This window comes from Gymnoscopelus microlampas (assembly GCF_963454915.1).
Source record: "Gymnoscopelus microlampas genome assembly, chromosome: 10".
NCBI classification, from domain to species: Eukaryota; Metazoa; Chordata; class Actinopteri; order Myctophiformes; family Myctophidae; genus Gymnoscopelus; species Gymnoscopelus microlampas.
The window spans coordinates 11,434,101-11,493,450 of record NC_139947.1 but is presented as its reverse complement, the minus strand read 5'-3'; the positions used below and the strand labels follow the sequence as shown (position 1 = coordinate 11,493,450).

At 40.0% G+C, this 59,350-nt stretch overlaps 5 protein-coding genes across 13 annotated transcripts; 1 reads left to right on the top strand and 4 right to left on the bottom strand.

The window, feature by feature from the left end:
• Positions 1–2,664: 2,664 nt before the first annotated feature.
• LOC311053615 (prostaglandin E synthase 3-like) lies at positions 2,665–12,179 on the bottom strand. The gene is made up of 8 exons (XM_084069223.1): positions 12,020–12,179; positions 7,636–7,749; positions 6,793–6,862; positions 6,600–6,698; positions 6,352–6,441; positions 6,088–6,144; positions 5,932–5,959; positions 2,665–4,031 (listed from the first exon to the last, which is right to left on the bottom strand). Coding segments are annotated over exons 1-8 (480 nt in total). The 5' UTR covers positions 12,022–12,179; the 3' UTR covers positions 2,665–4,011.
• Positions 12,180–17,397: 5,218 nt separating this feature from the next.
• naca (nascent polypeptide associated complex subunit alpha) lies at positions 17,398–28,612 on the bottom strand. 9 transcript variants are annotated; one of them, XM_084068376.1, is made up of 10 exons: positions 28,543–28,605; positions 27,066–27,140; positions 21,563–22,401; positions 20,911–21,502; positions 20,180–20,265; positions 19,370–19,447; positions 18,874–19,020; positions 18,148–18,276; positions 17,881–18,003; positions 17,398–17,639 (listed from the first exon to the last, which is right to left on the bottom strand). In XM_084068376.1, exons 2-10 carry the CDS (start codon positions 27,133–27,135, stop codon positions 17,625–17,627), a joined length of 2,079 nt encoding a protein of 692 aa, XP_083924502.1. In that variant the 5' UTR covers positions 27,136–27,140; positions 28,543–28,605; the 3' UTR covers positions 17,398–17,624. The 9 variants fall into 9 exon arrangements, with proteins under 9 accessions (XP_083924502.1, XP_083924503.1, XP_083924506.1 ...); XM_084068377.1 differs by having other exon boundaries at positions 20,911–21,271; positions 21,566–22,401; positions 28,543–28,603; XM_084068380.1 differs by lacking the exons at positions 20,911–21,502; positions 21,563–22,401 and adding exons at positions 23,542–23,779; positions 23,819–24,627 and having other exon boundaries at positions 28,543–28,591.
• Positions 28,613–29,727: 1,115 nt separating this feature from the next.
• On the bottom strand, positions 29,728–35,798 carry prim1 (DNA primase subunit 1). Its single transcript, XM_084069832.1, has 13 exons — positions 35,571–35,798; positions 34,418–34,575; positions 33,882–33,988; positions 33,676–33,749; positions 33,376–33,512; positions 32,795–32,853; positions 32,226–32,335; positions 31,390–31,481; positions 31,150–31,282; positions 30,675–30,744; positions 30,452–30,576; positions 30,192–30,290; positions 29,728–30,100 (listed from the first exon to the last, which is right to left on the bottom strand). The coding sequence occupies exons 1-13, from the start codon at positions 35,680–35,682 to the stop codon at positions 30,081–30,083; spliced, it is 1,296 nt and encodes a 431-aa protein (XP_083925958.1). The 5' UTR covers positions 35,683–35,798; the 3' UTR covers positions 29,728–30,080.
• An 841-nt stretch (positions 35,799–36,639) lies between these two features.
• On the bottom strand, positions 36,640–44,663 carry LOC311053541 (inositol monophosphatase 1-like). Its single transcript, XM_084069144.1, has 9 exons — positions 44,578–44,663; positions 44,190–44,253; positions 43,361–43,494; positions 43,033–43,137; positions 40,973–41,018; positions 40,766–40,874; positions 39,451–39,559; positions 38,182–38,333; positions 36,640–37,623 (listed from the first exon to the last, which is right to left on the bottom strand). Exons 2-9 carry the CDS (start codon positions 44,247–44,249, stop codon positions 37,469–37,471), a joined length of 870 nt encoding a protein of 289 aa, XP_083925270.1. The 5' UTR covers positions 44,250–44,253; positions 44,578–44,663; the 3' UTR covers positions 36,640–37,468.
• A 4,302-nt stretch (positions 44,664–48,965) lies between these two features.
• Positions 48,966–51,383, top strand: LOC311053532 (transitional endoplasmic reticulum ATPase-like; the record flags this gene model as incomplete). The annotated part of the gene is made up of 1 exon (XM_084069129.1): positions 48,966–51,383. One exon carries the CDS (start codon positions 48,966–48,968, stop codon positions 51,381–51,383), a length of 2,418 nt encoding a protein of 805 aa, XP_083925255.1.
• Positions 51,384–59,350: the final 7,967 nt, after the last annotated feature.

Here is a 59,350-nt window from a genome sequence, read left to right as displayed (position 1 = left end):
AAAAATATTTTTTGCCCGGGATTTTTCAAAAATAGCAGATCTACAAGCTCATAGCTATGAGCTTGAATATCTGCTATTTTTTTTAATATAGCCAAAGTATAAAATATGGTTAAAGTGGTTGAAATGATTGTGACCCCCTGGTAGCCCCCCACGGACTCCTGAGGGTCCCCAGACCCCACTTTGAGAACCAATGTTCTAAACCAGTGGTTCTTTCAAGATTTTTCTAAAATGTTTTATTTTTTGCAGATGTATGTAAATGAAGCTCACAGCACGGCACGTATTTATAAATACTGGAAATCAATCAACACTATCTGAAACTAAATCTATTTCACACACTTTATTTTTAGTTAGTAATACGAGAATAACATGGCAATCATTTATTCAATTAATATTTCAAATTAAATACAGAATATAAAACAATACAACCCAAATTGAGGTAGTAAAGAATTGATATTTTCTGAGTGACATTGTCATTGACTGTGTTCAACAGTGTTGTACATTTATAGCAAACTGCGTATGTGAAAAGCTTTCCCTTTCTTAATAGCATGAGGACCATTTAAACTGTTCCCCAAATTTCCCATCTTCAAAGAATATGAAATAGGCCTACGTATTGCAATGTTGCCCCCTCAAATGATCCACCAAACATGGTGAACGCCATCCATAGCAATGCATTCATTTACTCTTTCTTAATTCCTCTATTCCACGGACAGATACATCTATGCAATGATTTAAGACATTCTTTGTTTTTACACTATTCATGTCATGTCTGGTTTTCGAGTTTATGATCAATTATCTTGCCCAGGAGCACATTGTCATACACCTTTTTTATTCCTACATCACTAATCATAATTGTTAATTGATTTTTTTACTGGTCAGGTCAATCTCACAAGTTTTTTTTCTGCACTATAATTTGATTCTCTTATTTTTCTGGTTTTATTTTAACTTCTTATTTTTCAAATTACCTTTTACAATGTGTTTCTTTTGCAATGTCTTAATACTTAATGTTTTATGTAAAACACTTTGAATTACCCTGTTGTTGAAATGTGCTATACAAATAAACTTGCCTTGCCTTACTCATCTACTGTAGCTGGTGTAGTCTACACTACACTAACTTTGGACCTGTATACTACTGCATGGGGTTATCTTTATTCTGCCTTTTAGTCTAATAACATGGAGAGCAGAGGTAGCGTGCCTAATATTAAATAATTAATCTTAATACTTTAATAAGATATAGTCATTAGTCATAGATACAGATATACTAAAGGTTATTCTGCTTTGGGGCCGTCAATAACCTCTCATCAGTCACTTTAGGACAATAATCTCCAACAAGCTGTCTATCTGACTATCTCACATGATAGTTCGGCAATAACTGATAATTCAACACTTCCAATACTGTTTAAATAGTATTTACGTATTCAACGGCAAATAAATGTAACAGCTCTCACATTATCTGCTGTAACTTAAAGATGTTTTTGTATTTGCATTGTGAGCTTGTAGATCACTATTTTCAAATAGTAGAGTTAAAGTGGTTGAACTGATTTTGATGCAACTATTTTACTGGGGACCCCCTGGAACCCACTCAAGGACCCCACCTTGAGAATCACTGAGTTAACCAAATGAAGCATTGCATTGTCATTCTATTTTCTGAATGTGGACATTCTATTCTGAATGTGAACATTCAGCAAAAGTAGCCGATCTACAAGCTTACAACGCCTAATATTAGCTTGTACTGTAGATCGGCTATTTTTGGTGAAGATATTTGGTGTAGAGGGAAAAACGTAGGGGGCCTAGTATAGAGCCGTGGGGGCCACTGGGTTAAAGTGGTTAAGGGTCCATGCAAAACACAAGGCAAAAATAAAGCAGCAGTTCTTGGAACTTTTATTTTGATAAGCGATGTGGAAAAACTAAAAATTATATTGCGGATTGTGTCAAACTTCTCGGAAATGACAGCAAAGAAATAGGGCCTGAATAGGAAGTAGGTTAATATGACTTGCCAGGGAAGTGTATTGGCAACTCTGGGTCCTAGTGTCAGTATATAACCATGGATTTGGAATGGCATTTATTGCAGTGACCGTGAAATTGCCACTTTGTGTTCATGTTGCCAGTGTCCAACCGGTTACTGATGTATGATGTTGGTCCTTCACAACACAAAAGTTTATCCATAGCAATGACCACTCCCCAATTTGTCCATTAGGGCAGTGATTTAAAAAAAGAAAAAAATGCAAGGACCCCGGTTTGGTATGCATTATTAGGGCCTAATGCATAGGCAATGGACTCCCATAACTCTTGTGCACAAATGGAACCGCAAGGGTCCACTTTGTTCCATTTGTACTTGACTTACTGGTCCATTTGGCTCCATTTCTACATTCTCAGAGGCCTATAAGGGTCCATTTGGTTCTATTTGTACAGAGTTAGTGACCTGTAAGGGTCCATTTAAGTTTGTATTAACAATCAATAATTTAGCTGGGGACCCAATGGTACCCCCAAAAAGACCCTTAGGGGTCCCTGGACTCCAATTTGAGAAACACTGCATTAGGGTGGTCACAAATTCAAACACGCATATGTATTATAGAATTCTTAAAACTGGTCAAGGATGATCGAGCAAGCTGACAAAACCATTAAATCAAACAAGTTTGCAATAAATAAATAAATACACCTTTAAAATGAGTCTTAGACAGTTTATTATAAAGATGTAGACAATAAAAAAAGAATTTTCACTGTAATTCAACATTGAAGTTTTCAGCCTGTGATAACCAGTCAGGTTGAGATACACAATAACTATGCTTATACTGGTCTCCCCTTAAAATTTGTTTTTGACAGTGCAAATATAATTTGGTCATTTCGCGTTGCCATATTCTCCAACATTCCCTTCCCAACAACACCAACAAGAGAGGATCTACTGTAGATGAATTACCACGATTTTAAATAAATTGAAAAACCAAACAAAAACACACAAAAACTGGATGTTGAGGCCCAGACATCAAGCTTTCTTTAACCACATAATCCCTACATACTTTGTTGTACGATGATTAGCAAAAATAGCCAATCTTAATGCTCACAATGCGGCATGATGCGATGCAGTGTGAGCTTATAGATAGACCATTTTTGAACATTTGGGGATTTATTTATTTTTCTTCACCAATGACATGCCCAAAATAGAGATGCCAGGGTCAAAGTGCTTAATTGCCTGTGAAATGTATTACCATAGTTCTGCCATTTCATGAGTGACAATGTTAGGTCAGCATGGAGAGCAACTGCTGCACTAAAACCGTATGAGATGGGTTCAAATAATACATCAAGAACAGCAAGAAGCCGATGGCTGAGACGATGCAGCGTGTTGTCTGCAAGAATTCCAGAATATTCCAATTTTACAAACTTAGACATTTGACAAGTAGATACACAAAAGGGAAATGTGTAAGTTGGAAGGCTAAACTACAGAAACACAGACCAGTTTCTTGGATATCTAATATGCGCCACATGGAAGGCTTAAGAGGAACCGACTCAGAAAAGGCATTTTCTGAGGTACATAGCTAGTGTCTTCTTAAATCATAGTCATTAAAGAAACTACTTTTGTTAACTAAGCTATTAACAACATTGGGAGGTGGTGTAAAACAAATGCATTTTTTACCTTTTAAGTTGCAAACAATGTCCTTTTTTTTTTTTTATCTCTTCACATGTATTGCTCAGTTGATGACTATACATTTTTTTCCCAACAAATAATGTGTGCTTAGTTGTAATAATTAACAGTAAAACATGATACCAAAAAGGTGCAGTACTGCAAATGGAAGTGGAGATAGCTGCTCTGTACAATACTATGCATATCAACCTTCAGTGGACTGATCGGTAAAGAGTTCTGGAGCTTAGGCTATGGATTTAAATATGGCTACCAACTCATATGTACAGGTTTGTTATTTCATCACTGCCTTCAATTTCAAGATATACAGTTGTTGTTTTTTTATGATTCCTCCCGTCTTCCGTTCTTGCATTCCTCTTTCTACCCCTTGCAGTCTTCTATTCCAAATCTGGCATTTCTGGGGGGAAAAAAAGAGAAACATCTCACAACACTGACAAGAATTAATAGTTTTCTTTTTTTCTCTCCTTAGAATGAAGCAGGATTCATTTATCCTAGACGCATTTCACACAATTGCATGATAGCAAATGTTCATATGGGGCTGTTAAGGGAGAGTTCATAAAGTCTGTGTAAGATAAATTCAGTCAAGGAATGGTTAGAAAATGGGGGAACCTTTCTAAGTCAGATCAGTTGAAAAAACCAAGGCCAATCTTCCGAAAAAGTTAAAAAGCTTTAATTATAAAGGCTAGTTCATCTTAGAACAATAAAAACAGCAAACATGTTTCGCCTTTATGGCTTTATTCAGGGTATGCAATAATTTGTATTGTTCTAAGATGAACTAGCCTTTACAATTAAAGCTTTAACAGTTTTGGAAGATGTGCCTTGGTTTTTTCAACTGACCACGCATATCGAATCTAATCCATTACCATCTTTCTCATTTGTGTAACTCAGTTGTACCCGATTTTACAAATGTTCTCACCCGTTCAGGAAAACTGAAGAGAATAGAGCAGGAATGCACACAGCCTGTCAACTTAAGAGACAATCTCTGCCTCGTATTGAGGGGAACGTTCTTTGAAGTTTATCACCCTTTATGTAGTGAGTCAGAGGAACCATGTGCACCAATTCAAGTGGCCACCCATGGGTGGAAATTGGTTGCACGCTGGGAAACCAAAAGGGTCCACAATAAACAATTGTTTTTTTTTACAAATTGTAGTTTTAACTGTTATAATTATGGTTATATTCATGTTTGTTTTTTTCACTTTATTCATACAAACCAATGTGTTTGCATACAGTGCTGCTGGGTAGCTTGCCACTCACAAAGTAATGTCCTAGAACCCTGCATTGTGATTGAGATCCTGAGGGACCAAATGCAAATGTTGCAAGAGTGGGTGTTCTTTAAATACCTGTGGGTGGGAATTGTCGGATTAAGAAAAACGGCGGGTCCTGCAAAGTCCTGTACCGTCCCGCAAGAAACTGGATGTAGCACACCTGAAGCATGTCTGGTCGTGCTTAATTTTTAGCTTGATATGGCTTGATATGAACGCATTTATTTTATGGCTAAATGCAGAGGAGAACGTAATTTAAAAACATTATTCCCGACAGCTATGTGCATAATGCATCTATTTAATAACCTACAGTCAAGCAGTCAGTCCGGTGGAGCCTACTGTGTTGCTGTCCGTGGTAATGTAACGGCCATCTGTCTCTCGATTACGTCCACCAGTGCGGCTTGACAACTCGGGACAGTACGCTAGTCGACATGCGAGGCCATAGCGGCTTGCTAGGGGTGCCTCAAGGCCTCACTGTCAGCGCACCTGCCTTGCTGTCAGTGACGTAAAAAGTCATGGTACCACCGTGACTTTTTAACCATTCTTTATTTAGTTAAAAGCGGAAACAAAATGTGCGCTCCCCTCTGTCCCATCGCAATGATGATTTTTAACCAGATCTTCTGCCCCACAAAGGGAATATATCGTCTCTGTCGGGTGGAAACCTCATATGTCTATAACAGTTGGCTCCAGCCAGGATTCAAATACAAAAAGAGCAAAAGTAGCAGATTGACAAGCTCAAAAGCTTTCAAGCTTGCAGATCTGCTACTTTTGATGCTTTTGTGGGACACTGTAGTATGATCAAGTAGGGCATTCATTTAGGAAAAAACACAGAAAGTTAAAACATGGATATGAGGTTTCTGCCCGACAGCAACAATATGCATATTCTCCTTTTATTCACATTCATCTGACTGACTGACCATATCATTAATAGTATAAAAGGTTTTCCATAAGTGTTCCCTCAGACTTCAAAGTTAACTCAAAGTTTCCCCAAACCGCTTAACCCTTTATACAGCTAGTAAAAAGTTAAATACTTACTCTCATCATCACTATCTGCAGACTCATCCTAAGAAAAGAGATAAGCAAAGCATATAGTTAAATATAAGATTCAAATATCAGAACTCAGACAAGACACAATCAGATTCACCATCAGATTTATACTGCCATTTATCAAACATTAAAACGGTTTCTTACTTCCTCAGCACCATCTAGATCAGGTAAGTCATCTTCACCCCCCATGGTGTTCATCATCTGTAATAAATAAATAGTAACATCATCATTTAAGAAAAGGTATTTAGTTAAATTGCACAGTGAAGGTCCCATACTGTTTAAAAGAAAAATAACTTTTAACCACTTTATAACCAGTTAAAGCCTAAATACTTATTTCTTCCCCCCCCCCCCCCCCCTTGATACATTCGTTTGCAATTGGGAAAAGAATCGAGGCTGCATTTGACTTACATCTGAGAACTGGTCAAAGTTGCCAAGCTCTTCATCTGAATCATCCTCCCAGTCTTTCCAATTGTTAAAGTCAACACTGAGCCAAGTTAACTGTGGGCATAAAGAAGTACTTTTTAGAATGTTCATTTGGAGGATTTCTCGATCACATTCCAACATCAACAATGTGTCAAAACAGGAATATCCCTCTTTAACACTAAAGTAAACAGTGGTCCCATTCCTCAAAACGTGTGGACACTTGTGTGACTGACCTTAGCCTTTTCTTTTGTTAGCCTCGGCCATGGCTTCCCGGGCTCTGCTTTTCGTAAACAGCACAACACTGAACGATCTGTGCGTTTATGTTTGGATTCCTGCGTTTGAGAGGGAAGAATGACATTCAATAATAATATCTAATGAGACATAGAATAATAAAAAAATTGAGTACTGAGAGTCAGCTTAACTTACCTTTTGATCAATGGCTTCAAAAAGGTCTACTTCATTCGCATGTTTGACTTGATCAGTTCCTCCAAGACAGCTGTTGGGGAAAGCATGTGATACTAAATGAACAGCCAGTATTTACAGATCCTTTTTTAATTAGAATAATAATTAGAATATCCTATAAAAGTTAATTTTCTTTTGTAATATAATTCAAAAAGTGAAACTTGTATATATATTCATTGCACATACAGCTTATGAAAATCAAAAATCCAGATCTCAAAACATTAGATTACATGAGACCACTAAAAAAAAATAAGATTTATAATAAAGAAATGTCGACCATTTGAAGAGTATGTTAATTATACACTCAATACTTGGTCAAATGACTTCATCAATGGGGTGTGGCATGGAGGTTATTATGACCTGAACCCCAAAGAGAATCAATGTTGTATTGTCAAGACAAGAGGAAGATGAGACACCAGACTCAACCACGTAGATGAGCTTAAGGCCGCTATCAAAGTAAACCAGGGCTTCCATAACATCTCAACAGTGCCACAGGCTGATCACCGTCATGCCACGCCCCATTGATGAAGTAATTTGTTCAAAAGTAGCCCTGACCAAGTATTGAGTGCAGAAATTTACACTTTTCAGATGGTTGACATTTCTGTATTATTATAAGTCCTTCTTTTGAGTGGTCTCATGTAATATTCTAATATTTTGAGATTTTCATGAGCTGTATGCCATAATCATCAAGATTAAAAGAAAAAAAAAGGTTTTAAATATTTCACTTCATGCGCAATGAATATATATGAATATAGAGGAAACAGCAATACATCTTACAAGGTAAAAAAAGATTTGTGGCAAACCCACCTGAAATCAAACTTTGTTTTATCAAAGTTGATCTTGACATCCTTGCTGTCTGCAATGCAAAACTCAATGAAGACAGCGTCCCTCCTATCGTACCACTTGGCAGTTGCTGGATGCCTATGAGACAAGGAGGACACAGTGACATTAAAGGGATTGTAGGGAACATTAAGCCTAAATTTAAAAAATATTTATATACTGTATATATTTTGCATTTTCTCCCCTCTATCAGTCACTATATAATTATGCTGGGGTGTTTTCCTGCATTGAAACACAGTACTCTTTCTGAAATCCGTATTTTCCCTACTGTTTATGTTCATGTTGTTTATGTCCGGGTCGTAAATTATGCGTGTCCGTGCGCATCCGTGCCCGTGTCAACTTTTTACTTTCGGTTTTAAAACGCTCTCAAACTTCGTTTTTGAGGTACAGAATTTACTTTTAAGATAGCGTGTGGATAGAATTTAGTTGTTTAACTTCATATATGTGGTCAATTTATCATGAAAGAGCCTATTTAAAAATAAAAATTCAGAGAACCGTAGGGGCGGGCAGTTCCGCGAATTGTATCCGCATAAGGCAACCTATTTTGGGCATGGCCCATTTAGATTTCCCACCCTGCGTCACCCCCTGGTGGTCGGGGAAACAAACTGCTGGAGGGGCGGTGTTTGACAACAGTTTTTTTCTTTGATTATGTCTGAACTCGCCTACAATCCCTTTAAAAACTTAATAAACCTTACCACAATTTTACCTGCTAGAATTACTCAAATTATGTTGCAAAATTGTAAAAACAAAAAAACAAACAAAAACTTCATTCCCCATGTATGCTACATTTATACAGACTGCTAGTGCTACTAGCCTCTTACGTCCCAGCCTTTCACACACTGCTGCTGAGACACTCATACATGCCTTCATTACATCCCGACTTGACTACTGCAACAGTCTACTCTATGGTGTCACCACCAAGGTTCTATAAACGACAGTATGTGAAAAAAATCTGCCGCCCGCCTGCTCACTAAAACCCGATCCAGGGACCACATCACTCCTGTCCACCGTGACCTTCACTGGCTCCCAGTCAAGCACCGAATTGACTTTAAAATACTAATCACTACCTACAAAGCCCTCAACGACCAGGCCCCCCACTACATCTCCGGACTCATCAAACGGCACGCCCCCTCCCGCTCCCTCAGGTCGGTGGGGTGATGCCAACCTCCTGGACGCCCTCTGGACAAATAAACAAACCTGGGGTGACAGGGCCTTCTCGGCGGCTGCCCCCACACTGTGGAACTCACTCCCGTCCCAGCTCACATCAGAGGTGCCCCCACCCTCACCATGTTTAAAACCACACTCAAAACCCACCTTTTCAGACTCGCATTGCCTACATAAAACCCCAACCCCTGCCCATCCCTTTTGTTTACCTTTATCATTCTTTTATAACAAGTCTGTTCTAATAAAGTTAGTTTTATCTGCTCTGTAAAGCGACTTTGAGTACCTAGAAAAGCGCTATATAAATCTTATGTATTATTATTACAGTCTTTAGAAACATTCAACCTAGATTTTACCATCCTGGCCAAAACCAACAAAACAAATTACATGGTCATTCATAATTGTTTCACTCAGATTTATGGAATTACACTGCAAACTGTAAGACAAGGTCATGGAACATCGCCATCGACTACAAGGGAATAAATGATACAGACCACCTGCACAGGACAGGTGGGCTGGTCTTTAGACACAATGCCTTGCCATCAAAAACCATATGTATCGGGTTGCTATACAACAGCATCCAATTACACAGAGTGCTCTGATGACAAGATGGCACCAATAAATTCTAGAAAGCAAAAGATCTTAGCATTTTCAACTGCAAACCACTTCAATTTGAGCAGTAAACAGACCTCACAATTCAAATTTCTCACACCCATGTCAAAAATTTGAATTGCTAACATTACCAGCAGAGGAGCATGTTTCACTTTCAATACTGTACAACTTGATTCAAGGAAGCATGTCCACGGCATGGTCTTGTATGAAACCTTACATTATTTTACGGAGTTAAAAGTGGTCTTCTCAAATCATGTTCTTGACATTGCATGTCAATGCTAGCTTACACCATAGAGAAGTGTATTTGAACCTGTGTGCAACCAGTTATTTCCTTATAAGATAAGCCTTTATTGATCCCCTAGGGAAGTGCAGGTCTGACAGCAGCAACAGCAGTAAAAATGAAACTCAGGAGAGGCAAGATGAAGAGACAAAAAAAAAAAACAAGATGGGGAGGGGGGGCTGAGCTGTTGGCCCTATATTTCTGCATATTTCTGATCTCTTAATGAGTGAAAATATCAGTCTATAAATGAATATAAATGCACAGTGAATTATGAATGAATATACCATTATACATCTATCATCACCAGTGAATATATGCACAGATTGTACACATAAGCCATCCATTCGTACATTATTGATTATTCAACAAGGAATATGTATATATAATTAATATACAGTATAATGATTCCATTCCAGCAATCAAAAATGACTAGCGGTCTGTGGCCTTATAATAGCCAGACAAATCCTCTTAAAATATAGCATGCATGAAACAACCAGGGCCCCACACACACACAAGCTTACATACAACCCCCCCTCCTCCTCCTAACTTTGCTAATGTTAGCTGCTCGGCTAGCAGATCATTTAATGTTATACTTAATAGCAGTTAAAGGGTATGACCTAGGGGAGGCTTCCCACACACCTAACGTTAGTTCAGTTGTGGACACTGAAGCCAGGGGAACCACTGACTGATACCTTAAAAAGGGATGAATAAAGAAGCCCAAATGAATGAATTAAGTGGTGGCTAGCACTAGCAGTGTTGCCACATTTTGTGAGAGAAATCAGCAATCAGGTCTAGGAAAACAAGCCCAAAAGAAGCAACTGTAGGCCACACTTTAAACCCGGGCCTGCATCGAATAGCCGATCTACAAGCTTACTATTGAAAAACTCTTGCAACAAAACGTAGAATATTTCTAATATTCTTTTTAACATTCCAACACCAAATGCTTCACTGGGCAGTGGGCACAAAACATCTATGACAATATTTGTGAGAACCACTGGTTTAAACAATAATTCAAAAATATATTGTGAAGTGAGCATAAAATAATCAAGTACATTTTAGAAAGAAGCGCAAAAAAAACGCAACCCTACCAATATTTACAAGCAATTTCACAGAAAAATAAGCCCAGTCACTTATAATAAGCGGACATGGCAACACTGCTAGTCCAAGCTGATCAGTAAGGTTAGACACCATCCATATGAGCCATGCGGTTGCACCTGATCCATCCATGCATAAAATGTATGAAAATCTTTTGAAAATAGCAGATCTTTGTGAGCTTATAAATCGTCTATTTTCATAAGGCCAAAATGTATGTAGGGCTAAAGTGGTCAATGTATGTTTTGTTATAATAATTATCACAATCTACAAAGTAAGGAGTAACTAAAGTTTTCAAATAATTGTACTGGAGTAAAAAGTACGTTTTTCCCCCTCTGAGCTGTAGTAGTAAAAAGATTGGAAATACTCCAGTAAAGTAAAAAAAAAAAAACATCTAAAATTGGACTTATAAGTACAGTACTTGAGTAAATGTACTTAGTTACTTCAGTTACTAGTAACTAAAATTTTCAAATAATTGTAGTGGAGTAAAAATACAATATTTGCCTCTGAGATGTAGTGGAGTAGAAGTAAAAGTATTGGAAATTGGAAATACTCAAGTAAAGTACAAATACCTCAAAATTGTACTTAAGTACAGTATTTGAGTAGATGTACTTAGTTACTTCACACCACTGAGTAACGTTAGCCAACCATCCATATGAGCCATGCGGTTGATCCACCTGATCCATCCATGATGCCATATCATAGAAGTCACGTTAGCATCCAATGCTGATCAACTCCACCAACTTAACGTTGTACTCACACATCAGATGTGAATGACAATAATACACACACTCGTTTAATGGTTAACTAACACCCAGAATAGAAATCCGTGTCTTTGGGTGGTTTGTTAAATCTCAATAAATCAGGTTCTTATAACCAAACCTAGCTAGCTTGGCTAGCGAAGCTTAGCCGTTAGCTTACATTTAAGCTAGCTAGGGGCAACAAGGCCATTAATACCTCCCGCCTTTGGTCTAAATATATCATTATATTGTATTGTATATCATATTACATCATCATAATAACACCATTTATAGGCGAGGAGAGAAGAAATAAAGTGTCAACGCCGTTGAAATAGCGTCATTTCTGAGTTTTAAGGATAAAAAAATCGCCTTTTTTATAACGTTACTACTAACTAAAGGAAGGTTTTTTTTGCGTCTCTTCTTCTCCAACATAATTAACGCCAAAACAAACAAAAACAAAGCTTACATTGTCTCGGGTTTTATGCGTAAAGTCTTCCTTTTCTGTCTCTACGGACACAACAACGAGGCTTCTTGTTTCTATCTTTAAGTCAACTATTCTAGATGCTTGTTCGATTTCGGTTCCACGTTTATTCGGCGCAATTAAGGCTCCAATGGACTGTGTGTGTGGTGGACAGTGTTGCCAGGTTGTGTGAGAGAAATAAGCAACGATGAAAAACAAGCCTAAAAGAAGCTACATGAGCACACCGGCTATTTTCCTAAACATCTTGAAGACATTTTTAAACATGTAAATGTGGAATACTTTTGAAACATTTTAATAACACAAATCTTGAATGGGGTCCTTTGCATAAAATATATTCAGATGGGGGTCCTCAGACAAATACATATTAATTTGGTGGTACCTGACTTCAAAATGTCAGGTACAAACAAGCCCAAAATAAGCAACTACACTTTAGAAACAAGCCCAAAATAAGCTACTACACTTTAGAAACAAGCCCAAAATAAGCTACTACACTTTAGAAACAAGCCCAAAATAAGCTACTACACTTTAAAACAAGACCAAAATAATAAGCTACTACACTTTAGAAACAAGCCCAAAATAAGCTACTACACTTTAGAAACAAGCCCAAAATAAGCAACTACACTTTAGAAACAAGCCCAAAATAAGCAACTACACTTTAGAAACAAGCCCAAAATAAGCTACTACACTTTAGAAACAAGCCCAAAATATGCTACTACACTTTAGAAACAAACCCAAAATATGCAACTACACTTTAGAAACAAGCCCAAAATAAACAACTACACTTTAGAAACAAGCCCAAAATAAGCAACTACACTTTAGAAACAAGCCCAAAATAAGCTACTACACTTTAGAAACAAGCCCAAAAAGCCGCAACCTGGCCGAAACTAACCAATATTTAAAAGCAACTTTACAGAAAAACAAGCCCAAAGTCGCTTATAATAAGAGGACATGGCAACGCTGCGTACCGCCCTGACGAGAATGACGTGACTGACGCAGTTAGCGGCGTGCCGGGGCCCTTATAGACGTTTCTAGAGCGTTCAGCCCAAAAAGGACAGATCTACAAGCCCACGGCGCGTCGCGCACGCTACACGCTGTGGGCTTGTAGATTCGGTATTTTCAGTGCGCGGCCCCGTCGTACGGCGGAGTGTAGTTGGCTGGCAGCATGGCCGTCGGTCTCGGTCTCCCCGCCCCGCCCTAGTGGTCTCTATGGTGATGATATGATACTGCACAGACTGGAAGGGATACTATAGTGTAGGAACAATGGTGGAAAAAGTACTTACATTTGTTACTTAAGTAAAAGTATCAATACTGCAATGTAGAAATACTCTAATACAAGTAAAAGTCCAGAATTAAACAATTACTTGCGTAAAAGTATTGGTATCAAAATGTACTTAAAGTACCAAAAGTAGAAAGTACTCATTGTGCAGAATGTCCCATTTCACAAGTTTTCAAATGTATAAAATTCTCTTGAAAATAGCAGATCTACAAGCTCACAATGCGTCGCATCGCAACGGATTGTGAGCTTGCCTTGTAGATCTTAAAGTATGTTTTGTGCTAATAATCAAAATCTACAAAGTAACAAGTAATTACACTTTTCAAATAATTGTAGTGGAGTAAAAGTATAATATTTGCCTCTGAGACGTAGTGGAGTAGAAGTAAAAGTATTGAAAATTGAAGTAAACATACCTCAAAATTAAAGTACAGTACTTGAGTAAATGTACTTACTTTACACCACTGTGTAGGAAGAGTGGGCACCTGAGAAAGTCTGGGTACCTCAATGTGAAATTGTCTATTTATTTTCTTCGAAAATGTGGAAAAAGTATTAAAAAAATAAAAGTATGCAATGGAAAATGGTCTGAAATTATGTTAAGTATAGGCTACAATACATGATTTGAACATGCTCAGTACATTATTGTCAGACCTAAATTGACCCTTCAACTTAACCACTCAAACCCATAGTTACAATATATCGCTCAAACCCCAGGATCCTTGTTGTGGGGAAGGCTTTCGCAGAAAATAGCCACACGTTGTGAGCTTGTCAATCTGCTAATTTCAGCAAAAGCCTTCCCCACAATAACAGAAAACATAAAATACACTAGTTGAGCCCTGAGGGACTCCGGTCAACCATATGGGGTTTAAGTGGTTAATGTTTATGCCACAATATGAATGGTTATCCACAGGTTTTGTAGCAAGTTGTAGCAATTGTTGAAATATGAGGCCTTAAATGTCAATGTTCAAATCAAATCATGTATACTTTACCTTATTTCAGACCATATTTCCAAAGCATACAATTCCTATATTATTATAGTCAATTTAACATTGACTTTTTACGTGTCCACTCACAAATCTAAGATATCTACATATATACATGACTTTGCATAATCCAGCTGGTACAGTATGTTCATGAGGTTAGACATAAGGTGCATAATAAGGTTGGTCACAAAGCTGGTAGCACTTCGGTAGCTCCATAAGGCAGCAGCTATGTACATGAGATTTAGAGATTAAGGTGGGAAAGAGAGTCAGCGCATTGTACATGAGATAAAGTGCAAACAGAGTGTCAACGTATGGTCTGGTTCAACCACATAGCCCACAAAGGGCTGTTGTTTTTTTCACAGCTAAATCCACATGGGAAAGTAAAGTCTATGGCCACCTATGGCCTGATGACAGGCGGTGGTCAGGCTTGTTCAACAGTCTGACGGTAGAAATATTCAAATATTCCTGATAAGAAGACTGCAGTGAAATATATACATTATACAAGCCTGTCACATATGACAAAAGCATGTGTATGAGGCAGTTAAAAATGCAGCTAATTAATAGTAACAGACATATACAACATGAGATTCAAAAGATTGCAGCAGTTATATACATACATACGGTGTGGAATATCTCTTGTTAAAAGCAATTTTAAAAAAAGTTTTAAAAGAGGTAGCTACTAGCTACCTCTTTTGAAACTCTCTCTTTTTTTACTTTGCCCACAAGCCTTGTCCTTGGGGCCGAGAGCAATTGGTGGTGTTTCAGACAAATGAAGCTTGACAAATAAATCACTATAATTAAATTCACTTGATATTAGAATACACGCATACAGATCAAATCTATCAGTGAATATTCATGTGTATGTGTATCATACATGTGTAGGTATCAGTATCACTACTTTGAATCCAATTCTCATATTATACAATTCTGACAATTAAATTGTATAAACGTTAAAGTAGCTCTGAGGGCACGGCCCCACTGCACTTTTATTTTACCTCTGGGGCGGAATCTTCCAATGCTTTGTCAATGCAAATACGTGGATTCTTGGAAAAAATCCGCAAGACCATGAATCCACGCATTTGCATTGACAAAGCATAGGCAGATTCCGCCCCAGAGGCAAAATAAAAGTGCGGTGGGGCCGTGCCCTTAAGTGCTTTTCCTAGTACAAAGAAACAAAACAGCCATTTAAGTGTTTTTTTCCCAAACTTTAACTGTGATTTGAACCTTTTTTGAAAAATACTTGAAATAAAGCAACAACAACTTTGATACTGGGAAATATATGCCATAAAGACTGGATATTTCCAAGTATCATTCTCAGGGGAACGATCTCACATATCATATGACATTAGAATTGCTTTGAACTGAATGTTCTGATGATGATATATCAAGTGGCTACTGTGAAAATGAGACAGACCATTGGTATATCACCACAGGTGTCTTGTTCATCTTCCTCCTAAGCAGGACCAGTCCAACAGCAAGAGATGCATTAAGGGCCCTGTGGTGTGAGTGCTGAGAGTGCATATTATTTCAAATATTAGACCAATTTTACTCTCAATATTATTCAAACTGAGTACTGTATAGACACCACGTACATAAATGCAAATAAATAAAAACATGTACTTTCCCAACAGGAAACGGTGAAGTAGATTATGTACAAATCATACCCTTCCTCTAGGTTTCATTTGAATTTAATGGTCTGGAGGAAAATGGTTTGTTTGAAATAATACACAATTCTGGTGCGAGTGGTCTTGCGGGATTTTGACTGCAGCTTTAGCACCACACCACATCAAAAATATCTAGTTTATATTACAATAAAGTACCCCTTCCCCTCCTGGAGGGAATCGACGCCCCCCTTGTGATGTAAGGACATAGGTGGAGGTCATTGATAATTACAATACACTAAAATAGATTATAACAGTGATTACAATACAATATAATCTAATATAATGTATTACAACTTTGATCGTGGTCTAAATATAAAGAGTCAGTGAGTGATCAGTCATTATGAAGTGTTTGGCCCAGCTCAAACCCAATCGAGTGGTGCCAAAATAGGCACCCTTTGACACCACTAAAGATCAGGTCCTTGTAGTTGAAACGGCAGCACACGGAGGCGTTGTGGTGTGGGGCCAGTGGAAACCCAGCATTATTGAGTCTGCAGATGGACCCTTCTTGGATAATCCATGTGAATGCTATGGGGATGAAACTGATTATATATATATTCAGATTTGATTTCATAGTGAGGAAACTGTCAAATGTTAAATTTAGCAAAAAAAAGTCAGAATTATAAAAATGCAAGTATAAAGCCTGCCTAACAACACTATTTGAGGATCCGGATCCAGTCCAGGTTTTCTTCCTAATAAAAATAGCTAAGTCAACAGGAAATTCACATTTTCATATATATTTTAAAGTACTGGGTTTGGTGATGTTCTACATTGTCAGAATCAACTTGGTTTGCATTCGTTTATGGGCTTAAAGAGCTCCTCCTGAGCCTTTTCACTTTACAAAGCAAGTCAATGGGCAGCATATTTAGAATGATCAATTTCTAGTCAGTGGAGCAATTTATTATTTATTGCTCACATTTGGAGTTGCATCATGGCAAGGCAACTACACAACCCAAACCTCTACCAAAGTGGTCTAGCCCTTTGAAGATAGGGTAAAGGGAGTGATACTTTTTAATTTTTGTTTTTAAGCAAAGTGTTTTGTGAAAAGGTTAAAGCTCTACGTTTAGAACTGTATATAAGTGTTTGTTCAATAACAGGGGTCTCCCCGTCTATCTAGCTCTTAAATAATTAATAAATAATAAATGTTCAGGTGGGTTGCCAATTTCAGCCACAATCAGGAAAGAGTACACATTTATCAACTGCATCATTCCTTTGTCATCACTTCTAATTCCACTAGTTTATCCTGTATGAATTATCTCCCGATTTGATAAAATTGGTATCCCGACCTGAAAGGGCAATTTGTTTTTATCGAGCTGGAGAGCAGGGGAGACCCCCATTACTGATCATACACTCAGATCATACATACAGAAAATCACTTACTGCACCTTTAAATATTGTAGGAGGAATCTTTTAAAATTTCAAGTAATCTTTAAAGGAATGTACACCAAAATCCTTAAATTTATTTAATAATTTCAAAAATCCTCGTTTTGGACTGTAGGACCAACATAGGCTATTTACCACATGTTTTACTACATCCACAAAAAAACAACATCCAAATTGTTTTTCTTTTTCATTTTACCAAGCCACAACTTTATTTCCATCTTGGGTATAAATTGTACAAACTAGTGTAGATTAAGTCAGCAACTGTTCTTGACAACTTCGCCTCCAGTGTCCCGTTACATCGTCAACTCCTGCAAAGGAAAACAATGCTTATTAATACATGATAAAATATGCCTCTTCATGGTTAAAACGTGTTATTCTCTTCTCAGGACATAAAAGTTGGCTTCAGTAGACTCAGAAGAACGAAAGTCAATGTATCAATCATCATTGAAGAGTTTAAAAATGTATCCAAAACAAAATTCCAATGCCTTGTGTAATAAAGACCGATTAATGTTGTCTGTTAACCAGAAAAAGATTTTCTTTAAATCTTACCATGATAGCGTTGACAATGTCGTTGTTGTTGTTTTTCAGGGCGCGTACAGCCTTCGCCCGCGACACGTTGGCTTGCGACATGACGAGTTCAATGTCTTTCACCTCGACTCCCGTCTCGTCAACCTATAAAAATGATAAACAAGGATATATCATAAAAGGTACGGTAAAATGTTCTTTTTTTTAAAAGGTAAAAATGTATTTGACTCATTTGTGATATCATCTCATCTACAAGTGGGGCAATTTTCAACCTCTAAATGAGGCTCTTACCTCTTCCTCTTCGCTCTCCTCCTGTACTGTTGGCGTCTGTGTGTTTTCCTGGATGTTTGAAACGGCTTCTCCCTGTACCTTGAACTTTTCTGCAGCAGCCAACTGGGCTTGCTGGGAGAGATCCTCGATCTAGGGCACAAAGAAGCCAGAAATGTCACTGATGTCATCTTCAATGTCTGAGTAGCCAGACAGACATGTGAATGGCATTTCAAACCACCTAGGAATGTGCTTCAAATCTGTTAGTCTTTTTGCTGTTCAGACTTCATAACACCAATCTGGAAAGGCAAAAATTCTGATTTGGGTTGCCAGTGTTGACCCATTATGGGCGGGAACCCCTATTTGTAACTGTAGCTTTCAGGAGGGGAACCCCTTTTGGGGTTCTTGTTGCTATGTACAGTATGTATTTATTTTATTTGAATAAATATGTGAAAACTAACAGAAATCTTAGAATCGGCCTCAGGTCTAAATGGGTTAACATAGCCTATGTGCACTGCATCTATATACACACCTATACTCTTCTCAGTACAGAAAGGTTGGCTTCAGCATACTCAGAAGAACGAAAGTCACTGTGTCAATCATCATCGAAGAGTCAAAAGTCCTACAGTACATCTGTTCCAATCTAAATCTGTTCACTGATGAACACTGCTTTCATCATCTACAACAATTTGACTCTTGTAGCAAAACACCCATCAAGGGGGAAAAAGACAAGACCATTCTGTTACATACCTTAGCCTCACCAAAGACAATGTACGTGTCTGACGCGGGGCTCTTGTAGACGTCTGGTTTGGTGATGACGAACAAGATGTTCTTGGACTTGCGAATGGTCACCCTGGTGACTCCCGTTACCTGTCTCAACCCAAGCTTTGACATTGCCTGCAGAAAATATAAAAAAAATCAGGAATTAAAGTTACAAAACAATTAGGAAAACAATGCTTATTAATACATGATCAAATATGCTTATTCAAGGTTGAAATGTGTTATTCTCTTCTCAGGACATAAAAGTTGGCTTCAGTAAACTCAGAAGAACGAAAGTCAATGTATCAATCATCATTGAAGAGTTTTAGAATTTCTCCAAAACAAAATTCCAAGGGCCTTGTGTAATAAAGACCGATTAATGTTATCTGCTAACAACCAGAAAATAAAGGTTGTCAGGAATTAAAGTTACAAAACAATTAGTATCCATAACAGCAACAAATATACGGTTTAAGAACAACATTGTTACCTTTCGTGCCTTCTTTTCACTCCGGCTCTGTTTTGCTTTGCTTACTGGTTCCTCGTCTATTTCAGCGGCGGCAGCAAGCTGTGAAAAATAATGTAACATTGACCCTCTTGAGAAATCAAATACAGATCTTTAAAATTAAGAAAATCACTACAACGTCTTGAATATACTCTAGTTTGCAAGCATCTAAGGCCTTGTTCACACCGCGGGCGATTCTGATGGATTCCTCAAATCTAAGTTTTTAGGACCGACTATCCACACTGTTTGCAAGTAACCAGATTTGGGTATTCAGACATTGCCAAAAATAGCTGATCTACAAGCTTGCAACGTATCGCCTTGTGAGCTTGTAGATGTCAGCTATTTTCGCAGAGTGGCACCGTCGTACGACTAAGTACCTCTAAAAATCCATCTTCAGTGTCTGAATATCCAGACAGACATGTGAATCGCATTTCAAAGCACCTAGGAACGACGTTCAAATCTGATCTCACAAGAATCAGTTAGTGTCTTTTTGCTATTCAGACTTCATAACACCAATCTGGATAGGTAAAAAAAACCTGATTTGGGCTGCCAGTGTTAACATAGCCTATGCGATGTGCACTGCATCTGTATATACCTATACTCTTCTCAGTACAGAAAGTTGGCTTCAGTAAACTCAGAAGAACGAAAGTCACTGTGTCAATCATCATCGAAGAGTCGAAAGTCCTACACTACATCATCTGTTCAAATCAAATATGCCAGACCAAGCAGACTGACTGACGCAAGTCAAGCTGTGCCAATCAACCCCGTCCTGGGTGAGCATGATTCAACTCTCACCTGGGCCTGCTGTGTCTGTGTCTGTGCAGAGTCCTGTTCCTCTAGGTCTGGTACTGACTCATCACTGTCTGATTCAGTGCCAGATCCTATAGACGGCAACCAAAGAAATGTAAATTAGTCACAATATATTAAGCTGTGGGTCTGACTTGTGCATTTGCAAATTGGTGTCAAATAATCTGTCAAACCTGGGGAAGAAATGAATATGTGGATGATATATGAGGAACAGTGTTTATGTGAAAAGGAAAACATTATCTGAAAATCTTGTGCACTTAAGAGAAATTATGTGTGATTAAACAGTAATCTGCAAAAGAGTTAATCATTAATGAAAACATTTTATATCAATTTGGATCTCAAGTATGGTATGATGAACAACAAGTAACAACCCAAATCCACACAAGTATGAGTTACCCCCCCTCCCAAAAACAAAAGTTACTATAAATTATACCAGCAGCAAAAAAAAAAGAAAAAAGAAAGAAAAACATTTAATGTCATTACTGACTTGCTGAAGGGAAGAGACAGTAGAAAACAGATTTTCGTTTCCGTCCTCAATTATTTGAGGCACCAATGACCAGAAGACCTTTTTTACACATTACATAACATCTTTGAAACAGACCAGTTGTAAGTTAAATGTGAAGCAAAGGTAATTCAATGTAAGTTTGTAACAGATTTCCAGAACTATTGACAAGTGGGAAAAACACAGACTGGACAAACAGGAGAGAAAATAGAAATACCCTTGTCGTTCTTGATCACAGGTTCCACCTTGGTTTTAACAGGAGTGGGGGTAGGTTTTGGGGCTGAGACAGGTTCCAATGGGATTGAATCGATTACCTCAATCGTAGGTTTAACAGCGGTAGGTTTCGCAACAGCCTCTGCAAATGTAAGCTTTTTGGGAGCTGGGGCAGGGACAGCAGGTTCGACAGGAGTGGGCATAGCGGTGTCCGTTGAGGGCTCAGCTGGCGCTTTGGGAGCCTCAACAGGAGCAGGTTTAGCTTCAAGAGCAGACTTGACCTCTGCTGGTTCAGCAACCTCAATGGGGGTGGATTTGGCCTTTTCAGCTGGTATGGCAACCTCAACAGGGGCGGGTTTAGCAACCTCAACAGGGGCGGGTTTAGCCTCAGCTGCTGGTTTAGCAACCTCAACAGGGGCGGGTACAGCCTCGGCAGCTGGTTTAGCAACCTCAGTAGGAGCGGGTTTGGCCTCGACAGCTGGTTTAGCAACCTCAGTAAGGGCAGGTTCGGCCTCGACAGCTGGTTTAGCAACCTCAACAGGAGTGGGTTTAGCCTCAACAGCTGGTTCGGCAACCACAACAGGGGCAGGTTTAGCCTCAACAGCTGGTTCGGCAACCACAACAGGGGCAGGTTTAGCCTCGGCAGCTGGTTTAGCAACCTCAACAGGGGCAGTTTTGACCTCGACAGCTGGCACTGCTGTCTCGGCCTTGGGAACCACCTTGGCAACCTCAATTAGCTCAGGTTTGGGTTCAGCAGCCACTACAGGCTTATCAAAATCAATGACGGGTTTAGGAGGAGCTGAAGCAGACACAACTGGCACTGGGGGTACGAAAACCGGCACTTGACACTCAGGTGGAATAAGTGGGGGAAGGTCGTCATCATCAAAGGGTGGCAAAACTGGGGAAGGTTTTGGTGAAGCCGCCTTTATCTCAACCTCTTTAGGAGGGCTGGTTGCAAGAGCATCTGAAAATGAAACAGGGGCTGGGGCAGCAGGTTTTGAGGTCACTTTAAAAGCAGCTGGGGCTGCAGAAAGTTTGGTAGGGGTGGGAGAGACTGCCTTTGGCTCAACTGGGGCTGGTTTAGCCACATCAGATGGCCCTGGCACTGTTGGTTTTTCCTCTGCTGAGGTAGGTTCAGCTTTGGCAGGAATAGGGGGAGGCACAAACCCCTCTGATCTCTTGGATACCTTTCCTTGTTTGCCAGCCTTGACAACCTTTGGGGTGGATGTGCCTCCAGGTGAGGAGGCTAGGGGAGATACTACGGGAGAGCATGGTGAGGAGACTACAGGAGATACTACGGGAGGAGAGCATGGGTTAGAGGAGGTAGTTGATTTTGGGGAGGTGGTAGAGGAGGAAGAAGCAGACATCGAGGAGCGCTTTCTTCTTCCTGGGACAGCCTTTGGGGCAGAAGAACCCTTGGCACCTTTGTCTTTGGGCTTAGCAGGACCAGAGGCAGCCTGGGGCTGCTGGGAGGGAGCTGGGGCAGGAGGTGTAGCTGGATAAAACATTGATTTATTGTGTTTTCTTATTCTTAAGTAAGATGAACGCCATAACCATGCAGGTTAAATGATCAGAGAACAAGGGGCAAGTTGCCATTGCAAGGTTAGACCACCCACAAAACAGTCCAACACAGTTGATGCAAGACTGCACCAAAAATGCTAAAACATACTACACACTCAGAAAGACACACTTTCATCTTTAGTAACATTATCTCAATCTTTTGCGAATGTGGTACTCCAAAAACAAACCAGATGCACTCACGGCAAACAGAAAAGGCATTCGCAAACAACACTACATTGTTTTTGGGATGTTTCACAACTATACTATTACTTTAATTAGGCACGGGTACAAATATATTAAATTAAGAATATTTGGGCTAGGATATATACATTTGTTTATCATGTGGTTGTCTAGAGCTTGCACTATAACCTTATATTCAAATATTACATTTTGATCCCGCTTCAATTCACAAAGAATAGTTAAAGTTATCAGGAGACCCTGTGTGAATTGTAACATTATCTTAATTGAATGAAGCATTTTAGTTCCAAGTTTGAGACAGTGTATGGGATCCACTTCTTGGTTCCTAATGTTTCTTTCCGATGCACCTGAAGATATGTTCTCATTTATACTTAATTTAAACATCAATAGAAATTTTACAATCTGTAGATTTGTCTTTGTTGCTGTATTGAACACATGCTTATTGCAACTTACTTTCTGATATTGCCATATTGTGAATTTCAACCGTGGCTTGCTCGTGTAAACACACTCTTTAAACAGTGGAAAAAGTGATCAAAAGTCAAATATACCATGAGGAAAAGATCGACAACACATACAGTGTTAATGTTAAAAGTAGAAGAAAGAGTACAGAGAAACATGACTATTTTCCTTCCAAGAAAAGGTTACTATAGGTTAGGTTTGTTTTGCAACAATGGACTGGTCTGCTTCAAGGTGAGATAAATGACATTGTATACAAGTTTTCTCCAAGTAGAACAATTGAATGTTGAGTGATAAGCTATATATTTTTGAATGTCTAGAACAAAAGGAAACGAAAGATCTGAAAGGTGGGGTTGAGGGTTGCAGAGATAGAAAGATTGGGGGTGGTCTGTGTTCCACCTTTTTACACAAGTTAACCCACCTGACAGGTGCCGTCTTGAGTGGGATGGACCTGCGCAATTAGACATCACCTTCGGCGGGATACTCTTAGAGGGGATTATAATTGGTACTTTCTCAAGAATTTCATTTTGAGTGGCCGCGGCAGCAATCACTTCAGGTTTGGTTTCAATTTCTTCAGATGCTGTGTCCTGGCTACTTTCCTTCAGGGCATCTACTGCAGGCTCTGGAGCGTCACTTGCCTTCCCATCCACATCATCTGCGCATGGCTCTTCAGAAGCAGTCACAGCCACATCATCTGCACATGGCTCTTCAGAAGCAGGTACAGCCACAACATCTGCACACGGCTCTTCAGAAGCAGGCATCGCATCTGCACGTGGCTCTTCAGAAGCAGGCACAGCCACAACATCCACACATAGCTCTTCAGAAGCAGGCACAGCCACAACATCCGCACATGGCTCTTCAGAAGCAAGCACCGGCACATCTGCACATTGCTCTTCAGAGACGGGTACGACGACGCATGGCTCTTCAGAAGTAGGCACAATCACATCAGCACTTGGCTCTTCACAAGCAGGCACAGCAACACCATCTGCACTTGGATCTTCAGAAGCAGGCACATCTGCACTTGGCTCTTCAGAAGCAGGTACATCAACAGCATCTTCAGCGACTACTACTGGTTCTTCTGCTGCAGCTTCCACAAGAGCATGAACTGTGACCTCTTCTGTTGCTTGGTTAGCAGGTTCTTCAAGAGCAACCACCGACTCTTGACCTTCGACCATTTCTTCAGTATGAATTTCAAGCGATTCAATGGCAGAAACAAGAGCCACAACAGGTTCTTCAGCTTCTTCTGTTACGGATGGTTCGGCGGCAGGCAATTGCAGTGTGATGGATGTGCTCTCGAAGACAGATTCAGTTTGGATTGCAATAATCGGATCGCCGTTAATAGGATCGACAGCTGCCTTTGTAGAAGTTTCTTCAAGCAGTAGCTGAGAGTGAATAACTTGGGGAGCACTAGAGAATTCTGGCGGGGATGGAATCTCCAATGGGGATGTCTTGAACACTTCAGGAATAGCCATCTCTGGTGGTGCAGAAGAACTCAACACCCCCACAGCTGATAAAGGGGATAGTAGGAGGAGCAAGAGGAGCAGCATGGGGAAGGGCAGTCACAGTAGTAAACTGAGGAGCAGCTATTAAGAGATTAATGAACATGTTTTGGTGAACATACGGTGCGCGCAACCTGTCCATAGAACCGGTGAATGTGAGAAAATTCAGGGATGCAAACGTGTTGTGTTGCACTCAAAAAAGAATTTGTGCCCATGTCCCAAAATATCATGCAGTGTCTAAATGTGACAGATATGTTAAAAGAAATCCTTCAGCCCCCAAATATACCACCACCTATGGATATAAGTGTTTAAGTTAAAAGACTATTTATTTACTAAACCAGAAGAGGCACAACAGGTGTCACCTCAGTTAAAATATATATATTTTTACATACTGCATGACGTGTACAAAACGTCAATGATCCGACTATTGGTAACTAATTACAGGATTACAAGATTTATTGCTGTATGAAACATCTCAAACAAGTGTTGCTTAACCTTTAACCTGCTGTGTTATGTCATTTTCACATCCATTTCAAAAGGCAAATTGATATTAGATCGGACTGCATTTGGTAGCACTCATTTCATCATACTGAATGATGACCCAGTTGTCACTGATTTTGTTAGGTCAAGTTGAGAACAGAATCTAACATTATTCACCATTCTGACATTTGTGGCATTTCATAGAGGAACTTTGCAAATCCAATTGACTGGTGCGTTGGACTAATTAAAGCTGTTAATATTTGAATTGTGTAAACCAGTTGTGCTTGTGTAGCTACTAAATATTCATATTTTAACCTTCAAGGCTCCCGCCAAATCAAACTGAAGTTGTACAGTACCATGTTGTACCATGAGAAATGTAAATTAATCTGGTGACATGTTTTGCTTGCATGGCAATGAATGAGAAAATGACTTGAAATTAAAGTTTAAAAAACAAGTAAATAACTCTACCTAGACAAAATACCAATAGCAAAATGCCACACAAGCTTTAGTTCTTCAGTAAACCCCGGAGGGTCCATGAAAAATCTCTTTCGGAAAGCTTAATGAACCCCAATAAAAGTTGTTATTTTCATGTGAAGTAAACAATGGTTAATAGACATTTAAACATGTGCACAGTGAGGTTTTACATAAGAGGTAAGTACAATCTAATCCAAGCAGGGGCTAAAAGTTCCACTAACACAGTTGCATCTTTCCCAACAAGGTTAGGTGTTAAGTATCAATGAAAGTCGGTGCACCGGGCAGTCAACTACTAAAATACCATGCATTGTGTATCAAACCCAGTCAATGCAAGTCACCACAGGCTATTGTGAGTTTGTGTAACAAAAGGGTCCTGGATTACCCATTCCAACTGCATCAATGGGCACCACAAAATGTGAAGATATAGCAAACTTTATATTGATTACAGACTTTTAAGAAGCTTTTTCAGGAAATATCTCTGGCCATCCAAAAGCAACTTGCCACTATTAAATTGCACCAATACTGAAAGTGTAAATTACAGAGCCTGCATTATCCACTTGAATCCTATCCTGGGGGAAGAATTTGGCAAAAATAGCTTATCTACAAGCTCACAACACGTTGAGATTGTAGATCGGCTATTTATGGTGAACATATTTGATGGAGTGAAAAAGTAGACCCTTGCAGGACTCGGGCCAATGAAGAATACAGGATTTAAGTGGTTAAAACCAGTTTCTAAACAGCTATAAGTGTACTGGCAGTTATCCCATTGAGTTCTCCCACTTTGATTTTGTACAAGTTGTAAAATAGTAGTCAAACAGGTCTGCTTCTTTCCTTGGCAAAGGAATATCACATGTGTGGAGACCTGGAGGGAGTGGCATCACAATACCTTTTTCATTAATACTAGGGCAAGCCAAATGGAAAAAAGCCCAATTATCTGGTAAAAAAACAATAAACGGTGACTCCAGCACAAGTACTTAAAGTCATATGATTTGACAATGCTTCCTAAATCAAAATAACAGTGGTGTAAGTGCTTTTTGGATGGTTTATAAGGACTCAAGAGTTCAATGGCCAGTCAACCCTTCCTAAATATAAACCTGAAACCACAGTTCCAGCATATAGGTTAGGCCGGCCTTTGGTACCCGTTTTAACAGCTGGTGGTGGTGATCATGGAGGAGCTGTCCCATGTCTACAGCCCCCCCGCAGATGCCGACAAATGGTGCCATTTCACCAAGCCGTCACCTGTTCGTTCAATCTCAACTCTACTACTGAAAACAAAAATAGTTATCCATCCCTTATTTGATGAAACATGAAAACATGTTTTGGATGTTGTGGACAAACGCTTATCCATTCCAAAACACGTCTTCGTGTTTTGTTCACTGGCCACGAACAGAGCTTTATGCCAACAACAAGTTATTAAAAGAGTTCCAGGACCCTGTCAGTGCTTTGGTTTTAGTATAATAAAGCATGCAAGTTAAGCAAAGTGAATACATACCAGTCTCCACTTGAGGCTGCTGCATCTCCTGCTCGGTGACCGGGACAGTTTCTGTGGCTTCGCCAGGCATAGTTGCTGAAAAAGGAAATAACGAGGCATTTTAGCTCAAAGCAACAGCAGAGGTGTAAAGTAACTAAGTACATTTACTCAAATACAGTATTTTGAGGTATTTTGTTTTTACTTTATTGGAGTATTTCCTTTTAGTTCTACTCTACTACAAACTTGAGTCACTAGTTGCATAGATTTAGATTACTACAAAACATGCATTAACCACTTCAGCCATATGCATACTTAAGCTGTTTGAAAATAGCCGATCTACAAGCTCACAACGAGCTGTTTTCAAAGCATTTTCATACGTTTGAAATCTTGTGAAATGAGACAGTCTGCATAAAGAGTACTTTTACTTTTGTCACTTTTAAGTATATTTTTGATGTGAATGCTTTTGTTCTCTTTGAACACCGGACTTTAAAAAAGGTAGGGTAAGTGATATTTTTTGGTTAAAACAAAAAGTACTTTGTTAAAAGGTTAAAGCACTATATTGTGATACTAATCATTGCTATAGAGTGTTTGTTCAGTAACAGGGGCCTCCCGTCTCTCCAGCTCTTTAATAAACAGAAAATACATGTTTTGGTAGGTGACAATATTTCAGCTAATCAGGAGAGAGCACCCATTTATCAGCTTAATTTTTATAGTGTTCCAGTTCCCATTGTGTCAGCTCATTTATTAGTGTCACCACTTCCAATTTCACTTGTTTAATCTGTATCCTGACTGAATTCTCTATCCTTATTGGATAAAATTGGAAATGAAAATGCATTTTCTGTTTAATAAAAGATCTGGAGACTCCTGTTACTGAACAGACACTCTGTAGCAATGATTACCATCAGAATATAGAGCTATTTAACACTTATTTTAACCAAAGAAAATCACTTACCCTACCTTTAACTTGTAACAGAGTATTTCTTGATACTTTTACTAATTTAACAAATGTGAGTAACTGTTTCCACCACTGACAATTAGGCATTGCCACTTAGCGTTATTGTAGTGGTCGAGAAAGCAGAACCCATGCTTCAGCTGTAGCCAAACGTTAGCTAGGTGATGCTAACTTAGCCTCTGAGCAGGGACGCTTTACACCTACGATAACATTTTCTCACACATTGACACCGGTTTGAGTACATAGACAGACATCAACTCGGTATTATTGTCATTATGTTGACTAGTTGAGGCTCTTGACAATCTCTCGCAGTCTTTGATAACGAGAGCCTTCTATCTGGTAGTAGCCGACAAGTCGTGTTCCCCCATTTTGAGTCAGCATTCGGCTAGCTAACAGCCCATTTTATCACCTAAAAGATAAACTAAATGGACAAATATCAGCATGAGCGGAAAGACCGCAAGTTCTACTAATGGATTAGACGTGTACTACGCACCTTTATCTCCACTAATCAATGGATGATGTTAGATTATTCGAAGAGACACTCACCGACTCAGGATACTATATCCAAGATGGCTGTGAGAGAGAAAATCTAACCTTTGTCGTGCGGTAATATCCGGTTTACCATAATTACATTGTTCTTCCGGGTCATTTACAGTGGTGTAAAGTAACAAAGTACATTTACTCAAGTACTGTACTTAAGTACAATTTTGAAGTCTTTTTTTTTTTTTACTTTACCAATTTTCAGTACTTTTACTTCTACTCCACTACACCTCAGAGGCAACTATTGTACTTTTATTCCACTACAATTATTTGAAAACTTTAGTTAGTTACTTACTTTGTAGATTTAGATTATTATTACAAAACATACATTAATCACTTCAGCCCAAATATACATTTCGGTCATTTGAAAATAGCCGATCTACAAGTTCACAATGCGTTGCAATGTGACACATTTTGTGAGCTTGTAGTTCTGCTATTTACAAAATATTGTTTATACATTTGAAAACTTATGAAATGGGACATTTGCTACAATGAGTACTAAGTACATTTTTATGCCAATATCTTTGTACTTTTACTCAAGTCAATTTTGAATTCCAGACTACAATGCGGTATTGACACTTTTACTTAAGTAAGAAATGAGAGTACCTTTTCCACTACAAGTCATTTATCGCCTCTCTGGCTATGTTCCCTGATTTACAGTGCAGTCTAACATGGATAGTTTATGTTATATCCATAATTATAATAACCCTGGGTTCATCCATCCACACTGTTTAATTTATTTTTAATTTGTTTATCTCTTTAATGGTCATCATGCTATCTTTTCTCTACAGAATGTGGGTGAAGTGCGACATCTAGTGGCTGAATGTTGTCGGATGCAGGATCCCCACATTAATATATTTGACCATCTGAAAACATGTGCCACAGTGGCAGTGACCATCATAAGAGAAGATGTGTTGAAAATGTTTCAATAGGGTTGAAGTCGATAGATTTCTTTTTAAGCTAATTTATATTAACTCATTTTGCCCCTTTCAGAACCACTAGTTTATACATTTCTTTTGTAGACACTGTACAGATAATACATTACATGGCTAAATAAAAAAATAAAAAAACTATTAGTGGCCAGGGTCCATAACCATGTCCCCTCTGACGACTTTCTTCCTCTTACAGAAATAAACAAGAATTGGTCATGTTTTGCATTCAAAGCCATAACCTTAAAAAGATATGACAAAGTTGTATAAAGCGGTTTTATTTTTGCAAACTGGTTAATGTAAGACTGTACAATAGAACATATAGACCCAAAATAGAGAAAAACAATATGAAATAACCATATGTATACTACAACATTATAAAGATAAGGAAAATAAGATTAGATTATTTGAGTTTTTGTTTCAGATTAGCCAATCACTTTGGGTGTAGCAGCATTATACAAAAACACATAAATTGGAAAATGCAATAAAAAAAGCCTCTCCACCACAGAATTAAATTAAATGATCCGTTAGAATCAGTTTGCCTAATCTGTCCATACGGTAGTACAATTTGTGTTACTGGGAGCTGCATAGCATTCTGATGGTCAGTTGTCCAGTTCAGAAGTCCTTCTGAAGATCTGTACAAAAGAAAAATTAAATAAACATTAATAAAGTACAAATACAAAACAAATAAAAAAATAAAACAAAAAAAGCTAAACTAATACTTACCACTTTTTCTAAGAAGCTCTCCTTTGCGTGAACGGGCCAGTCCTTCCAGAAACTGATCAAAGCATTTCACATACTTGGCCAGGCTTGTTCTTTTGTAATCTGTAAGAACAGTAAACCCTTTGTGAGTAGACACAAACTGTTAATCCATCCCTGTGAGAAGCTCCCACCCAGCATTGTTGGGGATAAAGACAGTTTATTACAAGGTATAACCACACATGTAAAGTATAAATATTTAAGTCAAATGGAAGACTCTGTTGCACCTCTGATCTTCCGTTTCTCGGTTGCATCCATTTCGATTTCTTTCTCCTTGGTGTCCTCCTCTTCCTCCTCCTCCTCCTCTTCCTCGCCGTCTATCCTCGGTCGATCTAGCTCCTCACAGATATGACTGTGAAAAAGTTAACGAAATCAGCTACGGTGAACATCACAACACATACTTATGCATTGCACAAAAAAGCGACACAAGACACTTGAATTATAGCTTACCTGATAGTGGGCACAGCGAAGGGATCAAACGTCTCTAATTCTTTTAGGTCAATGGGAACAGATATGCGTCCTGGCCAAAAGGTAAGCAACACAAGAGACAGCCAGGGTCAGCCATTTGTTACAGCTACAACAGCCATACAACCAGGACCTTCATTAATGACTGAAACCCTATACTTAGTCGACCGGGATCCCCCAGTGCTCTATACGATGTGATTTTCGCCAAATGTTCGCCCCAAGAGGGACTCTAGGGTCCGATAACCTAGTTATAATCAAGAACATCATGGTCATAACTGCCTTAATTATCCCTTTTATTCTTGTTGTGTATACCGTTCTTTTTTCTTACTAATGCCGCTACAATATCTGAGGAACCGAACAAAAAATAATTCTACTCTTATATACATGTACTACACAAGACGCAAAGAGAAAGACCATCTTGTACCTCGGGCTCATGTGGTTAAAGGACCACTGTGCTCACCTGTCTTGGGGTGCACACTGAAAGGACTCTTCAGTAAATGGTTCACCCCTTTGCTGACGTTCACATCAAGTCGTGGGTAACAGTACTGCAGCATGATCTCTTTATCAAAGTGCTGGCCCTTCTTGACAGTAGCCTGAAAGAGGAAGAATTATAGCGTTCATGCTGCATGTTTATGCTATAATCATTGAACAAATAAAAGGATAAATTAATTGCGACTGTGACACACATGTGTTTATCTACCCCTTTGCGTTGGGCGTGAGCTGCGAGCCTTCCCCAACGCTTATCAGGGTTCTTCTCACTCTGGAAATACTGGAGCAGATCCTTTCTGACATGTAAGGACTTGGTTAAGGTTAAGATTAGATCCAGTCAACGTAGCAAATGTTCCTGTACAATAACAATTCTGTGCGCTTTGTCTCTTTGTTAGGTTAGCACAATTAAAAACAAGAAAACATTAAATTTATTATATGACCAATCTGTTATTTTTCCTCGCCAATAAATGAAATTGATTAACCCACTAAAGCTGGGAAAGCATCTGTGTCATTTTAGATGTTAGCGTTGGCTCTTCAAAACTAGCAGTTTTGAAAAATCTTGAAAGTGTTTGAAAAACTTTGAATACAAAACAAAACATTTTCAGATGGGGGCACGCGGTCCTTGGCACGTAAAACAGTTTGAGAAACACATTTGTAGAATCGGCCCTCAGGTCTTAATGGGTTAAATTGCTATCTTTCAACTTAGTCCAACTTTGTCCTTTTTAAGATAATCTTTTGTGATTTTGTAATACTTTATTTCAGCTAGATACAGTGAGACTGGGAAAGGTAGGAGTAGGAGAGGTGCACCTCGGATCGGATCTGAAAAGGGATAAGTGGGGATTAGAACCTTATTTCTTCTAATTAACTAATTATAGCCTTATTTCTATGATACATGCTATAACTTGGTGATGCCAAGTTCACTTCTGGCACACAAACCTGGGCCTCTGCGATGGTGGCCAAGTGTTTTATCTCTACACCACCCCGGACAGGAGACGAAATGTTGTGTAAAAAGTGTTGAGCATAACATTATTATTTAAGAAAGGATATCTTCAGGCACAAGTGCCAGCACTTTCTCTGCCGATTCCTTGCTGCCCAATATGTCTTGTCCATGCAGCGCATATTGAGAAAAGTAGCGTTCCACCGTCACCAGTGATTCTCTGTTGAGATTACAAGGAAATAGAGTGTTCAGCCACACATGGCACTAATGCCTCATTGAGATATTATTATTCTGATTGTTATGAGATATGTCAATAAAAGCAACTTGATGAAAACAAATCCTGATGACCGTAATTGCATCCTTAAACAACCATAGAGGTATACATAGCTGAGCTGAGCTCAAATGCAATCCTCATTGTTCCACACATTATTCGACAAATTGATAGTTCAGATGTTATGTAAAACAATGTTTTAATCACTAAATGACCTCTTTGACCACCAAGTTTCACTGTGTGTCAGATATCGAACTGGAGATTACAGCATGTGAAGATTCATAGCCTTGTGCTGTGATTTGATGACAATACAGTGTATTGGGCCATTGCAGACAGTGTCATGCATACGTTCATATATGCATACCTAAATACATACTGTACATACATACAAATCATGAGATTACTTACTTGATGAAAGGATGCATTGGATCTGTCAGCACTACTTTCCTCACATTATCTGCACCACCCTACACAACCGCAATCACACATGAAAAGAAACATCAGCTTCTTCATGACAACTAAAGCTTAATATATCTGTTGCTTGATAAAAAATGACAACGTCAACTGAAAAGAAGTGTTGACTGAATAAATGTGCCCTAATCACATCATGACCCCTAAGGTCCCTATTCTGGGCATGTCATAATAGGCGAACATTTGGCAAAAATAGGCAAACGTTGAGCGAAGACAGCGTTGAGCGAAGACAGCACTTCACAAAAAAGCCCTGTACCCAGGGCTTAAAAGCTGCTTTGACAAGTTATTTACAGCAGTGGTTCTAAAAGTGGGATCTGGGGAACCCCAGGGTCCTTGAGGGGAATCCAGGGGGTTCCCAGCAAAATGTGTTTGGGAGGGAATATTTGTAATATTTTGTCATATTCTAAAATCCTTTTAACAACTCAAATGGGTTGTATTTTTGAGGGTCCTTGACATGAAACAGTTTGAGGGCCGCTGTTTTTACAGATCCGTTGTGAGGAGGTATGAAAGGTAGTCACCTTCACCAGGGTGAGGTACTCTGCCACAGCGGAGCGTCCCGCCACGGACAGCTTCCTGGCGGCTTCATCACACACCCAGCAATGAACTCCTCTTCTGCCCGAGTACACCCACAGGCAGTGTCGGAAACCAAAGTCATCTGGAATATTGCAAAATGTTAAGTTATTACACTTCCCTTCCATGCTATTATTACAGTTACACACCATGGTGACAATTTAAATCCATGAAAGATGAGCTGACGCAAGCCAGATGCTCAGCTCGATATCAAAACAAAGGCAAAAGTATTGTTTCTTTTAACTTGCCTCGAAGAGCTCTATCAAGTATACGGATCGCGATAGTCATCAGGGTCCAGCACTTGGAACAAATGTCTGCAGCACTGAAATGGAAATATTGCATGGCATTGCTTCTCTCCTTTTAATATCAGTGTGTGTGTGTGTGTGTGTGCGCGCGTGTCATTGTACAAACTCTTGTCTTTGTTCTCTCAGATAAACACTAATTGTTCAGTTACCTGCAGCAGCTTCTGACATCGTCGTAATCTGTCATGTCAATATCAAAGACCAGCTCTCTCTCCTGAGCGTGGAAGGTACCAGACTTCACAGTGTTGTGTTGATTGGGCTGTGGGTGAGAACAGAGACTACGTCAGCATCTATATTCTAAACATTATGCATTCAGTGTGATTTGTCCAAATCATGCATGCCTATTGCCTTTAAGCCCCATCTGTGACCTGAAGGGCAAGGTCATTGGTAAAAATGTCATTGGTCGCACCAGTGCAGTTCAGTGTATGTGTGCGTGCATATGGAAAAGTTAGGCGCATAAAGTTGCAACCAACTAAAAAGTCAGTCTGGAGCCCTGCCCACGGCTAAGGGGGATTCCACTTTAGGATAGTGGTTAAGACGTTTGATTTTAGCATCCCTTCCTGGACGGGGGAGACCCAGGTTCGGATCCCGCTGGCCGTTACCCAAACATGCGTACATGCTTGGACAGCAAGAAAAATAAAGTGACAGGAGAGGACCATGGAAACGATGGGATAAAGCACGCATTCACCCTGTGACTGTAGACAGCTCCGAGGTCGATCTTGTACGGGTTCATCTTCTGCATCTCCTTCTCCAGGTCGCCCTGTGTGCTGAAGGACTGGTAACGCACGTAGATGTCATCTTTCAGCGTGAAGCAGAACTCTCGATTCTGGAAGTAGTTCTTGTACACTGAAGTTTGGAAAAGGAAAATTCATAATGTAGCCTGTCACTAAGGTTAACTGGTTGTGATCTTGAGATTGAAGGCTCATAAAAGGACTATAAAGTTAGTGGATTTGGTGACAGTACCCGTCAGACTAATACCATTTTGAATCTTGAGTTCAGTCAAAGTACAGTACCGGCATCTATTATCACGATTCACAAAACTTTATTTTGTAAATATTGCTCTTCCAAACATGAGTTAAGACATATTAGGCCAGTTTAGTTTTAGCCACTACCCACCCACTAGCTAGATTCCTTAGTTGCCCAGCTTTCTTATGATCATATATTTTTGTATACTCATTTACCATAACTCAGTGGTTCTCAACGTGGGGTCTGGGGTCATTGAGTGGATTCCAGGGGGTCACCAGCTAAATTAGGAACAGTTGAGCTAATAGATCTGCTATATTCTTTGCTTAGCAGACCTTGTATTGAACTGTACTTTCCAACATCCATGTGTACACGCTCAGAATAATGGGGGTCCTTGAAATTAAAACGTTTGAGGGTCTTTGACATGAAAATGTGTTATTACAAAACATACAATAGCCGCTTCAGCCCTATCTACATTTTGGCCATAGACAATCAACAAGCTATTTTAGCGGAGCTACATCTGCTATTTTCAAAAGATATGTATACATTTTATGCATTTGAAAACGTGTTACATTCTGCATAATGAGTACTTTCAATTTTGGTACTTTAACTACATTTTGACACCAATATACTGTTGTACTTTTAGTAAAAGTAATACATTTTACTCAAGTTAAATGTATTATTCCGGACTTTTACTTGTAACAACAGTATTTCTACATTGCAGTATTGATACTTACAAAAAATAGCCGATACAAAAAATAGCAGATCTACAAGCTCTCAACACCTCGCAGCGTGAGGCGTTGAGAGCTTGTAGATCTGCTATTTTCGGCTAATACTTAAGTAAAACATTTGAGTACTTTTTCCACCACCGCACTCACCTCCTCCATAGTTGAGCCAGCGGTAGTACTGTGAGAACGGGAACAGCCGCCGGTAGTACAGAGGCAACAGATCCGGCAGAGAGGCTTGATCATAATCTGCATTAACCGGCATGATGTCTAACAGTGTGGCTGCTTATGATCTGGTAAGAAATGACTGATCAGATGTTGTGAGGAAATGATCTGAACGCCGCTGTCAGATCGTTGTGTTGTTCAATGTTTATGCCTCGAGCGCGCGAAAAGTCTGAAAAACGAGTCAACATCCGGTTAGACAAGGTCTTGCCCGTGACATCGTCACCAAGCGACGATTGTTATCGTCCGGCTAATTTGGGGTTCCCTTTTTTCCTTTGCACAAACCTTGTATTTACAGTTAACTTTTATCCTTTGCACATAACTTGTATATTTATACGCGAACCAAACAAGAAACAGAAAAATAGCTGATAAGTGAATAGTCGTCCAGCGGTCGAGAGAGAAAGAGATTGTTTGTGACGTCACTGACTTATCCTTGATATGTATGTTATTTCTAGGTTTGTTCTTCTTCATGTTGTAGATTCCATCAGGATATGTGAGACGCTGCCACCACGTGGCCACTCACAAACATTACAGACATTATACTTTATTTTCTTTTATTGTGCATATAACAAACACAACGTAGACAGTGGTGGAAGAAGTACTCAAATGTTTTACTTACTTTACTTTACTTTACTTATGATCATAGATAAACACAATAAACATAACATTTACTTGAGTAAAAGTATGAAAGTATTGGCATCAACGTATACATGTAAGGAACATTAATACTTTTCTGTGATATCATCATCAGGGGGATACTTATAAAGTCTCACTGATGGATTCTGGAGCATTATGGGTTTATACTCACTCAAACATGGAACTACACACTATCACTATACTGCTACTATTACCAAATAGTTAGTATTTATGAGTCATTCAGCAGATCAGGAGGCAACTTACTGGCTCAAGGACTTTGCATTCAGTAAAAAACTAAAAGGGACAAAATACAACAACCCCAATTGTACACGTTATATTGTATAAACATACTCTACTGTACAGATTGGACAAAATGACATTTTATTAATATAACAAAAGCTACATAGTGAGGCTTTAACGAGGCAGAACAAATTAAGAACAAATTCTTATATACAATTGTGCCATCCCAAACGGCAAGGCCTTTTTGAGGGATAGGGGGAATAGGGCTAAAAGAACATGGTCAATCCGGTTAAAAACACAAAACACAGTAAAAGAGAGAGCATATAATCATAGATAAACACAATAAAACATCAAATGAAACCATGCATTATTGCAGAAACTAAGACAAATAAACAGACTAAATAATAGTCTAAAGGACAACAGCATTTGTCTTTAAAAGCCGATCTAGAAATATTTGCATGAATGTGCCCCATTATTTTTAATTTGTTCAAATGACAATTTGGTTTCACAATGTGTACAAGTGACTACTAGATGATGTGGAGGTTGAACGAGTAGTTTAGATCTGTGGTTGTCATTTTTTTAGTTAATATGTGGCCGTGGACCCCCAAGATTTTGTGCTGGGGATCCTCATCCAAGATTTTTGTTGACATTTTTCCAAGATTGTTTGACAATCAATCAATCAAAGTTTATTTATATAGCACATTTCATACACCAAGTGCAGTTCAATGTGCTTCAAAGAATAGGTTAAAATTAAAGATTAAAGACAGGAGGATAACAGCAAATAAAAGAAAACATGAGAGAGAAAAAAAGAAGCATTGAGAAATATATAAAACCACTTTTCTTTTTTTTTAAAGAAAAGCAGATACAACGTGTTGTGACATTGTAGATCAGCTATTACGTGTAACGTGGTTAAACTGATTTGAATTCTACTACTAAACAGATCAAATGTCCCTTTAATGTCCATTCTGTAATATGAGTTTGTGATTGATGGATGGATCCTCATCGTCGCGACGACAAGGAAAAGCCTGGACCACTTGTGCAACGCGATTGGCAACGGCTGCAGAGCTGGCAGCAATGACCTTCCTGGACATCATGTCAAACTGAGAACCTGGAGAGGCGACACAGTACAGAGTGTTTAATAACTGTTTAATGACTGGTTACTGACTGACTGACTGACTGGTTCACAGACTGACTAGTCTTGCGTAGCCAGACAACTATTCCACAATCTCCGCATGCTATATAGAGTCTGGAACTACACCTCTCGAAAGCAGACAAAGGAAGCAGTCATCTGAAAAGATATGCTATACACATCTTTAAAACATATTTTTGAATTCCCATTTCTGATATATTGTGCTTCGACTAATTCGATTTACAGCAGGACAAATGTAAGCGACTGCAAAGACGAAACGGAAGCGGGGAGGAGACGGGACATATGTTTTACTCCCGGACCGTTTTCATCACTTCCTTTCCTTTGCACAGACTGCATGACGGAAGCATTTGTTTGTGTAAGTCAACAGTCTGGCTCGAGAGACTACTGACTGGCTGGCTGACTGACCGGCTGGCTGACTGACTGGTTCACTGGCTGTTGAAGCAGGTTGACTGACTGACTCCAGCATGTGTAGGGTGGTGGTGGTGGTGATGATGATGATTGATGTGTTGTGTGTACCGTCGGTATCCATGACGACGCCTCCAGCCTCAGAGACGATGAGCGTCGAGGCGGCGATGTCCCAGCAGTGCATCCCGATGTGATAATACACGTCTGCTCCTCCTGTCGCTATGAGGCACATGTCCACCGCCGCTGTCCCCACCGCACGCACCCTGTTACACACGCACGCACGCACACACACACACACACACACACACACACACACACACACACACACACACACACACACACACACACACACACACACACACACACACACACACACACACACACGCACACACACACACACACACACACACACACGCTGAAACCTCTTATCTCCATATTCTAACGTTTTGCAAATTAACACCCTACTTTATCATACTACAGCGTCACACAAAAGCATCAAAAACTAGCAGATCCACTTCCACTTATCGATCCTTTGCTATTTTTGTGAAGCTAGCCACTTTTGAATCCTGAAAAGTAATAGTTTTAGACATATGAGGTTTCCACCCGATAGAGACGATACGTATTACTGATGAATTGAGTACAATGGACCACAATGGAAACAAGCCCCCTTCCCTGGGGCGTTTTGTGTTAAGCCTTTAGCATAACCAGACGGTACTACTGTATTGTTAACAAGCCTGCTAATAAAGTATTCAATCCATCAAAAAAACACATTTAGTAATGTTTAGTAAAGTGTGGAAATATGTAGTAATGTGTTCTAATGTGTAATAGCAATGTGTTGTAATACTGTATACTGTATACTGTATACTGACTGTAGTAGTTTTATTTTGTATTTTATAAACAGCAGTATTACTGTAGTATTTGTATTGTGATAAACAGCAGTATTACTGTGGTATTTATATTGTGATAAACAGCAGTATTACTGTGGTATTTGTATTGTGATAAACAGCAGTATTACTGTGGTATTTATATTGTGATAAACAGCAGTATTACTGTGGTATTTATATTGTGATAAACAGCAGTATTACTGTGGTATTTGTATTGTGATAAACAGCAGTATTACTGTGGTATTTATATTGTGATAAACAGCAGTATTACTGTGGTATTTGTATTGTGATAAACAGCAGTATTACTGTAGAATTTGTATTGTGATCAACAGTACTGTAGAATTTGTATTGTGATCAACAGTACTGTAGAATTTGTATTGTGATAAACACCAGTATTACTGTAGTATTCGTACTGTGATAAACAGCAGTATTACTGTAGTATTTGTATCGTGATAAACAGTAGTATTACTGTATAGTATTTGTAGTGTTATCTTACCCATGAACAGGTAGTTTCAACAGTCTGTAGATGTTGGAGGTCATAGTTGACAGAGACAAATCATCTCTCTCTGATCCGATCTCTGTCACCACCACACACTGGTGGATGTCTATTACACACACACACACACACACACACACACACACACACACACAGACACACACACACACACACACACACACACACACACACACACACACACACACACACACACACACACACACACACACACACACACACACACACACACACACACACACACACACACACACATACATTTAAATTATTTTATTTGGATCGGCACAAGAAGCGCATAGGCTACATAATAGATCCAAACACTGATCAGGAGAAGATTACATTAAGGTCAAACCAGATAAAACTGGATGCACATACTTATTAATACGCAGAGGGGGGGGGCGGGGGCCAGGGGAGATAACACATTGATGATTTACCAGTATCACACTCCCAAACAGAAGGACAATAAATTGACAGATTATTATATCCTAAGGCGTTCTACCAAAGGCTGATATTTCATAAGTTTGGATGTAAAACAAGTGTCCTTATAAAGACAAAATGGGCAGCCTATTTAAAAAATTACTGTGAATAAGTGTTTTTTTTTCTTCTAATTTCATTAATGAACACAATATCTGTGCCATTGTGTATAAACCGGTCCGATTTTACAGTACTGTGTTAATACATTTTTGTTGTCCTTTCCTGTCCTTCTCTGATGTTATCTGAGACCAGATCCACCAGGCGGTCATATCTGGTCAATGGACAGTCCTTTGAACCATTTAGGATGTGTGCAACTGTCTCTTTGTCACACAGGGCTGGGTGTAGGATACAGTGTGGGGCATGTTCCGATGCTAAGTTGCCAGATTAAACAGTAATACTTGTAAACAGGCTTTCATGGTGAAAATAAGAATGTCTGATCCAATGGTGTTATTTAAGAGGACAGAGTAAGTGTGACAGTGAGAGGATTGCAAAAGGAGGGAAAGCCAGTTTTCCTTGCAGGCTCAGACTGGTCCAGTGTTGTGCACTGTGGGGTCGCTTCATTCCTAGAATGGAGGCTCTCGCGTGCATGCATTAATTTAGCGGGTCTGTGATGACGTGGTTGTTAAGCGCAACAGTTGTATAATCAGACGCCGCCCACTTCAACTGTAATTTGCGATGGCAGCCATAGATCTTTAAGATCCATCCAATCGGACCACACACCTAATACTACGGTACCGTTTTCCTGGTACTTTATTCATTGAATGAGTGATTCACAGATTCACATCTCCCTGACCACACACACACGGATAGATAGATACAGTACCTTTCTGTGCAGATACTTGTAGAGGGACTCCGTTGAGAAACGCTCCTCTTCCTCTCTGAGCGGAGTACATTTTATCTTCAACACAGCTGTACACAATGCCAAACTCCACCTGAAGAACGCAACACAATACCGTCAACTACCGTTGTGTACCATGGTAGTATTACGTGCAGTAGTATTGGGTAATACTGTGTGTAGTATTGTGTATACCTGTTTGTTGACAGCGAAGGCAATAGATATCGCTACGAAAGGAAACCTGAGATCAGAATCAGATGAAAACACAAGCATGTTAACTTTTATTTTATTGTAGTATCTATTCATTTACTGATTTTTTGATGTGAATGATGAATTGATGGGACCAATGATTTGCCCTTGAGCAAAGCACTAAACTGATCCAACTGCTCAGTGACCATCAGTAGAAGGCGGTGGTTATACTGGTCAGCTCAAGGCAACTCTTCTACCGGATTAAGTCTGTCAAGAGAAGGCACGCTCAACTCAAGGGAGTCTTGAGGTGTAGTCTCTTACAATTGAACTGGGTGCAGATTCTTGACGATATACAGTGAAAGGATTATCCACACTCTCTTGAGTAGTTTCCATAAGGCCATAAAAACGTTTTTTTTTTTTATAGATCGGACGCGTTTCTGCACGTCGGCCTTCCTCAGCGTTTCAAACCGTTTGAAACGCTGAGGAAGGTTGACGTGCCAAAACGCGTCCATTTCTCTAGGTAGACTGCTGCTACTGTGCAAATCTCCAATAAAAAGAACATAAAGTACTCAAGAGAGTGTGGATAATCCTTTCACTGTATACTGGTCCGCTCCCATGGCCAACAGTAGAAGACTGTGGTTGTACTGGTGGTCATCATTGACCTTACTAATTGGTTCATGAAAAATAATTACTTTAATTTCAATGGCGATTTTTATTTACAGGTGTCTGGTAAAAGTATGGGCTCCATTTGTGCAAACTATGCAAACCTGTATGTTGGTTTCTTTGAGAAAAAATATGTTTTTAACCCAGAACAAAATGCACACCTGCCCAAGATCTTGAAATGGCATAGTTATATTGATGATGTATTCTGTCTATATCAAAGTCTGTTGATGAATTGCAAGACTTTTTTTTACCACCTATTGAATAGCTTTAACAGCAACCTACAATTCACTATGGAATATAATGTGCGCACAAGGTTCATTTTCTTGACATGTGGGTCATTAAAGACAACAGCACCCTATTTACCACCCCTGAAAGAAACGGACAAGAACACTTTATTATTGGCAAGCAGTTTCCATCCCACACCACTCAAGAGAGGGCTTCCTAAAAGTCAGTTCTTCAGACTATGGAGAGTATGTACCTCAACTGAGGACTATATCCAAAAAGCTGACAATATGACAGCTAGGTTCATACAGTGTGGTTACCCAGCTGAGTGGATTAAAAAAGCATACGACATGGCACTTAACAAACCTCGGGCAGACTTTCTCAAAAGTCCAGTAACCTGTCTGCAACACTTGCAAAACTGATATATCCGTTTTGCAAGTGTTGTTACATTGTGCACAACTGCCACTTTCGCCACCCTCATTTAAGCAAGGTTTTTCCGATTAAAAGTGCCATTACGTGTGCATCCACTCATGGTGTGTACATGTTGCGTTGTCCTTGTGGTTTAGTTTATGTGGGAAAAACCTCCAGAAAATTAAAACTACGGATAAGTGAACATAAAAGCTCTATACGCAGAAACGATAGAGATTATTCAGTGGCTGTGCATTTCAATGATCATAAGCATGACATTAGGACTACCGCTGGTCAACTATTTTGAACACACTGATGAAAGCCTAGTTTTCAATTGTATTGTGGTTGTATTTACCATACACACGCATCACAGCGAGCTGCACAAATATGTGCACCTAATTATAAAGCTTTATATTCCTTTATAATGCATTGAAACTCCATTTGTTGAGCCAGTTCACACTCAATGTTTTTTCACGGCCCCGGAAATAGTATCATGTTAACCACATGTGTTAAGTTGTTACTTACTGAGGCAAAAATATGGGCCAAATAAGGAACACAAATGCATACTGAACATTTAAAGTACACAAATACACTGTCCAAAGGCGACAGGCATGACCGATTTATGGAAATGAAATGTGTATGAAATTGGAGAAGTGGTGTGCTAGAACATAGCAGAAACAAATAACTTACCAGAATTACCCGGAAGTCCTAGGACAAGGGGAATGTAGTCATATATAGATAATAATAATGCTAAATGTGAAGTGTGTTCTAACCTGTGAACAAAGTTGACGGTTCCGTCGATGGGGTCAATGATCCAGGTGGGGCTGTCAGTCAGAACCACCGGCTCCCCGACCACTACAGACTCCTCCCCTATGAACCTGATGGGTCAAAGGTCAGACACCAAACCAAGAAACAAGTAAGACACATCCTGTTCACTCTGCTGACTTCCTCTTCACTCAGGTGACGTTCTGTTATTTTTGCCATGACTCACAGACAGGCGGGCTGACAGACAGACAGACAGGCAGGCAGACAGACAGACAGACAGACAGACAGGCAGGCAGTCAGGCAGGAAGGCAGACAGACAGACAGACAGAAAGGTACCTGTGTTCAGGGTAGGTATCTCTGATAGAGGACATAATGAGTTTCTCTACGGCCTGGTCTGTCTCAGTCACCAGGTCAGCAGGAGAACTCTTCAACATCACATCCTTCTCCTTCTGGAACGCCTCCAACACCACCTACAATAACAACAATGATAATAATAATACATATAATGATAATAACACCACCTACAATAACAACAATGATAATAACAATACATATAATAATAACAACACCACCTACAATAACAACAATGATAATAATAATACATATAATAATAATAACACCACCTACAATAACAACAATAATAATAATAATACATATAATAATAATAACACCACCTACAATAACAACAATGATAATAATAATACATATAATAATAATAACACCACCTACAATAACAACAATGATAATAACAATACATATAATAATAATAACACCACCTACAATAACAACAATGATAATAATAATACATATAATAATAATAACACCACCTACAATAACAACAATGATAATAATAATTAAAGCTGTAAGATGACAGGGCCCTCGCATCTTTGTCCACGTAGGGAGGGGTGGAGCACTCACCCGTAAGATATTGTTTTCAGCTGTAAATATATATTTTTAAAAACAGAATAGGGGGCGGGGCTAAGTAGCTCCAATTTAGGAATCGAGTGACACAACTCACAAGTCTTTAAAGACAAAGAGAGACAGCCAGACAGACATAGACAGACAGACAGACAGACAGACAGACACACAGACATAGACATAGACATAGACATAGACATAGACATAGACAGACAGACAGACAGACAGACAGACAGATCATTCATACCTGACTGGCTTCTCTGGCGAGACGAATCCCAAACTGTAAACATTCTGTCCACTGAGCCATGATGCTGCAAAACCCCAAACATAACCATGGCAAACATGTTCAATAACAACCAATATGTTCATCCTGGTCAATAACAATCAATATGTTCATGTTCATGTTCAATCACACACACACACACACACACACACACACACACACACACACACACACACACACACACACACACACACACACACACACACACACACACACACACACACACACACACACACACACACACACACACACACACACACACACACACACACAGACAGACAGACAGACAGACAAAGATAATATGTTCAATAACAGTGATGATGATAATAATAATAATCAGAAGAGGTTTTACCTGTATGTGATGTCAGCTCTTCTGGACTGTTTACTTCACACAACTTTATACTTGCTGCTCTGCAGCCAGACCACGCCCCCCTCCCAGCAGTGCACCAATTGGAGCGCTGCGCGTCCACCAGGCTCCTCCCTGAGTTTTACCTCGAGTGAGAAATTAACCACTTAGACCCTCTAGTCTTAGTAAAACAGACCTGAGTTCAATTGCACTGCATTGGTCCACTGTATAAGATTCCTAGGTTCACTTGTTGTTTTGTGTTCTGTGGGTTGTCTAAGTGTGCGTGTGTGTGAATGCGAGTACAGTATACTGTATGTCTGCACATGTGTGTGTGTGTGTGTGAGAGCGAGAGAGAAAGAGAAAAGCAAGAACGAGCGCTCCAGTGAGAAAGCAGATATGTCTGTGTGTGTGTGCGGATACGCGTGTGTGTGTGTGTGTGTGTGTGTGTGTGCTCACGCGTGTGCGTGTGTTTCTACTCTCTCCTGTTGTGACTGACAGACAGTGTGACTGAGTTCTTGTTGTCCTAGTCTAATCTTCGTTGACTTGTTCTATGTTTTTTCTCTTTTCTCTTTCTTTTCTCTTTCTTTGGACTGCGCCCCGGGCCAGTGTAATAACTGATGGGGAGCGCACTACAAATCCCAAATTTATGAACCTATGGTGTGTTCTTTTACACCAAATGTGTGCGTTCATCTACAAATCCCAAATGTATGAACCTATGGTGCGTTCTTTTACACCAAATGTGTGCGTTCATCTACACCAAATGTCTTCAACAGAAATAGTCGATCTACAGAGTCACAAAGTGTCGCAACGAGATGCTTTGTGACTTTGTAGATCGTTGTAAATGTTCCCCCCCAGAATAGGGATGCTGGGGTCTGAGTGGTTAAATCATCATCAAACAGAATGCTGTCCCATAGAGATTTATATATTTAAAAAAAAAACATCAAATGTATGTCCTACAGAAACAACTTCTGTATCAGTCTTATGATATAAGACAGTAACTGTAGCTGTAGAGCACACACACACACACACACACACACACACACACACACACACACACACACACACACACACACACACACACACACACACACACACACACACACACACACACACACACACACACACACACACACACACACACAAGCCCGCTGCATGGTCCATGTCCTATACATGCCTGTTTCATGTTCGGTGATTGGTTGTCGGTGCGAGCGGTGCTTTAGCCTGATTGGCTGGTTGGAGTGCAGGAAACCCAAGGGAGGAGGAGAGACAAACTGACACCAATGTTTTTCTAAAATACAAGTTAGATAACTCTCACCTCCTCGTCTTTACAGACAGATAGAAGAATATTTATATATCATGAAAACATATATAAATATTGTTACATAATATTTATATATTGTTAAAGACATTTTTAAATATTGTTAAAGCCAAAAGGGACACCTTAGAGATTACAATTCATTTTATTTAAACTAAAAGTTAAGAGATTTTTACATAAGCAACGGAATAGTATTTTAAAGCGGTTAGTAGAAAAGCTAGTTTTCCAGCATAATTTTCCCTTTGTACATTTTGAAACGCAATGTATTTCTTTCTGTGTGGGGCTATTGTATTTGCGTCAGTGTGGGTTTTTATTTCTTGAACTCCGTCAAGGTTGTGAGCATCTGGTTTTCCTGTCGTGTGGATGCTCATGAGGTCACTGTGTCACGACAGGAGTGAATGAAGTGAGCGTGCAGCGCACGTGGAGCACATGCATGCACTTAACATCCAGAGCGCAGAACAAACCAAGACCTCACAGTTCTGCTTAGTTACAACTAACTGTGTGTGTGTGTGTGTGTGTGTGTGTGTGTGTGTGTGTGTGTGTGTGTGTGTGTGTGTGTGTGTGTGTGTGTGTGTGTGTGTGTGTGTTCTATATAATTGCGCATTATCAGGCAGGTCACTCAGAATTCAGAACAAATTAACTCTCTCTTGAACGCACCCACACACACACAAAATGGTAATCTATCTACTTCTGTCCAAGTCATACACTTTTAATAGAATAGTTTCAATAACTGCAAAACTATTGCATTAAATGAGGCTCTCTCTGCTTAATTTCCCCGTTTTAAACAAGGATAGCCTATGAAATTGTTCCAGACCTGCTGATGTAATCACAGTGTTTGGACTTCGATAAAAAGGATGCCCAAAAAATGATTTATGTAAATGTTTGCGATCTATTTTTAACTAGGGTCCCAATAATGACCACAGATCGTGATCTAAAAGTGAGGGAAAAAAAAAAATGTTTTCATTTCAGCTGAACAGACTATTTTTCATGTATTCTGGCTTTATTTTATTTTGTTGAAATAGAAAACAGTGGCTGGAGCTGGACAACAGAAGAAGGCTCTTAGATTGCCGCAATAGACCAATCACGAGCAGCCGTGACAGCAACTGGACCCGATTGTTTGTTTTCCTTGTGTTTTCCGCTTTTTGTGTCATTTAGCAGTAAAACGGAGGAGTTGCAATGAGGAACAGGAATTGGAGGGACCTTTGGTTCTACGCTAGGTTTAGATACAAGTACTATTACTCCTTTTACCAGTAGTAATTCTGGAGGGTTACCCCCCCCCAGCAGAAATTCGGCTTCACCAAACTTGCTTGCACCACAACAAATGTTTTGTCTACATTCAAAGAGAGGAAATTTCCCCTGTTCTCGGGTTCCAGATCCAAACTTGACCTATATCAATTCATGTATGGATAGAGAACTGGTTCTCAATGCGAGGTTCGGGGACCACCAGGGGTCCACATGGACCCTTACGGGTCTGTAACTCCGAGAGTGTACGTGTAAGTGGAAGTGGAAGCAATAGGATGTTGTCTAACCTCAATGTGTCATCATGGCATCAGGCCCTAACAAATCATCAGTCAGCATATATGGTCATAAACGGGACAAGGACTGACAGATACAGAGATCTCCATATATGCCCATAAAAAGGTACATGGACTGACAGATAGAGATCTCCAAATATGGCCATATCAGTTGGATCACTGGTGCAACGTAGCTGTGAGGGCCGCAAAGCAGCCCGATCTCTAGATGTGAGGGCCGAACCTCTAGTATTTTGAATCATATGGGGGTGCCTGGAAATTAGGTTGAGAATCACTGCGATAGAGAATGTAGAGTCATGCTTGAGGAACAGGCATATGACTGAGAGAGGGAAGGCTCACTTCCTTTATGATCATTTGGAGGGGGAAGCAAAGGCCCAGATTAGCTTTTGTTCACTGGTTGAGCGGGAGCAGCCAGATACCATCTTAACCATCTTGTAAGAGCTGTATGGTTCCACCTCTTCCTTTGTTAACTCGCAGAAACAGTTCTATTTGATCAAAATCACAAAGAGGGGGTGTCTGTGGGCATTAATTGAGGATATAAAGTCTGCATACCTAAATACAGTAGGTTGATAGACCTAGATACCCTGGTCACAGACCAGTTTGTTGAACATACATGTGTCCTCGTGGCGGAAGTTAAAGAGAATTCTAAGACAACGTCCCTTAATTTCTTTCATGGCACTGCGACAGGAAGCCATCAAGTGGGTGGTGGAGGAGGGCGAGAGACCTTCTGGGCAAACTCAGGGCTGGGCTTCGGGGCTGATGTTGATGTAGATGGGGCCTGTTGTGCACTGGGGACTGGGAAGGGATCGGAAACTCTCAGTTTTAAAGGAACAATATAAGTACATTTACTCAAGTACTGTACTTAAGTAATTTTCTTTTGTATTTTTTACTTTACTGGAGTAACCAATTCTCAGTACTATTACTTCTACTCCACTACATCTCATAGGCAAATATTATACTTTTACTACTCCACAATATTTGAAAACGTCAGTTACTAGTTACTTTGTAGATTTTGATTATTATTACAAAACATACATTAACCACTACAGCCCTATATACATTTCGGCCATTTGAAAATAGCCGATCTACAAGCTCACAATGCGTCGCATAGTGAGCATGTAGATCTGCTATTTTCAAAAGATTTTTATACATTTGAAAACTTGTGAAATGGGACATTCTGCATAATGAGTACTTTCTACTTTTGGTACCAATACTTTTGTACTTTTACTCAAGTACATTTTTAATTCTGGACTTTTACTAGTATTTCTACAGTGCAATATTGCTAGGGTCACAAACAATAGAAACAGTTGCTAAGTCACCTGCAACCTAGCAACAGTTTGTATTGTGTGTGACGTCAGACCCTCGGCCAGTCTGCAGTATATAAGATGCTGTAGAAGGATTGAAAGGTTCTGATTGCGGACTTTGTCAGGGTGAGAGATCAAAACCTAGAAATTGTCAGAGAAGGATTTCTTTGCTTTGCAGACATTTAGCTAGATTTTTTAAAAACTATTCATTTCTATCTATAAATTAATTAGTAGAAGACAACCATGGCCTCAGTAGCAGAATCAAAAGATGATCATCTTTCCACTGCCATTCTGAAAAAGAAGAACAGGCCAAACAGGCTGATCGTTGATGAAGCTGTCACTGATGACAATAGCGTGGTCTCCCTCTCTCAGACCAAGATGGATGAGCTGCAGCTGTTTCGCGGAGACACAGTGATGCTGAAGGGAAAGAAAAGGAGGGAGACTTTGTGCATTGTTCTCTCCGAAGACACCTGTTCTGATGAAAGGGTCCGCATGAGCAGGGTTGTCCGCAGCAATCTAAGAGTCCGTCTGGGGGATGTCATCAGCGTTCATCCACTTCCCAATGTGAAATATGGGAAAAGAATCCATGTTCTCCCGATCGATGACACTGTAGAGGGCATTACTGGAGACCTGTTTGAGCCCTACCTCAAACCATACTTCCACGAATCTTTCAGGCCCATTCACAAAGGCGACATCCTCCTGGTCAGGGGTGGCATGCGTGCCGTGGAGTTCAAAGTGGTAGAGACTGATCCCTCACCCTACTGCATTGTGGCCCAGGAAACTGTCATCCACTGTGAAGGGGAACCCATCAAGAGAGAAGATGAGGAGGAGTCCCTGAATGAGATTGGCTATGATGACATTGGAGGAGTGAGGAAGCAGCTGGCACTGATCAAAGAGATGGTGGAGCTGCCTCTTAGACACCCTGCGCTGTTCAAGGCAATTGGAGTCAAGCCACCACGTGGTATCCTTCTGTATGGACCCCCTGGAACAGGAAAGACCCTTATGGCTAGAGCTGTTGCAAATGAAACCGGAGTCTTCTTTTTCCTTATTAATGGTCCTGAAATCATGAGTAAGATGGCTGGAGAAAGTGAGAGTAACTTGAGAAAGGCCTTCGAGGAAGCAGAGAAGAATGCCCCAGCCATCATCTTCATTGATGAGCTTGATTCCATCGCCCCCAAGAGAGATAAGACTCACGGAGAAGTGGAGAGGCGTATTGTGTCTCAGCTCCTCACCCTGATGGACGGTTTGAAGCAGAGAACTCATGTCATCGTCATGGCTGCAACCAACAGGCCCAACAGCATTGACACGGCTCTTAGGAGATATGGACGTTTTGATAGGGAGTTGGACATTGGAATCCCTGATTCAACAGGCAGACTGGAGATCCTCCAGATTCACACCAAGAACATGAAGCTGGCCGATGATGTTGACATTGAACGGGTGGCCAATGAGACCCATGGACACGTGGGTGCAGATCTGGCTGCTCTCTGCTCTGAGGCAGCTCTACAGGCTATCAGAAAGAAGATGGACCTGATTGACCTGGAGGATGACACCATTGACGCTGAACTCCTGAATTCCCTGGCTGTCACCATGGATGACTTCAAGTGGGCCCTGACCCAGAGCAACCCATCAGCACTGAGGGAGACAGTGGTCGAGGTTCCCAATGTCAGCTGGGAAGACATTGGCGGTTTGGGTGATGTCAAGAGGGAGCTACAGGAGCTGGTACAGTATCCAGTGGAACACCCAGACAAGTTCCTGAAGTTCGGCATGACCCCATCAAAGGGTGTGCTGTTCTACGGCCCACCCGGTTGTGGTAAGACCCTGCTGGCCAAGGCCATTGCTAACGAATGCCAGGCTAACTTCATCTCCATCAAAGGACCTGAGCTGCTCACTATGTGGTTTGGAGAGTCTGAGGCCAACGTGAGAGAAATCTTTGACAAGGCTCGGCAGGCGGCCCCTTGTGTCCTGTTCTTCGATGAACTGGACTCGGTAGCCAAGTCACGCGGTGCCAGCGTGGGAGGTAGTGGATCAGCAGATCGTGTCATCAACCAGATGCTCACGGAGATGGACGGCATGACCAGCAAGAAGAACGTCTTCATCATTGGAGCCACCAACAGACCTGACATCATCGACCCCGCCATCCTGAGACCTGGCCGTCTGGACCAGCTCATCTACATTCCCCTACCTGATGAAAAGAGCAGGATCAATATCTTCAAGGCCACCCTTCGCAAGAGCCCCCTCAGCAAGGATGTGGACATCGACTTCCTGGCCAAGATGACCAACGGCTTCTCTGGAGCCGATCTCACAGAGATCTGCCAGCGGGCGTGTAAGCTGGCCATCAGAGAGAGCATTGAGAATGAGATTCGCAGAGAGAAGGAGAGGGAGACACACCCATCAGCTATGGAAGTAGAGGAGAGCGACCCTGTGCCCGAGCTCAGGAAGGACCACTTTGAGGAGGCCATGCGATTTGCTCGTCGCTCCGTCAGTGACAACGACATCCGCAAATATGCAATGTTCGCACAGACGCTGCAGCAGAGTCGTGGTTTCGCCTCCTTCAGGTTTCCCGACAATGCTACAGGGGGCAGTGGTCCAGACCAGACGTCAAGTGGCACTGGTAGTGGCCCAGTCTTCAATGCAGAGAACGATGACGACCTTTACGGATAAGCATATACTTTACTTATGAGAGTATACTTTGATCACACATGTAAAAAAAAAACATGTTCTACATAGGACTCAGGTGGCGAAAGCATTTAGCCACTTAGCCAATAAACAGAAAAAATATTTGATATACCTGTATATCAGTTGCCAAGATTGGTCATCTCCTGTCTAACCACACATAACAGATGGATGGGTACTGTTCTGGGAGGAACAGCGAGGGGACGATCTCTTGATGGCGGACGTTGCATCAATCATACAGGACTATTAAAATGTTCTAAATAAAAGTTAAAGATTTCAAAAAGTATAGAATATATCAAAGAGATAGTGAAAGTTCTGACTATTCCCCGAAGGAGACAAACGTGAGAATCGTGAGAAACTAAACTAACTGGGCTCTCTGCTTAGATTGAGCCCACTAATGAATGAGTTATTTTTTTTTTTACATCTGTTTGTCGTAGCGGTAAACAATCACCCATCCATCTCTGCAGAGACCGGAGTTCGATTCCCAGTAGCGACGCCTCCGGCTTGAGGTGTTGGGTTTTCAGATAAACAAATAATAAAAAAGGTTGGGTAAAACTTATGGCGTCTGTCATCCACGACTCCATATTTGGTCAAGGTTTCAGCCTGATCCGACTGCCTTTCACTTCTAATTATAAAATTTAACTTTAAAATGTATTGAAGCAAAAACATTTTTTTAAAGTCTAATGAAAGAACAGAAAAAAAAAACGATTAAGTGTGTAAAAAGAGCAGTGTGAAATAAAAACATTAAGAGAATCAACAGTAGGCTACAATTCTGGAAAAAAAAAATATTTATTATGGGATGGCCTTACAATACCAAATAAGGACACTAAATAAAATCTGCACACCAGTGTACTCCCGTGTGCTAATCTATTTGGTGGTAATGTTTCGAGCCACCTCAGACGTTGAAGTTTTGAGGACGTTGAGGGTTTGAACCAGTATCCAGCCTAGCAGGTTTGGGACTTTGGACACACAGTCAAGGAGAAGCCACTTGTTAGCAGCACTCATTCACCAGGCCAGTATAGCTGGTGTTAATGGCTGGTTCATGGTCGGAGCACGCTCCACCGTCCGCGTTGATCTTGTTATTGTTTGGTATTTGACAATACCAAACAATAACAAGATCAACACGGAAACCAAATGACACCCACTGTCCTCAGACTCTCATTTAGGCAAGGATTGTCGGGGAGGCTCATAAACCTAATGCACCCCCCAGAGCAAACACTTGTGCAATAGGTGCTGAGAGGGCGATTGAAATACAAAACAATGCTCCGGATGAAGTTTTATCCATACCAGAACTCTCCCAAGTTGGTGCGTCTGATGTAGTGGACGTTGCATCCAACATTACGGACGTCATAGCCCACCTGTTTTTCTTTCAAAGTAAAGGACTAACCAAAAAGAAATTAAACTCCTGGCTATTCCCAAAGGACGATCAATTTTACAGTTTGAATGAAGCTTCTACGTGAAATTATGGCAGAGCTAGAGCGTGCCATGATTTTGATGAAGGATAAAGAATAGAATACAATAGAATACAATTTACAATTTAGGCATTTAGCAGACGCTCGTAATCCAGAGCAATTTACAAGGTAAACACGAGGTAATACATCCAATACATAGAAATAGTCATCTAGGATCATAGGTAAACTAAGAACCTATCATCAATCTATTCTAAACAGTATAATATCAAAACATTTATAATCTGTACATTGAAACTATACACACTACAGGGTGCACGGTCTACAAATGAATCTGGCATCTGTCTACATAACATGCTATCTAAATACATTTGAGCTTTTGCTTAAGCCTGAAGCCTAAGCCTAATAAGGAATGTGATGTTTCATAGTAGATCGGGTGGTAATGTACTATCATCAGTCATAACTAGGTAGGTTGCACTCAGTGGAACGCTTATCTCCGTCAGGCCGTGTGGAACTTGGGCGTCTCTATGACATTGTTAATTTGGAAGAGTTTGGGGACATCAGGACTATGGTATCAGTGCCAATTGTCAGTACTTGGAGACCAGTCGATGATGTCAGTACTACTACAGTAATCTATGATGCATCAACTTGGGATAGTCGGATCTCCATATATGGCCTGTCTGTTTCACAGCGACTTCTCAGCTCCTCAATCTCTGCAACCAATGAGGTCATTCCTACACATTCCTATGACAGCTTGTTCCTCCAAATCTTGGGCTCAAGGTGCAGTTGTGTAACTATTATGTCTTTATCATAGAGGTATAATATAACTAGAGGGCGGATTGCCCCGCCCCCAGCTATCATTTCAATGAATGTGCTCAGTGGCGTTTTGAAGCACCCGGAAGTAAGAATAGTACAATATGGAACCAATATGAACCAATGGAATCGCTCCATGCATCGTGACGTGTCGTGAGCATGCGCACAAAACGGGAGACGCACGCGCAGTAGCATTTAAGTGCATTCTCAGATTTGACCACCAGGCTTGGCCGCTTCAATGTTCTACCGTAGTTCTGGGGGCTTGGTCTTTATGTCTCTTTTCAGTTTGTCCCACAAAAATGCTAATAAACAGCTGAGATTTGGTGAAATCAAAAAACGTGCACATGGTAATGGTCAATGGCTGTGTGCAAATTCAGATTCAATTGCTCCAGCCACTGAGGAGAAGCGGGCAGAACAGTTTTTGGCCTCACCACGCACTACAGACAGAGGTTTCTCAAATTATAGCAGGATTAAAAGTAAAATAATATTTATATTTTTCCTTTAAAACCAAGAAAATGTAGTTTTCATACCAATAATTAAGAACTTAAAGCTGCTGCACACTGCACACACATGTAACTTTCCTCTTCTACCCGGATTTGAACCCGGTTTCCTGCGTGCTGACATTTTTACCATAAATAGAGCCTGCCTGCTTGCTCGGGGGATTAAATTAATCTTGGCTATCAGGTCAAAATTCGTGTCAGATGATCCTGTGTCTAGGGACATGACCGTTGAAACGATCTAAATGTCTCAATAGAAGTAGTCCAGGCATTTTATGCAAAAATGGGGTCAGCCTCCCACTAATTGCAACAAAACCAAACTCAGCTGATTTTGTATTCTTAATATGTCCTGAATAGTCTCGCGTAGCCAGACAACTATTCCACAATTTCCGAATGCTATAGAGCCTGGAACTACACCTCCCGAAATCCAAGAGAGGAAACTGGCCCTTCCGTTCACGAAAATATATTTTAAAATATCTTTACATTTAATTTTTTAATTTCCATATACTTAGATGATTTTGATCTGTATTAGGATACATTTGCGCGACTGTTAAGACGAAACGGAAGTGGGGAGGAGGCTTCACATCCGGTTTATATTTTAATCATGATCAGAGCTTCCGAGTCCCAGACTGTATGACCGGAAACATTTGAAAATTGTGGGAGGCAACAGACTGGCCACGCGAGACTATGTCCTGAATGACAGAAAGAAAGTTTCAAGGAACGTTTTGAAAATGGCCTAAGTATGACCATACCAAAAACGCTTTTTAGGCCAATTAGTTTGGGCAGAATTTCAGAAAATTTGCTTATTTAAACTAAGTGCTTAAGGCAAATAGTGTTAATTAAGGGCATACATGTTTTTTTAGGGGTATTGAGGGGTGCTGAATCCTGCTGTATGCCCATTTCAGAAATGGCTGCTAATCAGGGGTGTACTGGTGAATTTCTTTCCCAGCGGAAGAGTATTTTAATGACGTCAGGTGCACATTGCGCGCATTTTATTTTACCTTAAAGTAAGAAACATGTTTGTATAGGAAATGTTTTTTAGCTTAGTTGTTGTCTTTTTAAACTAATACAAATTGAAGGAATGGCATGAATTATAGGAGCTGAAACTAAAAGTTTGCTTTGAAGAGTATATCTTTCTCTTGGACAGTGGCTGAGGCATTGCTGCGTGCAGATAGGATACTGGCAGCAGGCTACTGAAGCCAAAATGCTGTGTTGCTTACCGTGTAGTAAATAGATGCGAGGAGTGAGGATACATTTTCACACTCACTTAAACCTGTTCTGCAAAGTAGCCAGTTGGGTAACCTACTTGGCTGGTGAAGGAATCTAGGGGGGTGGGGGGTGCGTGTGCACCGTACTTTGTGGGTGCGCGTGAAAAATGTACCAGTGGAGCACCGTGTTACCCATGACACCACTGCTGCTAATGCCTCAATATTGGCCACCACTATACTGAACCATATTGAAAAAATATATTTCTAACTAAACAAGGTAGAAACTTGATTCGATTTTGCGTTTTAAGGTTTTCATAAATGGGAAATCCACTGCCATATTCTGATTTGAGATCAAATGTGAGGAAATGGCTTAAAACTCATATTTATTGTGACAATTGTCATTCATAGGGGTTATTACAAAAAACTTGGGACAAATTCCTTAACAATAAATGGCTTCACTAATGTGTTTGTAAAAGTGTCTGGCAATACTTAAAAAAAAAGAGAGAAAGAAAGAAAGAGAAAAATTCAACTCCCCTAGGGCAGTGTTTCCCAAACAATGGGTTGAGACCCATTTTGGGCCACAGACCCATTTTTATAGGTCACGAGTAACAATCTGCTTGTTATCATTTCACAAGTCAAACATTTTTAAGAACTCACAAAAATCTAACATTATTCAAAAGAATTATACATTGAAAATTCAAATCATGAAAATAGCAGATCTACAAGCTAACAATGTATTGCGATCTCATAAACCCATTTTTTTGTGTGAATACACTGCTGGGTGCATGTAAAAGCTGCTTTATTAGTTTATTTAACTATGAGATACTACACCACAATGTCAATTGCCTCAGAAGTCAAGGTCACCTATAGGGCCTGGTATACCTCTGGAGGTGAGGGGTGGGTGTGGGCGTGGGCGTGGAGGTAAGAGGGGGGGGTCGGGCGGCTGGAAGTACGGGGAGTCCTGGGTTGTCTCTCTCTCTATTTGAGAAGCTCCAGATTTTGGGACTGAGCTTGGCCATCAGGTGTATAGGGAAGATGGTCTCCTCAGTGGGGATACAGTGAAGAGATATGGCCCCTTATGGGCCTGAGAGAACAGTGTAGAACTGTCAGAACCTATAGTGTCTACTGTTTTTTTTTAACTATGGGGAGGGTAGAGGGGAAGGCCCTAATAATAAGTCACTTGTGACCCCTGGTAATACAATATTACTTCTTTTTTTTTAAACACAAAAAAAACAGACACTCTCCTGTGAGACAATCTGACATGTAGGGATATCCCTGTCTGCCTGACACCACCGGGGAACGACTCTACCTATGTCTGTCCACGAGCACCTATCTTGGGCATCGGAGGAAGCAGATCGGTGTGGAGGTCCATTGGGACCAGCGGGACTATCCAGTGAGCTAATGCATAGCCATGCACCACATGGAGGTCTTCGAACCCCCATCACCGGGGAGGGGACTGACTCTCCTCACTCTCTCTAACTGCCTATGAGCACTCCTCCTGGGCTCACAAGTGGCCAACTCTATAGCCTTGATGGGACATGGCTATGCCAGCTGTTGGAGGGTTTCATGTCAGACATGGAGAAGCCCAGGGTGTTCTGGCAAACTGTCAAGACTTGATCAGTGCCAAAGTTCTTGGGCACATTGCTAGTAGGCCTCCACGCATTTCTTTCCCCACACATGTTGTGTATATTTGAATTACTTAACTGTAATTTTATAATGGAAGTCAAGGGCGGTCGGATCGGGCTGAAACCTTGCCTCAGATGACTGATGTTATAGACATGCCCAAATATAGAGTTCCACCCGGCCTGACAGAGATATTGTAAAGTGTTCCACTGAGTGCACCTGCTTATGGTGGAAAAAGTAAACTCAAATATTTTACTTAAGTAAAAGTACCAATACTGCAATGTGAAAATACTCTGTTACAAGTAAAAGTCTGGTATTCAAAAATCTCTTGAGTAAAAGTACAAAAGTATTGGTATCAAAATGTACTTAAAGTACATGTGCCAAAAGTAGAGAGTACTCATTATGCAGAATATCCTGCTTCACAAGTTTTCAAATCTATAAAGATCTTTTGAAAATAGCAGATCTACAATTGTGAGCTTGTAGATCGGCCAAAATATATATAGGGCTGAAGTGGGTAATTAAAAATCAAAATCAAAATCTACAAAGTAACTAGTAACTCAAGTTTTCAAACAATTGTAGTGGAGTAAAAGTATAATATTTTCCTCTGAGATGTAGTGGAGTAGAAGTAAAAGTACAGAAAATTGGAAATACTCCAGTAAAGTAAAAAATACCCGCAAATTGTACTTAAGTACAGTTACTTTACACCACTGGTGACTGATGATAGTACCAGTTACCAGTTTAGTTGTTAATGGGCACTGGAGATACCCCAGCTATATGTTATTCTCACTAAAAAAAGGAGCACTTGACCCATGTTCAGTCATATTTATACTGTAATTGTTCACTAATGATCATTATTATAAGATGGCACAATCACTGTCAACTCACTCTGTGTTGGTTATGGACGGTTCAGAAACCTGCCGCTGCCTACCAATGACATCATTGATGGGGATTCCAAACCAACAGAAACGACAGCCTTTTTCTTCCTGGAAGGTTAGCATTCTGAAATAGAAGCCATTGCTCTTGCAAAAAACATTGAAATGTTGTTTGAAATGACCAAACCTCCACAGCCCACCTCTGAGACACAGAGCGGGTAGACAGAAATGGTAACACCTTCTAATGAGCAATTGTGAGGACCAATGAAGATAGTTTGAAAATGGGTGTCCGAGTCAAGGAGAGGACGCCGACCGACAACACCGCTGTACGGCAGAGAGACAAGTGGTCCTTTAACTTCTCAAAAATACTTTCAGTTAGAAGCTGTAACATTATAATATAATATATAACATCCATAATGTTTGATGCAACGTCTCTCACATCTGTCGCACCAACTTGAGAGGATAATATCATCCAGAACATTGTTTTTTGCTGAATGAGTAATTTTTTTGGTATTGTCGAAGTGCCTTCACATATAATAGTTATTGTTGATGCTCTTAATGTTTTTTTTTCTATTTCACACTGTTTGCACGTGTAATGGTTTTTGTTATTTGATTAGATTTTTCATTTAAGTAATGCACTTTATAACTTTGCTTTGATAAATACTCTGTAACGTTTATAATTATTATTATTATAGAATGTATTTATTATTGGAAAGTATAACTGAATAATTGTTTTATTTTTTCTGTATGTCTCTGCTAGTACCCACCCCTACATCCTCAGTTTACACACACATTTGCACTCAAAAAGGATCAGAGTGGAAACAAGCTTTCAAGCTTTTGTGTTTTATCTTTTTCGCAGATATGTACAAAATATACTATATTCATTTTTGGCAATAAAAAGCAATCAGCAAAAATTATTATTATTAATATGATTTCTTTTACCGCAAACTGCTGGACCGATCATCACCAAATTGTCAATCACCAAAGTTATCGGCCTAGTTTAGTCTCAAAAACCGTCCAACCAATTCACCTCTCTGTGTCACCAAGATGCCCCCCCTCAAAAAAAAACATTAGGTAAAAAAAAGAACCAGATCACTTATAAGTGGGCTTGATCTCTCTGGAGAGAGCCTATTAGGTTATTCTCTGAATTCGTTATTCTTTTATTAAATTCTCAAAACTTTCGCTCTAGCTCAGTCATACTTTCTAGAAGCTTTGCTGAAATTTGAAATTGTCTGTCTCCTTTGGATAATAGTAAAATCTTTTTTTATTTCTTTTCAATGTTTCAAACTATATTCATGAACATTTTTTTATTTTATGCTATGACGTCCATTATGTTTGATGCAACGTCCACCTTATTTGATGAACCGGTTGGGAATGGTTGACATTGAAGTTGAGCATCTTACGCATCAGAGGTCAACAAATGGAAACCAGAGTGTTTGTCTGAGAACATCTAGTTATGTGTGGTTAGACAGGAGATGACAAATCGTATATACTGTAAGTACCACGTTTATCGACTAGGCAGCTACATGCTGT

What these genes read in the sequence shown, in the direction of transcription:
- LOC311053615 (XM_084069223.1), bottom strand. An exon ending in TTGAAGCCATTGATCAAAAG is followed by an intron (nt 6,699 to 6,792) that starts GTAAGTTAAGCT and finishes TCTCAAACGCAG; the next exon opens with GAATCCAAACATAAACGCAC. An exon ending in TAACAAAAGAAAAGGCTAAG is followed by an intron (nt 6,442 to 6,599) that starts GTCAGTCACACA and finishes TTATGCCCACAG; the next exon opens with TTAACTTGGCTCAGTGTTGA.
- prim1 (XM_084069832.1), bottom strand. Translation starts at nt 35,682, where the DNA reads ATGCCGGTTAATGCAGATTATGATCAAGCCTCTCTGCCGGATCTGTTG. An exon ending in CCAATGCATCCTTTCATCAA is followed by an intron (nt 32,336 to 32,794) that starts GTAAGTAATCTC and finishes TAATCTCAACAG; the next exon opens with AGAATCACTGGTGACGGTGG. An exon ending in TTCGCTGTGCCCACTATCAG is followed by an intron (nt 30,577 to 30,674) that starts GTAAGCTATAAT and finishes ACTTTTTCACAG; the next exon opens with TCATATCTGTGAGGAGCTAG.
- naca (XM_084068374.1), bottom strand. Translation starts at nt 27,135, where the DNA reads ATGCCTGGCGAAGCCACAGAAACTGTCCCGGTCACCGAGCAGGAGATG. An exon ending in GCAGCCTCAAGTGGAGACTG is followed by an intron (nt 22,402 to 27,065) that starts GTATGTATTCAC and finishes TGTTTTATCCAG; the next exon opens with CTACACCTCCTGCCCCAGCT. An exon ending in AGGAGAGCGAAGAGGAAGAG is followed by an intron (nt 18,004 to 18,147) that starts GTAAGAGCCTCA and finishes TCATTTTTATAG; the next exon opens with GTTGACGAGACGGGAGTCGA.
- LOC311053541 (XM_084069144.1), bottom strand. Translation starts at nt 44,249, where the DNA reads ATGGCTCAGTGGACAGAATGTTTACAGTTTGGGATTCGTCTCGCCAGA. An exon ending in CCTTCGCTGTCAACAAACAG is followed by an intron (nt 40,875 to 40,972) that starts GTATACACAATA and finishes TGCGTTCTTCAG; the next exon opens with GTGGAGTTTGGCATTGTGTA. An exon ending in CGTCGTCATGGATACCGACG is followed by an intron (nt 37,624 to 38,181) that starts GTACACACAACA and finishes TCGCCTCTCCAG; the next exon opens with GTTCTCAGTTTGACATGATG.